At 44.6% G+C, this 56,684-nt stretch overlaps 1 protein-coding gene across 1 annotated transcript; it reads right to left on the bottom strand.

Moving 5' to 3' along the window:
- Positions 1 to 11,199: 11,199 nt before the first annotated feature.
- OAF (out at first homolog) lies at positions 11,200 to 46,071 on the bottom strand. Its single transcript, XM_030220861.1, has 4 exons — positions 45,390 to 46,071; positions 18,625 to 18,759; positions 13,704 to 13,884; positions 11,200 to 12,369 (listed from the first exon to the last, which is right to left on the bottom strand). The coding sequence occupies exons 1-4, from the start codon at positions 45,606 to 45,608 to the stop codon at positions 12,095 to 12,097; spliced, it is 810 nt and encodes a 269-aa protein (XP_030076721.1). The 5' UTR covers positions 45,609 to 46,071; the 3' UTR covers positions 11,200 to 12,094.
- Between the last annotated feature and the right edge of the window lie 10,613 nt (positions 46,072 to 56,684).

Here is a 56,684-nt window from a genome sequence, read left to right as displayed (position 1 = left end):
TGAGGACACGTGTGACAGAAAAAAAATCTATTAAAATAGCATCCTTTGTGCAAGGAAATTTTTTGAATCTGGTCCATGTCTCTCTCTTGTGTGCAAATAGGAAATTTCACCTGGAATTTAAAATGGCTTTTTCTTTTTTTAAATTATTTTGCAATATACAATGGAATAGCAAAGATTCAGGAAACTGCAAGAAAATTATACAGTAACAAAAACAAAAAATATGCATTAAGCCCACATTAATGGGGAACAAACCAGAAAACATAAAGGTAAACCAACTATTACAAATATTAAGGGCCCTTTCACCATGCTGCGATAAGCAAGAATGCGTGCTTACTGCAGCTTAAAATGGCATACCGCAGGGCACGCTATGGGTCCCATGGTACATAAGTACATAAGTAATGCCACACTGGGAAAAGACCAAGGGTCCATCGAGCCCAGCATCCTGTCCACGACAGCGGCCAATGCAGGCCAAGGGCACCTGGCAAGCTTCCCAAACGTACAAACATTCTATACTTGCTATTCATAGAATTGTGGATTTTTCCCAAGTCCATTTAGTAGCGGTTTATGGACTTGTCCTTTAGGAAACCGTCTAACCCCTTTTAAAACTCTGCCAAGCTAACCGCCTTCACCACATTCTCCGGCAACGAATTCCAGAGTTTAATTACTCGTTGGGTGAAAAAACATTTTCTCCGATTTGTTTTAAATTTACTAAACTGTAGTTTCATCGCATGCCCTCTAGTCCTAGTATTTTTGAAAAGCGTGAACAGACACTTCACATCCACCTGTACCACTCCACTCATTATTTTATATACCTCTATCATGTCTCCCCTCAGCCGCATCTTCTCCAAACTGATAATGGTAAGCTGCACATGTGCACACGCTACCCACATGCTAAAACATAATTTTTATTTTTTATCCAAGGGGGCGGTCTGTGCTAATCAGCGCCTCACCATGGCCGTGCACAAACTGATTTGTGCAGGATTTGGGCATGAGCCTTTACTGCCTACATATTAGCTGGCGGTAAGGCCTCACATGCTCATTTTTGTTAATGGCCATTCGCTAATGGCTTGTATAAACAATATCCAAAGCTGAAGAATAAACTTGACTTCTTCATTCACATCGTGAAAATTAAAGTCTTAAATGCAATTAATGGAGGGAAAAGACCTAAAAGGTCTCGGCCCGGTAGCAAGTATAATTTCTTAGTGCCAGCGCATCACAGACTCCAGTATTATCATAGGTCAAAAAACCTCCACATATTTGAATTAAATCAATACTTATGACTTATCAATTATCAATTTCCTCAATTTTTATTCTATTTTCTAAATTTTCAAAAAACTGCATCGTGATGGTCACATTGTAACAAAACCTTATGAAGTCACTTAGCTTTCACTCTCCGTTTCAAATTGATAATTGATGTCATAAATATGGATTTAATTACAATTACTTAGTGTAACCTGGCATTTGTGTGCCTAACAAGTTATGCATCTACAGTTACAAGTTGATATAATTGTGGCCATATAAATGCGGTATGTGGAGGAGTGGCCTAGTGGTTAGGGTGCTGGACTTTGGTCCTGGGGAAGTGAGGAACTGAGTTCAATTCCCGCTTCAGGTACAGGCAGCTCCTTGTGACTCTGGTCAAGTCACTTAACCCTCCATTGCCCCATGTAAGCTGCATTGAGCCTGCCATGAGTGGGGAAGTGCAGGGTACAAATGTAACAAAAAGAAAATAGATACTATTGGAGATTCTACATGGAATGTTGCTACTATTGAGATTCTACATGGAATGTTGCTACTACTATTGGAGATTCTACATGGAATGTTGCTATTCCACTAGCAACATTCCATGTAGAAGGCTGCGCAGGCTTCTGTTTCTGTAAGTCTGATACGTGCAGGACGTCAGACTCACAGAAGCAGAAGCCTGCGCGGCCACATTGGTGATCTGCAAGGACCGATTTCGACATGGAATGTTGCTAGTGGAATAGCAACATTCCATGTAGAATCTCAAATAGTAGCAACAGTGGAGGAGTGGCCTAGTGGTTAGGGTGCTGGACTTTGGTCCTGGGGAAGTGAGGAACTGAGTTCAATTCCCGCTTCAGGTACGGGCAGCTCCTTGTGACTCTGGTCAAGTCACTTAACCCTCCATTGCCCCATGTAAGCTGCATTGAGCCTGCCATGAGTGGGAAAGCATGGGGTACCAATCTAATAAAATATATGTACCACTCATCTTGTTCCCATTATATATCTGCTCTTGGTCCCTCAGCTATTTGGTAAGCCATGTTGTAGAAACATTTTAGCATCATATCTATGTTAGTTGAATGTTCTCATGCATGCTTAGCTTATTAGTATTATGCTAGTATTGTATTATATGTCTGGTATTTGAATTACAGTTCTGTTAAATGTGTACATTTTATTTTACTGTTTCACAGTAGTTCTGTTATTAGGTTTCAATTTACTGTTTTCAAGTTTACCTCATTTATTGTATTTATGGTTATTCTTGGTTATTTTATTGTTATGCTGTTAACAAAATTATAAGTTTTATGTTAAACTGTACTTGCTGTACACTGCCTTGGGTGAATCTCTTCATAAAGGTGGTTATATAACTTATAACTTGTGAGCCCCTCCCATGCTCCACCCAGGGGCAGACTGACAGTGTTCTGGGCCCTCGGGCGAAAAGGGCCATCGGCCTCTAACCATCTAACACAAGTGATAAAATTAGATGGAAGCTAGGAGACAGTGAGCCCCCTACTGCTGTGGGCCCTCGAGCACCGCCCTATTGTTCCATTGGTCAGTCCTCCCCCAGCTCCGCCCATGTGAACACCCCCTTGCAGTTATGCCACTTACAAGCACCCTTGCACAACAGCGCTTAGGCACCCTGCTGGCACTTTTAAGTTCTCAAATTCTATTGGGGGGGGGGGGGGGGGTCGATATTCAGTCCACAGTGGTAAACGATTGGTAATCCGCTTCTGGACATGAGCTGAACTAACCCCTAATATTCAATGCTGGGGACATGCACCGCTCCTGGCACTAAATATGCAGGTATTAACTGGGCACTGGCCACTATTCAGACCGGTGCCCGGTTAACTCCTCGCATAAAGTTAAGGCAGCTGTTTTGCTGACTTAACTTTATGTGGTTACTTAGCCGTTATGTGAACTGAAAATGGCCGCTAATCAGCTAGGCTGACACTCCATCCTAACTCCAGTTAGAGGATGACCAGCTAGCAGACATATTCAGCGGCATTAACTGGTTAAAGTGCCCACTGAATATCAGATACCAGTTCACTCTGCTGGGTTAAACCGGGCAGGATCCTCTCCTGACTAGTTAAACTCTTTAGAATGTCGACCCCTATAAATTTACATATGCAAGAGAATTGTAAATGTCGAGCAGGGACTGTCTCTTCCTGTTCAAGTGTACAGCACTGCGTACATCTAGTAGCGCTATAGAAATGATAAGTAGCAGTAGTAGGAGAAGGAGGATACTGACTAAATCACAGTTCGCCATACAGGATGGCCTGATTTTATACCAGTCTTCAAAATGTATGTCACCATTGTGACTATTTTTTATGTCTGTTCTCACTTTGCCCCCTGGTGGCTGGACCCTGTGGCTGCTATAGAGTGTTTTCTTGCTGTTTCCAAAGCATGTTTCAGAAGTCGTTTCAGTCCAGTTCGGATCTTCCTGCCTGCCAAACTTGCTTGGGTTGTTTGGAACTAAGCAGCACCCTTACCTGTGACCTCACTTGTAATTGCCTTTATTATGCACCTGGCCCTTTCAGCTAGGCCTTTGCAACACCAAAGGTTGAGGTTAATTGGTGTGCTGTTAGAAGCACTTCTGCCTTGCTTTACCCTTTTGGTGCTGATAGGAGCACTTCTGCCTTGCTTGTTTCTGTACCTCGTACCCTGTGTGAGAATCCTAAACCCTGTTTCAGTCAAGCTTGTTTCTGTATCCTATACCCTGTCTGAGTCTCCTGAATCCAGAAGTCCTGAACTCTGTTTCAGTCAAGCTTGTTTAGAATCCTGTTGGTCCAGTCTGTCTGCAAACTCAATCCAGTAAGTCCTGCCGGCCGCCTGCACCTGGGGGCTCAACCCCTGGGGAACGGTGGTCAAGCGCTGGTGAAGACTGGTTGCTCTGTCCTGCTTATCCCCTGCTTGCCTACTGCTTTAGTTCCAGTCCTGTGGTTCCAGTTCGGTTGTTTCAGCTTTGCCTGTGTGCAGCTTCTCCTGCCTTGCTTGTTTACCCAGTCCTGGTTGGGGGTCTTGCCTACTGCTGCCGCTTGGCGGCAGTGGTCCAAGGGCTCATGTGGTTCCAGTGTCCGAGAGCCTGAGACCCTGACAATGTACTTTCAATAACAAACTACCCACCACACAGATATGATATAAATGTGGGGAAAAGCCTCAAACCCCCACCTTCACCTGTTTATTCATAGGTGACAGGATTTCATAGGTGAATTACGTACCTGGCAAAAAAAAAAGCACCCCAATTGAATCATTAATACTCTGTGCGGTAAAAATCCACTGATTACCCTTGCAAACTGTGACTGTGATTTGTCATCAGAAAAATCAAAGAAGCTTACATTTCAAGACAATAGTGTTATAAATCCTCATTGACACCACCGACTGTGGCTTCTAGGACTAGGGGGCATGCAATGAAGCTACAAAATAGTAAAACAAGCCTGAGAAAATATTTCTCCACTCAATGTGTAATTAAACTCTGGAATTTGTTGCCAGAGAATGTGGTAAAATCAGTTAGCTTAGCAGGGTTTTAAAAAGGTTTGGATAGCTTCCTAAAGGAACAGTTCATAGGCCATCATTAGGATGGACTTGGGGAAGATCCACTGCTTGTTTCTAGGATGGGCAGCATGGGAGGTATTGTACTGTTTTGGGATCTTGCCAGGTGCTAGTGACCTGGATTGGCCACTGTTAGAAACAGGATGCTGGGCTTGATGGACCTTCGGTCTGTCCCAGTATGGCAACACTTATGCACTTATGTTTCAAGGTGTCTTGGATCTCACTCCCAGAAGTACAGTGTGACAATCCACTATGGCTGTCTAGCTAATAATCGCTAATGAACTTATTATTGTAGTTCTCCTGTAAAATTACCCACATACTTTGCAACCACCGTTGGTCCCTTAATATATAATAACGAAAATACAGCCAGATCCTTATTAACCCATTTCACTATGCCTTGGTAATTATGATCTACTGTTATTCCAGTTTGACTTTCAAAAATCATCCAAATCTATTTCTTGCCTGCTACTGGCATGCCTTTTGAGTAAACCATTCCTGGGGCCATCCTGTCACCAGTATCTGTACTCAACTCAGATTGGGTCCCAGGCAGGTTTGCATCAAGTAGCTCCTCGCCTAAAACAATCTCTTACACGCTTCTGTGCAAGGGACTCACAATGATACCTGCCTGTACCCAGTTATACTCAAGACCAAATTCACTCCACTCTCAGAGCCACACTTAAAGGGCCACACCTAACATTTATTTCGTTGAAGAAGACGGGGAATTGTGCAAAAAAGATAAGCACATACATTATTCAGAGAGTCTTGCTTTCCTGACACTAAGTTTGACTGTGATTAAAGCTTGGTTGTCAGCAAATAAGCTGAGCAAAAACATAGCTGAAACGCAGATTCTTTTTTTTAATCTAATTTGGAGGTTACCAGTCTTCCAGCTATTTTTCAGTTTGAAGGGTGTGATAGCCCAATAGTAAAAGAAATCATATATTTGGGTGTTGTTATTGATTCATCCTTATCTTTTAAGTCACACCTTAAGGGGCCCTGCGGTAGCTGCGGTGGCCAATTTTGCTGCACACCAGGGCCCCTTTTACCACATCTGGGTGAAAAGGCCAATAAAAGAAATGACCATGTGGTAAGTTCGCATTTGCCACGTGGCCATTGCAGGGGGGAGAACTTACCGCCACCCACTGAGTGAATTTTTAAATCAATCAATCATGCAGTTGGGCAAAACAGCGAAAGTCACTGAACCAAAACAGCAGCTTTATATATACAGTGATGTGAAAAAGTTTGTTTCTTAACCGAAGTAATAATTTAAAAACTGTGTTATGTATTTACTCAGTTTCCCTTTGTCTAACAGTACTGTTTAGAGATCAGGAACAATTCAGTGTCACACATATGCAATAACAGGGGAAATCAGAAAGGGGAGGGGGACTTTTTCACATCACTGTATGTATAAACAGTCTTGGCTCTTTTTGCCTAACAATGAGGTCTGAGGGCTAATTTTGATCTCCATGGGTTATCTTGATCTATAATGTAAAGCCCAAGCCTGCCTGTTCTATCACTCAGCCCTCTGCTATGTGGCGATGATAATCTACAACCTGGAACTGAACAGGCGCTAGGATCCCTCTAATGTGCTCAGGGTGCAAACATATGGGAAACAAAACTTTGACTGGGGTGCTGCTTGGACTTCAAAATCTCTGTGCAAATGTGGACCCCACTCAAGGTGGAAGAACACTCAATCCCTACGAGCGTCAACAAAGAGAAATCCAAGAAGTAGGGCAGAGTGGCTCTTCCAAAAAAAAACAAGGGAGACGCTTGTTCAAAAAGGCAATCTTTATTGAGAATTATCAACCAACTCAAACGACTCGACACAGCTGCTGTGTTTCGGCGCCAAAGCGCCTGCCTCAGGAGTGTTGTGTTGCTTATTGTGTAATGGTAAACAATATTTCCAAGATCACATTCAACCCTAAGCAAGTAAAATTTGTTCAAAATGAAACTTCTGTCAGCTGAAGCCGAAAGAACAAAGAAAAATCTCAACATATGACCTCCTCCCACCCCCCCCCCCCCCCCATCTGCACTCAAGCTGCTCATCCTTTTGGTCTCATACACACTCTCCCCACCACTTTTATTACCAGTTCCTCTCTTCATCATCAGCCTTTTCTGGTCCCTTGCTTTGAGGTACACTTGTTCCTTTAACTGCACCCACAGGGCCCCTCCTCTGACCATGCTTCACTTGATGATTCTGCTTGCCTATTGGCATGGTGGATGGCTACAGGTCCTCAGCTGGTCTGCATCACTGTTTCTTGTGTGTGCACTCTCTGTTGGTGAAATCAGTTTACGTACCTAGCCGCCCCAACAGAAGTAACTGCAGGCTGAAGTGGATGAAAAGTAGGTGCTTTTCAATATATGAGGCCATTGCAAGATGCATATAACCAAAGGAAGCAGGAAGTTAGTGAATCTCAGCAGTAGCCATTTCTTATCCCACCCTGTCCATAGGAGCAGGGGCATGAGGAGCAGTTAGTGCCAGTCCCAGTCACACCAATGAATGGAAACTTGCAGATTTTACAGGCAAAGTGCACTTCTAGAAAAGGAAAATATAGCAGTTGGGGGAAACTGAGGCCCAGATGCATCAACCATACGTAAAAAAATCTAAAATGTTAAAGTCCTTAACGAATTTGAAAAAACGAAGCATGCAGCAAAAAAACAAGTCGCACATGTTCGGTGCGGTATTGATAAGTACAATGTGTCAAAGATTCGTAATCCCCGTCAGTAATCGGCCCCTAAAGCATGCGCAGAGCAGCCAAGCGTTATGCTGGCTGCTCTGCGCATGCCACAAACGTCCAAAACAGCAACAACAAAAAAAAACCCAAACAGTGGCTCCCCGCTTCCCTCTGCATAAAATAAAAAATGAACACAAAATCGAAAAAGGATCGGGAGGGGGCAAAGGCGCTCGTCAGAAGCAGTCCTGTATGGACGGCCTTGCCCCCCCCCACCCCCGAGGTCGCCGCTGCTCCCCGCTGCTCCCCGCTTCCGCTCGTATAAAATAAAAAATTAAAACAAAACTAAAAAGTTTAGCAGCCCCGGTCCCCCTCCCTTCCTGTCTCTCTCTGTACTCCTCCCATAGCTCCGCCTCCCGGCATCCTCCGCCCCCGTGTCCCACCCCCCTGAGCTCGTCGCCGCTGCTCCCCCCTCTACCGGACCCCTCTCCGCCTTGCCAGCCCACGCAGTGCCTCTCACCTCTGTGTGAAGGCGCTGCATGGGATGGAACAGCTGATCGGCGATCACTGCTGCCTCCTCCGACGTCTCTCTCTGTTCTTCCTGGGCCCGCCCTCCTCTGACGTAGATAACTAACATCAGAGGAGGGCGGGCCCAGGAAGAACAGAAAGAGACATCGGAGGAGGCAGCAGTGATCGCCGATCAGCTGTTCCATCCCGTGCAGCACCTTCACACAGAGGTGAGAGGCGCTGTGCGGGTCGGTAAAGCGGAGGGGGGGTCCGGTAGAGGGGGGGAGCGGTGGCGATGAGCTCAGGGGGGCGGGGCAGGGGGGGCGGAGGATGCTGGGAGGCGGAGCTATGGGAGAAGGAGTACAGAGAGAGACAGGAAGGGAGGGGGACCGGGGCTGCTAAACATTTTAGTTTTAATTTTTTATTTTATACGAGCGGAAGCGGGGAGCAGCGGCGACCTCCGGGGTGGGGGGGGGCAAGGCCATCCATACAGGACTGCTTCTGACGAGCGCAATTGCCCCCTCCCGATCCTTTTTCGATTTTGTGTTCATTTTTTATTTTATGCAGAGGGAAGCGGGGAGCCACTGTTTGGGTTTTTTTTTGTTGTTGCTGTTTTGGACGTTTGTGGCATGCAATAGTTTTTTTTAAATGTCTCTAGAGTTCATATGCAAAAGTTTGGTCATTGTCATGCTGATATCCTATGACAGTGATTCCCAGCAGGGCTGCTTCTCTTCTCTCTGGATCTCCAGTGTGGCTTATGTCCAGTAACCATTAATGATTCACAGGCCCTGTCTCTCCTCCCCATGGGCTTCCTGTTAGGCCTCAGTACTCTGCAGGGGTTTCCTGTCTGAGCAACACTGATACACAGGGCCCTGTGCTAATCACTGCTGTTGCTTTCATGCTTGGGATATGTGGGGGAGGAAAATGAGAGGGAAGGAGAATAAGGTCTTCATTTCTTTTCATCATCAACCAGAGTCGCATGACTTAAGTATTAAATTGGGGTCATATATCAGAAAAGTTTGGAAATACTGCCCCAATACTCTTTTAATGTAATTTAGAATTCATAAGGAAAAGAGCACTTGTACCCAGCCTCCTGCTTCTGTATCATACAATTAGTATTTTCCTCTACTCGTTTCATTCTTCTATAATCTCAAAACTTCAGCCAGCTCCAGTGAGCTCAGATCCAATGTCAAATTACAGAGAAAAATAAATGAAAAGCTTCCTCTACATATATAAGTACATAAGTAATGCCACACTGGGAAAAGACCAAAGGTCCATTGAGCCCAGCATCCTGTCCACGACAGCGGCCAATCCAGGCCAAGGGCACCTGGCGAGCTTCCCAAACGTACAAACATTCTATACATGTTATTCCTGGAATTGTGGATTTTTCCCAAGTCCATTTAGTAGTGGTTTATGACACACAATTGTAAACTATATTTCTTTTGCTGAGAAGCTTTCTCCTCTTCCTTCTGTACTTCCAGCACCAATCAGAAGCAGACCTGGGGCCTGGCACCATAAGTCTTCCTTCACAAATACCCAGGCTCTCTCTCTCTCTCTCTCTCCCTCCCTCCCCCCCCCCCCCCCCCCCCCCACTTCACATATACATAACTTAGTCTGATCACTGAACTAGCAACAGTCCTGGGCAGGAGCCATGAACTACAGCTCTTTCTGGAACCCTGCAAGAATGTGCCCTGAATCAACCCACTAGACGCTAACCTTCAAAAATAGCAAATTATCTCCCCTCCAGACTGTAGATACTGCCTTTGTGGCATCTTCAGTTCCAGGTGACCTGGGGAATCAAAGACCCAATTTGGAGATCAAAGCAGAGACATGAGCGTACAAGTTCTGCTTTGAAGCACCAGGCTGGATCTTTGGCATTGTAACCAATGTACTGGAGGTGTGATGCAGGAGGGAAATAAGGGGGACAGAGGTTGTCTTGTATGCTTATCTACCCAAGATGGTGAAATATGAAGGAGAAAGACAAAATAACTGTCCTGGATAAGCGTGGCTGGCGTTAACTCCAGGCTCCGTCCCTTCTGTCTCGCCTCACCCCATGCCTGGAACAAACTCCCTGAGCCCATACGCCGTGCCCCCTCCCTACCCATCTTCAAATCAATGCTCAAAGCCCACCTCTTCAATGTCGCCTTCGGCACCTAATCACTACACCTCTTCTCAGAAAACTTATCTACCCCAACTTGACATTTCGTCCTTTAGATTGTAAGCTCTTCCGTGCAGGGACCGTCCTTATTGTTAATTTGTACAGCGCTGCGTAACCCTAGTAGCGCTCTAGAAATGTTAAGTAGTAGTAGTAGTAAGATAAGCTGGGAGGGGACTGCAAAGACTACCAGCAGGTTGTGTCTCCTTCAGTTTCAGACAGGTGTGGCGCCCCCTGTAGCAGGGAGCCCAGGGCAGTTGCCTTGTCTGCACCTCCCTAACACTGAACCTGGGGACCAGGAAAAATCTTTAGGATAGACAGTCTGTGCATGATAGCTAGGATGTGTCCTTAGCAGTAAAGTGAGAATATGTGGGTGGACTGGATGGATCTTTATACACGAACACCAGATAAAGACATGATCTATGGTCTGAGGAGGTGACTGAAAGCCAGGTTTATGAGAACTATGGATTCTTTCTAGCACCGGTTCTTGTACTTGACTATGACCCTGGGAAAAATTATTTTCTTCAAGATTCAGCTTATCCAACTGTAATTAGGAAGCAGCAGCTTGCAAACACAATTTTTAAGAGTTTGAGCCCTGTGAATACAACTCCCCATCCTCCACATATCCACATAAAATCTATCCCACACAAAGAAAAATATTACATTTGTAGCAGCATGCTAAAACACTGCAGGACAGACCAGTTGGCCCTTCTGGGTCTGCCCAATTATTCTGGCCTGCACTGCTAAGGACGCACCCTAGACAAAGTCAGAGTCATCAGTCATGTATAATATGTACAGTGATTTTATGTAAAGAAACACTTCCCCTATAATCATATTTCTGGTGCAATTATAAGAGAATCCAGCCTTGTTCAGCATGCATGACTGTATCCTTTTGTACAGTGGCATTACCATAGCCAGTGAGGTTTGAGATGTGACAAGTGCTACCTGTATCTTCTGAAATGGCTTTCGACATGCAGTGTCCTGAACATGAAAAGATAATACTTCAATCCACCAGGGGGCGCCATGCCACCACTCCATACCTCAATCCCCAGGAAAGAAGAGACAAATCAAACTAGGAGACCTGGATTTAACTGCAATGTGCTTAAAAATATCTTTTAATTTCCTTACAAATGATAAATAGCTTTATATCTGGAATTCAAGTTTCTTTTACTTCATATTTTAAAATAAAAATAAAATCCTCCTTTCACTAGAGGAACATATAAAAATAGCTGTGAGTATTCTGAAACGTTACTACTGAAATGCCCCTTGAGGGGAAGGCACAAGAAGCCAGGCCCGCCAAACTGTAGAGCCTGCTTACGGAAAGAGGGGTTCACCCCTCCACACACACACACAATCAGTCAGTCAGTCAGAGTTACAAAAATACACATACTTTGAGTCTTGGTTCACAGTTTTGTTTTGAAAGCACTTAGATAAATCTCCCTGCCCTCAATTTTGGCAGGTCAGCAGAGGTCACTTGATTATTACACTGCTATTGTATCCACGGTTGAGAGTACTAAGTCCCCTTTGCAACCAACATTCCAATTAGATTAAAAAATAGAAAGTGAATTATTATTGGGGGTTTTTTTTTTAAACACTGCTATTGTAGATCTTTGTTCATGAACCATACTGACCTCCCAAACAACACCCTGACTAAGGAAGATAATGCAGCCAAAATATCCCCTAAAGTCTTTATCATCCTTTTGTCTGGAGAAGCTGTGCTACCACATGGTGCAAATGTGCAGCCAAGCAAAGGATTTCTGAGTTTACCATACAGGAAACCTAGTTGGTCTTCACAGTGTTGGATTTGCAGGGTTAGATGGAGAGAAGTCCAAGTCTTCATGGTCCGTAAACCTTCCAAGTCTCCTGCAAGCTACAAACAGGACCACCTTAATACAGAGGAACCCAGGGGAGGCATTGTGCATGGCTGGTAGGAACACTGGGGGCTTTCAAAGAAGATGACAGGTTGAAGGATTAAATTGCTCTAGGTCTCCTCATCCCATAAGCACAACTGCTTCTGAGATACATAATAATCAAAGCTGTAGCTTTTCTGGCAGCTGCGGATGCCACACTTGTATGAGGAAACTTTGCCAGCCGAGTCCCGATTTTTACAGTACTTAAGCATGCATGGGTACCACTCTATAGTAAGATTGTAAGTACAGATACAGGGCTTCCAGCGGTCACTCCACAGCTTACAGTGTAGCAAGTCCGGTAGGTCGGCAGACTGCGGCAGAACCTCAAACATGGAACCGTCCACACCTGAAAGAAAATAGATGCAGGGAATCATCACACCTCAAAGTTCTTCTTATGCATGGGAGGGGTTAAATTCGAGCAAAGAGAATCTCCTGTCCAATGCAGTGACGTAACCAGACACATAATTCTGGGTGGGCCGGAGCTCAAGGTGGGTGGGCACACAATTCCCCTCCCCTGGCCCTTGCTGTGCCCTCATCACCACCAAAAAGCGGGAAGAACAGTTATTAAGAATGGATGAGAAAGGTAACAAACCTACAAAAAATGAAATTCCCACCTTAATATTAAAACCTAGTAGCATTTTATCACATTTCTTTTAATGACTTTTCCCCCTATACACATAACAATATGTGTAGGGACGTGCTCATATGTTTTCTTGGGACAATCACCGATTCAAAAGTCTTCAAAAGACTGTCCAGATATATAATCATAGCACGTTTCTCATATAGTGCAATAAATGCCTCCAAGTGCTTTATAACATACTTTGTGCAAAAATCTTCTTCTTAAACTTTTAGAAAAGGCTTTCGCTTAGCTTAAGAGTTGAGAACAAGTCTCGACACGGTCCATGTTTTGCCGAGGCTGTTTCAAGACACCCGCCAGTGAAGCTTGTGAACTGTTAGCAGTGACAAGTGCCCCTAAACTCTTTAGACTGTCGTCTGAAATGTGGGCGCCAGGTCACTCTTTTCACTGTGCAAGCTGCGCCACTGTCCATGCAATGCCACTGCACTGTCTTCCCCACCCCTCTGCACACATGCTCAGTTTTGCGCAACAACTGAGCATGTGGAAAAGGGGAGGCAGGTTGGTGGCGTCACGTAAGTGGTGCCAGCTGCAATGATTTGTTCTGGCTGCCAGAGGACCTCTTCAGCTGGCGGACCTTGGCGATCCCTGCCAGCCATAACAAAGATGCTAGATTTTGAGTGTTCTCAAGCCCAAAGTGGGTGGGCCCAAGCCCACCTGGGCCCACCCATGGCTATGCCACTGGCTCCAATTTAAAACAATGCAGTATCTGTGTACCAGCTGCATCCATTGCAGTGCATGCTCTGTTGGGCTATGCCTGATATCTCCCCCTTTCCCTCCAATGTCAGGGTTTTCCACCTCTCAAGTGTAATGTGATGTGTTGTGCTGCTCAAATTTATCTTTTCATTCCATGTTTAGAACTTTTAAGAGCCAACACTACAGCACGGCTACCAAATTTCAATGCAGCGGATGAGCTACATATGAAATGCAGACCTTTCCTATGGGAATTACAGGCTTATGAGCTAATCTAAACATGCAAAACAAAAACAAAACATTTACAAGTGAAAAGGTCACACCAAAGGAAAGAGGAGATTACAACAATCTACCTTTCTCCAGCCAAAATCTGACATCTGCCTCTCGTGTATAAATGGCTTCTCTGGCTTCTGAGCAGATGTTATACATGTGGGAGCTCAGCTGGCCTCCTTTGCTGAAGTTCACTGCCACGTCCATGCTGAGGCGCTCCAATCCACGAAGCTCTTCAGCTTGACGTACCGTCCTTGGGTTTTTCTGAAGAGGAATACCAAAACAGTTTGATTTTACATTTGAATATTTAGCTTGTGCCTTTCCAGTAGCAGCTCAATGTTAGTTACATTCAGGTACACTAGGTATTTCCCTGTACCCAGAGGGCTTACAATCTAACCCCCCCCCCCCCCTACAAAGCCGCACTAGCGGCTGCCAGTGCAGTAATGCCAACACGACCCATTCAAAGTGAATGAACTGTGTTGGCATCGCCGCGTGACTCTGTAAAAGGCGGGGTAAGTTTGTAGCTGAGGCAAACGAGAGTTAAATGACTTGCCCAAGGCCACAAGGAGTGTCAGTAGGATTTGAACCCTGATTCACAGCCTACTGCTCTAACTGCTATGCTTATGATATTCTTGATATACTGCTTTTCTATGGTACAACCGAAGCGGTTTACGTATTACAGGTACTGGTAGGTAACTACTAGGCTGTTCTCCAATACCTCATGTTAACATTATAGAGATACAGAGGGGCCCTTTTACTAAGGTGTGCCGAAGAATGGGCTGCGGTAGTGACTCTCACTTAACTTAAAAGGTGAAAACGGACCTTTGAGTCTATGATTGTCCTTTGGAAACATATGGGCACGTCCCTGTGATCTTGGGCAAGTCACTTAACCCTCCATTGCCTCAGGTACAAACTTAGATTGTGAGCCCTCCTGGGACAGAGAAATATCCAAAGTACCTGAATGTAACTCACCTTGAGCTACTGCTGAGAAAGGTGTGAGCAAAATCCAAATAAATTATTTGAGATTATGTTGCTACTATTTGAGATTCTACATGGAATGTTGTTACTATTTGAGATTCTGTTGCTACTATTGGAGATTCTACATGGAATGTTAATGTTGCTATTCCACTAGCAACATTCCATGTAGAAGCCTGCCCTTGCAGCCGCGCAGGCTTCTGTTTCTGTGAGTCTGACGTCCTGCAGGACGTCAGACTCACAGAAACAGAAGCCTGCGCGGCTGCAAGGGCAGGCTTCTACATGGAATGTTGCTAGTGGAGGAATCACCTAGTGATTAGTGCAGTGGACTCTGATTCTGGGGAACTGGGTTCAATTCCCACTGCTGCTCCTTGTGATCTTGGGCAAGTCACTTAACCCTCCATTGCCTCAGGTACAAACTTAGATTGTGAGCCCTCCTGGGACAGAGAAATAGCCAGTGTACCTGAATGTAACTCACCTTGAGCTACTACTGAAAAAGATGTGAGCAAAATCTAAATAAATAAAATATATATATATATATATATATATATATATATATATATATATATATACATACATACATATATATATATATATATATATATATATACATACATATATGCGTGTATATATAATGGAAAAAACTGTTTAAAAGACTACCTTACAGCGCTGTGCAGTATTATTATTGTGCTACAGATGGGAATTCAGTACTATGTAGTTCATTCATCTTTCTCATGTAGCTTATACATTTAAAATATTCCTGTTCTGCTTTTGGTGGTTTTTCCTGCAACCATTATAGAGATGACAGAAATACCTATGCCTACACACACAGAATAAACTAGATCATTCAATGGGAAATAAGTTTCTTAGACCACAATAAAGGAGGGGATACCATACAGAAAATCAAATATAGCAATTTTAGAGGAAGTCAGGAGTGTGTGTGGTAAGCAGGCAGTGAGGATAGTGCCGTCCCTGGCTTGCAGGTGTGTGTACCCCTCCCCTTGCCAGGGCCGCCGAGACCCAGAGCCGGGCCCGAGACAAGGCCGCCCCCGGGCCCCCCCACCCACCTACCCCACCCGAGGTCATCGTCGCCGCCGGGCCCCCCCACCCGAGGTCGCCGGGCCCCCCCTCCACCTACTACCGGGCCCTGAACTAACCTTAAACGCCTCCTTCCTTTCCTTTCACCACCTTCGCGGCAAGCAGCATCAGGGCAGACCTCTCCTTCCTTCCGTGCTCCGCCCTCGCGGACGTTACGTCAGGCGAGGGCGGGACACGGAAGGAAGGAGTGGCCTGCCCTGCTGCTGCTTGCCGCGAAGGTGGTGAAAGGAAAGGAGGGAGGCATTTAAGGTTAGTTAGTTCGGGAGCGACGGCGGGCGGGCCTGACTGCGGTAGCGCCGGGGCCCCCTCCGGAGGCCCGGGCCCAGGGACTTTTGTCCCCCCTGTCCCCCACTCTCGGCGGCCCTGCCCCTTGCACATGTGCCTCCTGCTGTCTCTCCAGCTGACCTGCCTTGAGCTCCAGGAGGAGGCAGGACGGGAAAACCTGCAGAGCCTAGTAGCAGGGTGACAAGATTACTCTAACAGCGTTGTTTACAGGACCCCTGAGGAAGGTTTTGTAGCCAAAATATGGACCCTGTTAGGTTACAACTGTACATGCATTTGGCTTTTTTTGTTGTAGAATAATGAGTGTTTTTATAAAGTGTAGATTTCTTCTTTCTTTAGGACTGACATCCATGAACATTGTTGGTTGATTCTTCCACCCCTTTCTTTTTCAGTACTATGTTCCTCCTGTGTGTTGCTGCAACATTTGTTGAGTTTAATCTTCTGTCACTTAAAGCCAACCTCAGATTTCAACAGAATTTTGTGTGTTTGGATTCATCCAACCATAACATTTCATATGATTAAACTATGTTAAACAAACATGATTCTGGTAAGAATGTATGTTCACACACCACAAAACAAAAAAGCCACATTCACATCCATCTCTGCCATCCATCCCATTCTCCGAGGCCTCTCCCCTTCCAGCTTCCCCACGGCTGGCACATAAATATCGTGGTGTGGCAACACTTAATTTATAAAAAAAAAAAAAAAAAAAAAAGATCTTTAGATGCCGTTCCCGGAGTCAAAAAGAGAACACCCAAGCCAGTGTGCAATTAAATAAAAAAAAAAGAAAAAGAAAAAGACAAACAACACACAAACATGAAATAATTTCAACTCAAAAAAAGGAGCAGCAAGACTGAACTAGAAAAGTACAGTAAAAAAATATTTAGTTAACCTCATCTACACAGTGTTTAAAAAAAAAAAAGAAGGAAAAAGCATACATGTCTGAGTTAATAGACTTACCACCCAGAAACGCCAAAAGATCATCCCAAACTTTCCTCAACCTCCACTTCCCCAATTGCAAGGGCTTGAAATACAAGGCGCTACACGCGTCTACCTTTTCTCACATAAGCACGCAATTTTGGAATACACTGCCGCGCAACTTAAGTACGATCCACGAGCAAGCTTCCTTCTGCAGATTATTGAAGACCCATCTTTTTGAAAAAATTTACGGAAAGAGCCAAAACACATAAAGTCCACACTTACTGTTCATTAATGCATCATACATCCACTTCTGAACTCTCATCCCCCGTAATCTCACATCACTCATACCTTTACTCACAGGAATATGTATACCATATGTTTTTATGCCTTAATATTGCCTTCTAAGCTCCCATTGTCTCCTTCCAATGTTTCAATGTTTGTGTTCCATTGTTACATTCCTTAGCGACAGTTCGATTGTCTCGCATAACTCTGCACAATGTAATCCATAACCAATTTGTAACAAATTGTATTTCCATCATTCATTTCATATTGTAAGCCACACTGAGCCCGCAAAAAGGTGGGAAAATGTGGGATACAAATGCAATAAATAATAATAATAATATACGAAGCTTGTTTTCTGCATAACCCTGCCAAAATTCAACCAATTCAATAAAAATGGTGGGGTGGGAAGGATATATCAACCTGAACAAATTTGCAATACGCCTATTACGTTGGCCACCTCACCTAAAAGATGCCGCTTCATTACCTGGTTCTTCAAGTGTCTCGATGTTTTTGTTCAGAGCAAACTGGTCAGACCCTGTTGCTTCCTGACTGGTGATCAGTTGAGCCCACTTCTCGCAGTTTCTTCAAAACATATTCTGCGCTTACCCTCTTCCACCTCTCTTCTGGAAACTCTTCACCCGTCTGTGAGAACCATAATTTTTCTCCAGATACAAATCCTCCCTACTGAAAACCATAACTGTTTATGTTTAAAGCAAAATGGCATCTGGACGTATCATGACGATAATGGAGATGGTGGCATCATTTAGGTGAGGTGGCCAGCGTGAGTGTAGGCTTATTGAATAATTGGATAGAAGAGCGTGGAGAAGCAGTGCTGAGCTTTCTTTCAAATGTGAAATTGAAGCCCTGAAGCAGCCGTGCGAAACACTGGCCATCGTCGGCTTAACACATTAATAACAGAAAGAAAAGAGGGAAACAGCACGTCACGCTGACCTGAGAGTACTCACTATAAAGATAAGTGGGTTATTGAGTATTACATAATCTACTGAACTGTTTATGAAGGTGGAGGACACATATATATATTGTATCCACGAGCAATTTTGTTAATTAAATAACGCAATAGCAGGGTTTTTTTGGCCAAGGATGAAAGTAGGGTCTTGATACCCGGCATAGCTTCTGCAGATCAATTGAAGACCTGGAAGCTCTTTGAGGCCTTTTTTCCTGCTAGTTTGAAGACAGCCTCCGTTGGAGGAATTTCCTGTCATTTATCAGTAGCAGATCCTTTTTCTGTATTGTATTTGTGATTGTCTGATCTGCATTCAAACCTAATTCAGTATTTATTTTATTGAAAATTTATTCAGGATGATATATCCCAAAAAGCTTATTGACATTGATCCAGTTTTGACATAGTTATGCAGAAAACAAGCTTTGTACAGTATACATATACTGGGCACAGTAACATTTATGGGACAGAGTATTTATTCTCACCTGCCTTAACTTTGCCATGGACTCGCTGGGGATGATCTCATTATGGTTAAGACGTGTGACAAAGCAGAGGGCCTGGAACTGGTTCTGACCCTTCTCCAACTCCCCGAGAATCAATGCACGGAAAATCTTGACACCCTGTGAAAAAAAATCATCATCCATTAACAGAACTCCCAGAATCACCCCATAACATAACAGTGATATTCATATACTGCTAGAACCATAAAGTTCTAAGCAATTCACACTTTCATCAAGAGACCGGGAGAACCTCCCAGGCCTTACAAAAGTAAAATTAAACAACAATCCAATTATGATAATTATTTAACCAGGACAAACTTCTGAAAAAGATAAGTTTTGAGAATCCTCCTAAATAAAAGCATAGGAATCCGCCTGAGAAAAACATTATTGATAATTCTTGCTAGAGTTTAGGGGTTTGAAATGCCAACGACGATTCATGAATTTTCAATCTCTTTCAACCTTTAACAGAAGGAAAACTAAAAGGAGAATTATTAATAGTTCTCCTATTCCTGGACAGGGCTGTGAACAGAAAATTATCCAACATACAGTGGTGGAAATAAGTATTTGATCCCTTGCTGATTTTGTAAGTTTGCCCACTGACAAAGACATGAGCAGCCCATAATTGAAGGGTAGGTTATTAGTAACAGTGAGAGATAGCACATCACAAATTAAATCCGGAAAATCACATTGTGGAAAGTATATGAATTTATTTGCATTCTGCAGAGGGAAATAAGTATTTAATCCCTCTGGCAAACAAGACCTAATACTTGGTGGCAAAACCCTTGTTGGCAAGCACAGCGGTCAGACGTCTTCTGTAGTTGATGATGAGGTTTGCACACATGTCAGGAGGAATTTTGGTCCACTCCTCTTTGCAGATCATCTCTAAATCATTAAGAGTTCTGGGCTGTCGCTTGGCAACTCGCAGCTTCAGCTCCCTCCATAAGTTTTCAATGGGATTAAGGTCTGGTGACTGGCTAGGCCACTCCATGACCCTAATGTGCTTCTTCCTGAGCCACTCCTTTGTTGCCTTGGCTGTATGTTTTGGGTCATTGTCGTGCTGGAAGACCCAGCCACGACCCATTTTTAAGGCCCTGGCGAAGGGAAGGAGGTTGTCACTCAGAATTGTACGGTACATGGCCCCATCCATTCTCCCATTGATGCGGTGAAGTAGTCCTGTGCCCTTAGCAGAGAAACACCCCCAAAACATAACATTTCCACCTCCATGCTTGACAGTGGGGACAGTGTTCTTTGGGTCATAGGCAGCATTTCTCTTCCTCCAAACACGGCGAGTTGAGTTCATGCCAAAGAGCTCAATTTTTGTCTCATCTGACCACAGCACCTTCTCCCAATCACTCTCGGCATCATCCAGGTGTTCACTGGCAAACTTCAGACGGGCCGTCACATGTGCCTTCCGGAGCAGGGGGACCTTGCGGGCACTGCAGGATTGCAATCAGTTATGTCATAATGTGTTACCAATGGTTTTCGTGGTGACAGTGGTCCCAGCTGCCTTGAGATCATTGACAAGTTCCCCCCTTGTAGTTGTAGGCTGATTTCTAACCTTCCTCATGATCAAGGATACCCCACGAGGTGAGATTTTGCGTGGAGCCCCAGATCTTTGTCGATTGACAGTCATTTTGTACTTCTTCCATTTTCTTACTATGGCACCAACAGTTGTCTCCTTCTCGCCCAGCGTCTTACTGATGGTTTTGTAGCCCATTCCAGCCTTGTGCAGGTGTATGATCTTGTCCCTGACATCCTTAGACAGCTCCTTGCTCTTGGCCATTTTGTAGAGGTTAGAGTCTGACTGATTCACTGAGTCTGTGGACAGGTGTCTTTCATACAGGTGACCATTGCCGACAGCTGTCTGTCATGCAGGTAACGAGTTGATTTGGAGCATCTACCTGGTCTGTAGGGGCCAGATCTCTTACTGGTTGGTGGGGGATCAAATACTTATTTCCCTCTGCAGAATGCAAATAAATTCATATACTTTCCACAATGTGATTTTCCGGATTTAATTTGTGATGTGCTATCTCTCACTGTTACCAATAACCTACCCTTCAATTATGGGCTGCTCATGTCTTTGTCAGTGGGCAAACTTACAAAATCAGCAAGGGATCAAATACTTATTTCCACCACTGTATATTCCAGAACATCCACACTTAAAATTTTAAATAAAAAAACCCTGCAAACTTAAACAAAACCCTGGCCTCTATCAGAAGGCAGAGCAATCTTACAAACCTGAGAGTGTATCTGATTTTCTCAAAGAGAAGATCAAATGCACCGCTGTATTTTGTATGTCTGAATCCTTGTTAACTTATGCTTTGAACTTCCCAGCAATATTAGATCACAATGGTCTTAACTTCAACAATATCAGTGATTAGACCAAGAGTTTAAATTTATCTATTTAAAAAAAAAGACATCTCATTTGTCTCAGTTTTCTAAGCAAGAAAAATTGACTGAAGCATTGATATTTGAGTCAAGAGAAAGGTTATGGTCAACATAAACCCCTAGAATCTTAATTACAAAAGAGAAAGTATATTTTGTTTAACCTGAATATAATCCAATAAAAGATCAGAGATATTAGACAACAGCAAAAACTTAGTTTTCTCTGCATTCAATTTAAGTTTATGATTCAACATCCAGGATTTATTAAGATCTAAACATTTATCAACTAACAAAGTAACCTGACTTATAGTCAAAAGCCAGGGCCACCAAGAGACACAACTGGGCCAGGGGCAGAACTGGGCCGCCGTTCACCACTCCCTCCTGCCCGCCCCCCTCCCTAACTTTTCTGTCTCTGCCTCCAAGGGGGGGCCCAGGTCGGGCGCCGGCAAGCCTCTTCCTGCCTGCCTGCTCCCACGGTCTGTCCTCTCCTGCTCCTGTCCATGCCTGGAGTCGGGACCTGGATGATTGCATTAATGCAATATTACTACTACTACTACTACTATTTAGCATTTCTATAACGCTACAAGGCGTAAGCAGCGCTGCACAAACATAGAAGAAAGACAGTCCCTGCTCAAAGAGCTTACAATTGTGCTAATGCAATCATGTGGGTCCTGGGCGGCACACAGGAGCACAAGAGGCCAGACCTGGAAGCCGGCAGGCAGGAAAAAGCTTGCCAGCACCGGGCCCCCTCCGTTAGAGGCTGGGCCTGAGGAATTCCCCCCCCCCTCAGCGGCCTTGTCCAAAAGCTTATAATGGACTATTCACTGCAAAGGTCCCTTCCTCCCTCATCCACCCAGAATCCATATAAGGAGGCCACCAAATCAGAAAAGTGCACCCTTTAACTGCAAGGTGTTATCTCCCTGCTTTATTATGAAATAGCCTGAAGATGAAAGCACCACAGGGTCCTGCTACATGAGGAAGGAGGAGTTTTGAAAGCTGTATTTCCTCCCTCAGACACTGCATGTATTGATCAAAGATTCTCAGTCACTAAGGTTCAGCTGCATTTCCCCTTTCATATACATTTAGTGACCCATTATGAATCTTTAGTGTGGAATGCTGATCCCTGTTGATACTGACATTCAGGGGGCACCGCATGTTTCCCTCCCCCTGCTCATATAACATTGTGCCTGTGATAGTTCTGCAAAGGGTTAATACGATCTTAAAGCTGGATCAGGAAGTCAGGTGCTCGAGCGAACAGTGCTGATCCTATAGCGCGGGAACAGCGCTGAAATACTGCTCGTCAATGCTCAAAGCAAATTTTATTCAAACTATATGTGCTCTGTGTAAGGGAGCTGAATGTATCTGGTGTATATGCCCATGAGTTTTGGGGTAAGTGCAACTAATGTGCGCATGCAAGATCTGGAGCAGAGATCCAGGGGACTGGGGATGAGGAGTGGAGAGGAGAGATAGGGGGCCCTGACTCCGTTTCTGAATATAGACTGAGAAAGGATTGTCCAGCAAAAGTCCTGAGACTAAGCAGAGGAGTGGTATCTGGAGAGGCATTTTCGAAAGATACGTCTAAGTCGAAATTTGGACGTTTTACAGACACGTCCAAATTCGGAGGTGGGGAGAAGGTCACTTTCGAAAAAAGATGGGATGTCCATCTTTTGTTTTGAAGATACCATGGACGTCCCTGGATTTGGACATCTTTGATTTTCGGCGATTTTCGAAACCAAAGACGTCCAAGTCTAAAACATTCAAATGCAAGCCATTTGGACGTGGAAGGAGCCAGAATTTGTAGTACACTGGTCCCCCTGACATGCTAGGACAGCAATCGGGCACCCTAGGGGGCACTGCAGTGGACTTCATAAAATGCTCCCAGGTACACAGCTCCCTTACCTTGTGTGCTGAACTCCCCAAACTTCACTACCCCCAACTGTACACCACTACCATAGCCCTTATGGATGAAGGGGGCACCTATATGTGGGTACAGAGGGTTTCTGGTGGGTTTTGGAGGGCTTGTGTTTCCTCCACAAATTTAACAGGTAGGGGGGGTATGGGCCTGGGTCCACCTGTCTGAAGTGCACTGCACCTACTACGAAATTACTCCAGGGACTTGCATGCGCTGTCATGGACCTGAGTATGACATCTGAGGCTGGCAATCAATATTTTTAAATATGTTTTTTGAGGGTGGGAGGGGGTTAGTGACCACTGGGGGAGTAAGGGTAGGTCATCCCCGATTCCCTCCGGTGGTCATCTGGTCATTTTGAGCAACATTTTGTGCCTCATTCGTAATAAAAACAGGTCCGGGTGAAAACGTCCAAGTTTTAGTCATAGACGTCTTTGCTTTTTTTCCATTATGGCTCAAAGATGTCCAAGTCTTAGGAACGCCCAAGTCCCGCCTCCACCACGCCTCCGATACACCCCCTTGAGATTTGGACGTCCTTGCAACGGACTTCCGTTAGAGACGTCCAAAATCGGGTTTTGATTATACCAATTTGGACGTCTCTGAGAGATGGACGTCCATCTCTTTCGAAAATGAGCCTGTTGCTCACTTTATTTATGCAGCCACTGGTAGAGGAATAAATTAGCATTTTCCCAACACACATCACAGTGTTTTTGCCTTTATTATTATGGAGTGGAGTGGAGGAGTGGCCTAGTGGTTAGGGTGGTGGACTTTGGTCCTGGGGAACTGAGGAACTGAGTTCGATTCCCACTTCAGGCACAGGCAGCTCCTTGTGACTCTGGGCAAGTCACTTAACCCTCCATTGCCCCACGTAAGCCGCATTGAGCCTGCCATGAGTGGGAAAGCACAGGGTACAAATGTAACAAAAATAAAATAGATACTATTGGAGATTCTACATGGAATGTTGCTATTCCACTAGCAACATTCCATGTAGAAGGCTGCGCAGGCTTCTGTTTCTGTGAGTCTGACGTCCTGCACGTACGTGCAGGACGTCAGACTCACAGAAGCAGAAGCCTGCGCGGCCACATTGGTGATCTACAAGGGCCGACTTCTACATGGAATGTTGCTAGTGGAATAGCAACATTCCATGTAGAATCTCAAATAGTAGCCACAGTGAAGGAGTGGCCTAGTGGTTACGGTGGTGGACTTTGGTCCTGGGGAACTGAGGAACTGAGTTTGATTCCCACTTCAGGCACAGGCAGCTCCTTGTGACTCTGGGCAAGTCACTTAACCCTCCATTGCCCCATGTAAGCCGCATTGAGCCTGCCATGAGTGGCAAAGCGCGGGGTACAAATGTAACAAAAAAAAAATAATAATTTAGCAAGAAAGTTTGATTTCCAAAATCTGAAAAAAATCAAATAAATCCTCTCAACACCACCTCTGAGCTGGCGGAGATTTTCCAGCGTTGAGGGCAGCTTTGGTTTGTGCGCTGTTCTTGGAGCATTGGGAGAGAATAGGAAATGACCTCATTAGCATCCATTTGCCTACATTTAAATATAATCTGCGCTAATCTTTGGCGGGCGAGTTGGTTCTGGATCTAGAGCCCTCTGAACATTCTGTGCAGCTTAATTCCGGTGCAAGTCGCCTCTAGCGCTGGCGTTAGGTTCTGAGCATTGGCATGTTAGGGCAGCTGTTAGCAACTGCAGCGTGTAAAAAAAACGCCACTTAAGGGAACACGAGCTTTCCAATAAACAGGTTTGTAAGTTAAGACTCTGCCCTCTCTACTCTTTTTGGTTATCAAGATAAGGTTATTAATCGTGGGAACTGCAGAGTAATATTTCCTGTTGTTGCAGTTCGGGTTCAAGTGGCAGCAGTTACTGGAATTTAGAGAAGAAAGGGTAGGGGGGGGGGGGGAGGATGTGTTACAGAACCCTAGAAAACTGCTAAGAAGTGCAAATAAATTTCTACTCCACTTACAAAATGGAAATTGGCCTGCAGTTTGACTCCAGGCATTTATTTATTTTTTTTATTACTATATCTCTACGTTGCCTCACTGCCCAATGATTCTGGCTTAAAGATGAATACAAAAATTACAAAAAAAAAAACCCCACCATATAATGAACCATCAGACAAACACCACAATAAAAGCAATCAAAAGAAACAAACTTTTAAAAATTCCTCTAAAGCAGGGGGTTCTCAGCCCAATCAGGTTTTCAGGGAATATACAGGAGATAGTACAGATTTATCATATGCATTTTCATTGTGAATATCCTGAGAACCTGACTGGCTGGGTGCGTCCCAAGGACTGAGTTAAGAAACCCCGTTCTCAGGACTGGCCTTAGCAAGTTTGGTGAGCCTCCTCGACTTAAGATTTCAAATGAACCACTACAGTCTGGAGTCTGCCCCTCTCTCACAGTAAATCATGGCAGTCAAAGACCTGCAGGATCCATCCAGTGTACCCAACAGATTTGATATATGGCCTTTCTGTGTTTTTTTTTGTTGTTGTTACATTTGTACCCCGTGCTTTCCCACTCATGGCAGGCTCAATGCGGCTTACATGGTTACAAACAAAGGGATTTATATATTATATACAGGTAATTATTTTGTATCTGGGGCAATGGCCCAGAGTCACAAGAAGCTGCAGTGGGAATTGAATCCAGTTCCCCAGGTTCTCAGGCTACTGCACTAACCTCTACTCTCAACCCTTTCTTCTCTGCCCCCCCCCCCCCCAATGTTCCAGCTTCTCTCCCTCTCTCTGACACCCCCTTCCCCCCCACATTGTACCTTAAACGGTGTCTTTCCCTGAGTTTACAGCTCACTGGAAGCAGGAATTCACCTGCACTGCCAGGTTACAGTCTGGAACCTTCCTTCTGTAGCATCTTGCGTCTGCGGAAATAGGAAGTTATGTCAGAAGGGGCAGAATGCCGCAGAGGGAAGACTCCAGGAGCGGCCCCTGGCAGCACAGGTGAATCACTGCTGTTGTTGGTGAACTGTAGACTCAGGGGGAGATGGATATACAGAAGAACAAAGGCTCTCGCAGACTCAAACACACAGAAGAAACAGTGAAGGTGACTCAAACACAAGTAGAGGATGCTTCAATAGTCTAAGAGGTTTACTGTCCAACAAAGACTGGACACAGTCGTGTTTCGGCCAACCAGCCTGTCTCGGGAGTCTCCTAATGTCTGTGTAGAACTGTCTATATCAAACACTGCAGGACACTGTGTCAAATGCTATTATCTATGACCAGCATGGAGCTTGGCTGGAAGCACTGTGGGGAGCACTGAGCGCGCCAGAAAAATGTAAACCTCAAAACACTTCACTAGACTGTAGGCACAGCGTCCGTAGTCTGGAAAATGATGTCCTCTATCAGACAGAGCAGTACCAGTACTTGGTGGCTGCTTTGCTACTTGTGCTTTATAGGCACTATATAGCCTGCTGATACTGCTATTTGTTCTAGAATTATTGGAGTCATATAACTAGTCTCTCTAGCTGATAGAGGACATTATTTTGACCCCTGAGGCAGGCAGCTCCTTCCACTGAAGCATGGCCTGTGTTGGGTCTTTCTCATGGTGCTTTGAGTATTCAAGCAGCATCTCCATGTTGGCTTGTAATTTGGTCAACCTCTACTCTCTCCTGGTTTGTTATAAGTACATAAGTACATAAGTAATGCCATACTGGGAAAAGACCAAGGGTCCATCGAGCCCAGCATCCTGTCCACGACAGCGGCCAATCCAGGCCAAGGGCACCTGGCAAGCTTCCCAAACGTACAAACATTCTATACATGTTATTCCTGGAATTTTGGATTTTTCCAAGTCCGTTTAGTAGCGGTTTATGGACTTGTCCTTTAGGAAACCGTCCAACCCCTTTTTAAACTCTGCTAAGCTAACCGCCTTCACCACTTTCTCCGGCAACGAATTCCAGAGTTTAATTACACGTTGGGTGAAGAAAAATTTTCTCCGATTTGTTTTAAATTTACTACACTGTAGTTTCATCGCATGCCCCCTAGTCCTAGTATTTTTGGAAAGCGTGAACAGAAGCTTCACATCCACCTGTTCCACTCCACTCATTATTTTATATACCTCTATCATGTCTCCCCTCAGCCGTCTCTTCTCCAAGCTGTATAGCCCTAGCCTCCTTAGTCTTTCTTCATAGGGAAGTCGTCCCATCCCCGCTATCATTTTAGTCGCCCTTCGCTGCACCTTTTCCAATTCTACTATATCTTTCTTGAGATGCGGCGACCAGAATTGAACACAATACTCAAGGTGCGGTCGCACCATGGAGCGATACAACGGCATTATAACATCCTCACACCTGTTTTCCATACCTTTCCTAATAATACCCAACATTCTATTCGCTTTCTTAGCCGCAGCAGCACACTGAGCAGAAGGTTTCAGTGTGTTATCGACGACGACACCCAGATCCCTTTCTTGGTCCGTAACTCCTAACGTGGAACCTTGCATGACGTAGCTATAATTCGGGTTCTTTTTTCCCACATGCATCACCTTGCACTTGCTCACATTAAACATCATCTGCCATTTAGCCGCCCAGTCTCCCAGTCTCGTAATGTCCTCTTGTAATTTTTCACAATCCTGTCGTGATTTAACGACTTTGAATAACTTTGTGTCATCAGCAAATTTAATTACCTCGCTAGTTACTCCCATCTCTAAATCATTTATAAATATATTAAAAAGCAGCGGTCCTAGCACGGACCCCTGAGGAACCCCACTAACTACCCTTCTCCATTGTAAATACTGCCCATTTATGGACTTTTTCTTTCAGGAAATTATCCAAACCTTTTTAAAACCCTGTTAAGCTAACTGTTTTTACAGAGCGGTTTACAATGTAAACCCAACAGAGAGAAAAGAACGCCATTTCAATACAGGACAGTCAAAGACAGCAGGCGGTGTTAGGTCATCTCGGAACTATCTGCATTAACTGCCACAGGCCTGCTGGAATAAATATGTTTTCAGGGCTGCTTTAAATTTGGGAAAGGAGAGCACCGTATGGAGGGACAGTGGCATGGAATTCCAAAGCATAGGTGCAGCACTAAAAAAAAAAAAAAAAAGCATATTGTCAAGTAGAATCTAAATATGCAAATCGAACTGTTGGTATATGTAGATGACCATCAGAGAACACCAGTGTAAAAGACCTTGTGGCTTATTATGAGAATCTTATATTGTATTCGGAAGTGTATTGGCAACCAGCGGTGTTGCATCAGGAAAGGTGTTCACGTGATCGTGTTTCCTCGCACAACACAAGGCCTTCATCTTTGTGGACAATACCACAATCGATGTAGACACCCTGGAAGGTATGGATAACGTGAGGGGGGATCTATCAAAGCCCAAAGAATGGTCTAGAACAGTGGTGTCTAACCTCGGCCCTTGCCAGGTCGGGTTTTCAGGATTTCCCCCAATGAACATGCATGAGATCTTTTTGCATACAGTGGAGGCAGTGCATGCAAATAGATCTCATGTATATTCCTTGGGAAAATCTTAAAAACCTGACTGGATTGCGGCCCTCGAGGACTGAGGTTGGACAACCTTGATTTAGAATTTGGCAGCTAAGATTTAATGCTAAAAAGAAAGCATGGTCATGTATATTTGGGCTGCTTAAACCCAAGGGAGCAATACAGCATTAGGGGTGAAGTACTTCTGTGCATGAAAGAAGAGTGGAACTTGGGGAACGATTGTATCTGATGATCTCAAGGTGGCAAAACAAGTAGAAAAGGCAGCGGCAAAAGTCAGAAGAATGCTTAGATGCGTGAGAAGAGGAATGGCCAGCAGGAGAAAGGAGGTGATAGTGCCTTTGTAGAAGTCTGGTGAGACCTCATTTAGAATACTGTGTACAGTTCTGGAGACAAAACCTTCAAAAGATATAAACAGGATGAAGTCGGTCCAGAGGGCGGCTACTAAAATGGTCAGTTGGTCTTCATCATAAAATGCATGTGAACAGAAGATCTCATGTGTATATTTTGAAAGAGAGGCAGGAGAGAGGAGGGATATGATAGTGACATTTAAATACCCCTGTGGCACGAATGGAGGAGTGGCCTAGTGGTTAGGGTGGTGGACTTTGGTTCTGGGGAACTGAGTTCAATTCCCATGAGTTCAATTCCCACTTCAGGCACAGGCAGCTCCTTGTGACTCTGGGCAAGTCACTTAACCCTCCATTGCCCCATGTAAGCCGCATTGAGCCTGCCATGAGTGGGAAAGCGCAGGGTACAAATGTAACAAAAATAAAATAGATACTATTGGAGATTCTACATGGAATGTTGCTAGTGTCCAACATTCCATGTAGAAGCCTCCATGTAGAAGCCTGCGCAGCCACATTGGTGATCTGCAAGGGCTGACTTTTACGTGTTGCTAGTGGAATAGCAACATTCCATGTAGAATCTCGAATAGTAGCAACAGTGGAAGAGTGGCCTAGTGGTTAGGGTGGTGGACTTTGGTCCTGGGGAACTGAGGAACTGAGTTCGATTCCCACTTCAGGCACAGGCAGCTCCTTGTGACTCTGGGCAAGTCACTTAACCCTCCATTGCCCCATGTAAGCCGCATTGAGCCTGCCATGAGTGGGAAAGCGCAGGGTACAAATGTAACAAAAAAAAAAATGAATGGGAAGTTCTGGAACAAGAGGACCTAGGAAGAAAAGGGGACAGACTCAAGAAATACTTCTTCATGGAAAGGGTGGTGGATGTGTAGAACAGCCTCCCTGTGGAGGCAGTTGAGATGAAAACTGTATTTGAGTTCAGGAAAGTATGGGACAAGCAAATACAGCAGGATCCAGTGGTGTTCCTAGCCTGGATGACACCCGGGGCGGATCGCCGATGCGTCCCCCCCCCCCCCTGGGTGCAGCGCGCCCTCCCCTGCAAAATGACACCTCCCCCCCCCGGCGAAATGACACCCCCTCCGGGTGCACACCACTAGGGGGGGTGCTGCGGGGCGTGCCTGTCGGCTCCGAGTTCGCTAACTTCGCTCATTCGCTGCAGCTCCCTCTGCCCCGAACAGGAAGTAACCTGTTCCAGGGCAGAAGGAGCTGCAGCAAACGAGCGAAGTTAGCGAACTCGGAGCCGACAGGTGCGCGCCACGGCACCTCCCAGTGGCGTGCACCCGGGGCAGACCGCCCCTCCCCCTTGGTACACCACTGGCAGGATCTCCAAGGGACAGGAAAGGACAGCAGAGATCAATAGTTGGTATGGTTGGGCAAACTAGATAGACCATCTAGTTGATATTCAAATTGATTTAACCAGTCAGAAAAGGCCACTAAATCGCTTGTTTGGGGCTATCCTCTAATTTTCAGCGGCGATAAGTACCACTGAAAATTAGCGGTTAGCACCTAAGTGAAAGCTGGCTATTTTGGGGGTGTTCCAGGGGCGAAGTAAGTTGGACAAGCATGAGCAAGCCAGTATTTTGAAAAAAAACACTTGAAAAAAACGTCTGAAAAGATAAGTTCACGTTTTTTCATTTTGAGCACTATATTATTTGTGAGCACTTGATTTTAGGCAATAGCACTTACATTTGTAATTGAGAGTTTGCCCTATGAAAGATGTGCTATACCACCGGGCGAAATCAATCATGTTGCCTAAAAATTGGTGTTTTTTTCTGAGGGTACTCTCTTAACAAAAATATTGTGAGCATTGGAGTATAAGCATTTGTTAAGTGCTTCACTTTGGCGTGCTGTTCGCCTATTACATATTGCGTGGATCCTTGGTTGTTGTATCCAGGGGTGAAGTTGGCATTTGGCCAGCTAAGTGCTGAAATTCAGCCCTTAAATGGCCAGGGTAAATACATAAAACACAGTCCTATCTTTATGTGAACAACCCATGGCTGGTTAAGTTCTGAATACCGACTAAACTGGCTAAGTATTAGCTGGTGCCACGTAAACTGGATATTCAATGCCAAAGCCTGGGTATGGCCCGGCATTGAATATCTGGGAATAACATCGGTGGCGGTCAGCAAAACCCTCAGCACCGTCGGCTGAATATTTAACCCTATGTATTCTTTTAACAGGTGATGTGAGACACCTCCCATTCCTAGCAAAATTAAAACAGCAACTCGCACCACTCAACTTCTTAATAGTTAACAAACATTTACTGGTATAATAAATCACAGGCTGCAGCATCATTTTATAGATCGTTATAATATATTACCCGAGCAGTGAATAGTTCAACATAAGAATTAGACAACCCGTCACAGTCAGCAAGGTGTCAAAATTAAGTTAACCCAAACTAACAAAGATACCTTGCCCCGCCACAGCAGCAAGAGCAAATATGGAGACATGGACCTCTAGGCCCGAGGTTGGGAGCCTAGGCCTAACACTGACCACCCAGTGCATGTTAAGGCCTAACTTCAAAGGGCATCTTTTGAAGGTGCTCCTAGCTCGGGTACCTCCCCCCCCAAGCTGTGGCAACATTACCATACCCCAGGGTAGGCGGGAGGGCAAGCAGGATGCCTCCGCGGAGCAGGAAGGATCGAGCTCTGTGGAGGTCACCCCCTTTTTAAGGCTCCCAAGCAGAATCCACCCAGGGTACCTCAGAAAGAGTTCCCATTGGGAACTGCTTACTGCCATGGCGAATTTCAAAAATTGTCTTAAATCAAGTCACTTCTTGGCAGCAACTCTGACCCTGACCCGCTTCTCCTGTTTGTGGCCTGAGTGAGCAAAGCTTCTCCTGAGATCTGCCATCATCGTCCAGGCCAACATCAGGGGGAGATGCTCACCCCACCCCTGTTAAATTTGGGCTCCATTCAAGGCCAGTTGCCTTTGTCAGCATCTCTGATCATTTTCCATGTTTCTGCATTTACTCAGTTCTGTCCTAAGTAGAGGAGTGTGGTAGCCCTGTTAGTCCACTCCCCTCACCTATCCACACCTATCCTGTTAGAATATCAATGATATGCTTTGATGTCCCCATGCATACCTCCGACCCACCCCCATCCTCCCACCCTGTCAGACTGTCATAGTAATGCTTGAATGTTTTCACTTATATACACTGTCAGCTAGCACATTTGCTTATTTCCGATCTGAGGAAGAAGGGCAACCTTCGAAAGCTAATCAAGAAATGTATTAAGTTATGTCCAATAAAAAAGGTATCATCTTATTTTCTTTTCCATGTTTTATTTTGTTTGATTTCTATTGATAACCTCAGTTCTGTCCCAAACTGAGTAATCTTCATTAGAGGACTGATCAAATGGCCTTACTAAGCATGCGATCGGGCAGCAAGGGAGAAATATCTTTTATGCATCTTTGTTATTTATGGACTTAGCTCAATTACAGAGAAAAATATAAAATCATCAAGCTTGCAAAACATATACTGCTAGGTCAGGGTTCAGACTTGATATTTGAATATCGTTACAGATTCACGCAGTCCAAGCCAGAAACCCCAGGTCAATCAAGAAACAAAAAAAAAGAAAGGCCGTGGATTAAAAAAAAACAAAAGTTAGCCTTTCTGCAGATGACACAAGGAGCTGCAACAGAGAGGTTACTCCCGAGGGGGTAGATAGAATGAGGAATGATCTAAGAGTTGGAGGGATGGTCAGTGCAAGAAAGCACAGAATCGTGTTCAAGGAGCAATAAATACATGACTGGAGATAAAACTACTACTACTACTACTATTTAGCATTTCTATAGCGCTACAAGGCGTACGCAGCACTGCACAAACATAGAAGAAAGACAGTCCCTGCTCAAAGAGCTTACAATAAAACACTGATGTGTGCCAACCAAGAGAGAAAACCTTGGGCTGGTAATGTCTGATCTCAAAAGATAGCAAAAACAACCGAGTAAGACAGTGCCCTGAGGAATGCCGGTAGGGCCGGCTTAACCACAAAGCAAACTAGGCAGTTGCCTAGGGCAGAAGTGAGCAGCTGCAGTCAAAGCAAAATAGGTCCTCACAGCAGTACAAAACTGATCATAATATAATCTAGTTTTATATGGCCCATTTATGCGTACTTTTACCCACACAAAGGGTATAAACTATTTTCAAGAACAGTATTTGGGTTCAAAGATACATGTGCTGACCATTAAAAAGCAAGTTATTCAGCAACAGTTCTACTCTCCTTTATCTCTCTCTCTTTCTCTCTCTCACAAAGCTAACAGATCACATCTGGACAAACTGTGATTAACAGCTGCGGACTATGACTCATAATTTTTCACAAGCTGAATAGCAAAGTTTTCCAGGGAAGGTTTATTAACTAAACAAATGACGAGGAATTATGACATAAGGCATTACTGGTAAAAATGACTTTTATGTACAGGACTTCCCAAAAAAACAAACTCCATCTCACCTCATCCTTCATGTTTTCCCTTCCTTACATTTTAATCTTATTTAACTGATATCAGTCCTGGTAAAGGCATCATTGACTCCTCAGAGTACCTGCTAAAGAAAATGTGTCCCATTATAACATCCACTCCAAACTCTTTCTCGGAAGAATAAACCCCTCCCCCCCCCCCCCCCCCCCCCCAAATCTATCTACTTTTTATTACTCATTTACAAAACAGGATGCAGGAATGAAAACACCCTCTAATCCTACCCTGTACAAGGCAATATAGACTGATGGGAAGAAAAAGTACAAGAGACCAAGCCATGAAGCATTAAATGCAATGATCCACGTTTCCATATTCACCATCAAAGCCTGATCTTTATCTAAATAGACCAGGCTGGACTGTTTTGCCAGCTTCATTCTAGATAAGCCATGAACTTTGTCCTTTTCATCTTCCTCAACTAGCAATACTGAAATTTGTAAAACAGCCATTATAAAAATGTGGTGCAGCATCTCTAGAAGAAAGAGACATTATTTCTGAGAACCCAATGCAGTACAAATTTAGGGCTTCTTTTACAAAGCCAAGCTAGTGATTCTCGCATTGCAAATGAGAGGAAGCCCACAGGAACTGAATGGGCTTCCTCTCATTTACTGTGCAGGAATGGCTAGCAGGGCTTTGTAAAAGAAGTATTTAATTAGTTAGTCCCTCCCATGCCCTATAAAACTCTACTGAATCTTGAGAGAGATGTGTGGTAGCCGTGTTAGTCCACTTTTAAAGATAATCAATAGAAATAAAATAAAACATGGAAAAGAAAATAAGATGATACCTTTTTTATTGGACATAACTTAATACATTTCTTGATTAGCTTTCAAAGGTTGCCCTTCTTCGTCAGATCGGAAATAAGCAATTGTGGTAGATGACAGTATAAGTGAAACATCAAAGCATTTCAATGACAGTCTAACAGGGTGGGGGTGGATAGGTGAGAGGAGGGTGACAAACAGAGCAATACAACTTTATGGTTTATAATGGGCTAGAAAACCCAGATCTTTGTTAAGTCCTGTCTGTTGGGTTTCAAAATATTCAATCATTCTGACTTCAAAGGTCTTACATTCCTGTATTGTTTTAAAGTTACCTTTCAGGATTCTTACTATGAATTACTGGTACAGTGTTCTGGTTTTGTAAAGTGCTGCCCTGGGACTGTCACTGAAATGCTTTGATGTTTCAGTTATATATACTGTCATCTACCACATTTGCTTATTTCCGATCTGACAAAGAAGAGCAACCTTCCCCATTCATGATACACTGACTACATAGTTTGTTACCTTTAGATTGTAAGCTCTCTTGAGCAGGGACTGTCCTTCCCCATGTTTTAACTTGTACAGCGCTGCGTAACCCTAGTAGCGCTATAGAAATGCTAAGTAGTAGTAGTAGTAGTTATGATCTTGCGCAATAGTTTATACGGTAAATAGAGTACTCCAAATAAATCCTTTCAATACAAAATTTTTTGCAGGAATTTAAATCTTTAAATTTGGTATGATAAACTCTTTAGGAATTATCCTCTCTGTGAGGAGTTATGATGTCAACTGTGGAACAAAGTCAGCCACTGTAAAAGCACAGTGGCTTTTAGTTTCAGTTTTCATTAGCTGCAGTCCATGTGTGCGGAGGCTATTTTGCTTGGAGGTAAAATACGGTCTTTCATTATTTAAAAATTATATTCTGGCTTGGATACTGAGGGTTTAGCAGAGAGATTCAGGCTGTAAGCTCTGACAATCACCAGCAGCCCTCACTGGTTCACATTTACACAACCAAAGATGGGTTTTTAGTTTCTCCTTCAGCCAAAATCAGGAGATGAGCTTCGATGCAGTTTCATTTCAGCTGGCCTCTACCTGATTGATTTAACAGTCACTGAGGGCCGCTTACCTGCCAATCTGTCAAGACTGACTGACTGACTGAGGGGCCAGTTGGTCAGGTTTGACTGACTGTGAATCTGTCAGCCTTGACTGGAAGTCAGTCATTCTATAAAACATTCTCTTCCATTTTATATATATATATATGGAAATAATTATTTAAATGAGACCCTGGGAATTCTGCAGAAAGATAACAGAGCCTGCAAAAGTTCAGATGCCGAGTGCTGACATGCCAGGTTCCGCAAAGATCTGTTCCCAAGTTCTGTCCATGAACCATCATCCATCCTTCCACTGACACCAAGAATTCTAAGTCTCCGTACCCATTCTCTTCCATTTCCACTCTTTTATGAAAATACTATAAACTGTTCCTTCTATGTACTGGGCAGCATTTACAGGCTACGTTTAACAAGCTTCACTGGTTCCCTATCCGCTTCCGCATACGGTTCAAACTTCTCCTTTTGACCTACAAGTGCATCCACTCCACAGCTCCTCAGTACCTTTCCGCTCTCATCTCTCCCTACACTCTTCCCCGTGAACTCCGTTCGCTGGGTAAATGTCTCCTTTCGTCCCCCTTCTCCCCCACTGCTAACTCCCGGCTCGGTTCCTTCTATCTCGCTGCTCCCTATGCCTGGAATAGACTCCCTGAGCCAGTATGTCAGGCTCAATCTCTGGCTGTCTTCAAGTCTAGGCTTTACTGGAAAAAGTTTGGTTTGTTTATTCACGGTAACAAACCAATGTCATACTTAGTGAAATGGGCATCATTCATGTACTGAGGAAACTCTGTTCCAGTAAGGCTGGTTTTGAAACGTCTTTTTTGAGCACATGGGAAGTTGAAACCGTTAAGTTGATATATCTTTTTCTTTACGCTAGTAGAAGCAGTCCTGCCACCAAGACCCTGATGCAGTGAGACGAAACGCTGGCCATCGTCGGCTGGGGGCAAGGGGAGAGAAGGAACGAGTTGGAATGAATGAATGAATTTCTTAGCGCTAGCAGTTTCAAAAGCTAAGTGGTCTTTTGAACCATATATATATTCACCACACCATCTAATTGAGTAGCTTGTTTGAGCACCATCATAAGATATAAATCTTTAATTTTTTCACCCACTTGGAGTATTGTGTGAAGAAGATTAAAATACCGCACATTTCTTGAAGGTTTTGGCCAGTGAAGAGCAGAGGGTCAATATAGCTCCGATAGATATTTATATTCTAGGAGCTCTGTGAGGCCTTTTTTCCTTCTTAAAATATAGAGTGGTGTTAAGGTTGAATAACTTTAATTCTTTAGTAGTGGGGATTTATATAAGTGATTACATCTGGGAAATAAAACCCTGCCATTTTGTGAGTAATTTTCATGTATAATAAAGAGTCTCTGCTGTACTGACAGCCCAGTCTCTTGACACTTAATCTCAGCTCTCATCACCCTCACTGCAAGTGTGAAGGCTTATCTCAGCTACATGGGAATATAAAACCACCAGGCTTACCAGCATACAGTTAGGCCAGGGCTGAAACCCGATATCTTGAGTACAGTACAAATTCACACAGTCCAAACTAATCTGTGAAACCCAGGCCAGCCAAGAAACAAGTGGAAGATAAAGCTGTGGAGCTCTCCAGTGGATACAGTTTGCCTTTTTTGCAGCTGGTCAATCCTGAGGGAGAAGACAGACTTAGGCATGAGGTAAGAGTCAGGGATGTCAGTGCAAGACAGTACAGAATCATGCATTCAAGGTACAGAAATCCAAGGGAGGATTACATGATTGGAGATGAAAGATCAATTTGTGCCAACCAAGAGAGAAACTTCAGGCTGGTAATGTCTGAGGATCACAAGGCAGCCAAGCAACTGAGCAAGACAGAGCCCAGAGGAATGCTGGCATGGTTAGGATTAACAAGAAGGCAGGTTAGGGTTGCTTAGGGTGGAAAGAGCAAAACAATATTTCTTCTCAGCAATAGAAACTCAAAAGACCATCAGTGCACACCTTTATCTGCAAGAAGGGTAATCAGTTTTCAAATAACCCATGTACACAGTATTGTGCTTATGATTGAGATAATTATCAGATTCTTGGGGGTGGGTTGCAACAGATCAGAATGTTAAGTGAGGGGGCTGCAAACCTGAAGGTTCACCTAGGGAGCCTCATACTCTTGCACAGGCCCTGAATAGTGGGGTACATAAGGACAGGTGCAACCACTAGGATTAAGGTGATTATAACACCTCTGTACAAGTTGTTGGTGAGACCACACCTAGAATACTGGGTCCAAACTCTGAAGACCGTACATCTGAAAGGAAATAGAAAGGGCCATGGCCAAGGATTCTGGCCCTTGAGCCAAATCTTTAATGTGTTGCTCCATTCTCATCCTCCACAGGTAATCATCGGAGGTGGGTGGGATGCAGAAAGGGACCTAAGGAACTTATTACTGTACCCGGGATCTTTTCAGTTCTACTCACTTTGAGATTAGTTGGGGTGGGGGTAACGTGGATTTGCTCTGTCCCCTACCACACATTCTCTCTTCCTCTCTGTGTCAGCACACAGTGAGGGGCGGTCATGTAATTTTACATGATTTTGCTGCTTTATAAGATTTTGCGATTTGTAAATATGAAATCATTGTTTAAATTATATGTTCCTGCTACGGTAGACTGTTTTCTTTTGCCTAGTGTGGGCCACCTCATTCAATCCAAAGTCTCTCCCTTTCTGTACCCTGTAGACTAATACAAGATTAGACAGACAGGACCTAGCAATCAGTCACTGCTGATCTAATACTAATCTTAATACTAATACATGATTCTTATATTTATTAGGATTTATTTACCACCGTTTTGAAGAAATTCACTCAAGGCGGTGTACGGTAAGAATAGATCAAACATGAGTAATAGGCAATTACAGCAGTAAAAATATTCAAATAACAATACAAAGTATGGCATAGTATATTACTTACCATGTCAACACAATACGTAATAGAACATTTTAATTGACAGTTAAGTGTATAAGCAAAGATGGAACATAGATAAGAGTGTAAGGAGAGTTAGAAAGTAAGCTGACTACTTTAAAGAAAGTTGCACATGAGGTCAGAGAGATGGTTGAATATTATCTCAGCTAGGGAAGAGTGAATATATATATATATATACTACTACTACTTAACATTTCTAGAGCGCTACTAGGGTTACGCAGCGCTGTACAATTTAACAAAGAGAGACAGTCCCTGCTCAAAGAGCTTACAATCTAACAGACAAGTGAACGGTCGGTCCGATAGGGGCAGTCAAATTGGGGCAGTCTGGATTCACTGAACGGTAAGGGTTAGGTGCCGAATGCAGCATTGAAGAGGTGGGCTTTAAGCAAAGACTTGAAGACGGGCAGGGAGGGGGCTTGGCGTAAGGGTTCAGGAAGGTTGTTCCAAGCATAGGGTGAGGCGAGGCAGAATGAGCGGAGGCTGGAGTTGGCAGTGGTGGAGAAGGGTACTGAGAGGAGGGATTTATCCTGTGAACGGAGGTTACGGGCGGGAACGTAAGGGGAGATGAGGGAAGAAAGATAGTGAGGGGCAGCAGACTGAGTGCATTTGTAGGTAAGAAGGAGAAGCTTGAATTGAATGCGGTATCTGATCGGAAGCCAGTGAAGTGACCTGAGGAGAGGGGTGATATGAGTATATCAGTTCTGGCGGAATATGAGACGTGCAGCAGAGTTCTGAACAGATTGAAGGGGGGGATAGATGGCTAAGTGGGAGGCCGGTGAGGAGTAAGTTGCAGTAGTCCAGGCGAGAGGTAATGAGAGCGTGGACTAGAGTTCGGGTGGTGTGTTCAGAGAGGAAAGGGCGAATTTTGCTGATGTTAAAGAGGAAGAAGCGACAGGTCTTGGCTATCTGCTGGATATGCGCAGAGAAGGAGAGAGAGGAGTCAAAGATGACTCCGAGGTTGCGGGCAGATGAAACGGGGAGGATGAGGGTGTTATCAACTGAGATAGAAAGTGGAGGAAGAGGAGAAGTGGGTTTTGGTGGAAAGACGATAAGCTCGGTCTTGGACATGTTCAGTTTCAGGTGGCGGTTGGACATCCAGGCAGCAATGTCGGATAAGCAGGCCGATACCTTTGCCTGGGTCTCCGCGGTGATGTCTGGTGTGGAGAGATAGAGCTGGGTGTCGTCAGCATAAAGATGATATTGGAAACCATGAGATGAGATCAGGGAGCCCAGGGAAGAGGTGTAGATTGAGAAGAGAAGGGGTCCAAGGACTGATCCCTGGGGAACACCAACAGATAAGGGGATGGGGGTGGAGGAAGATCCATGAGAGTGAACTTTGAAGGTGCGGTGGGAGAGATAGGAGGAGAACACACACACACACCATCATCACCAAAAAGCTCTTGATGATTCACAATCTTAAAAACTAGTAATAGAAAAAAATTTAAAATATCAAAAGTACATTATATAGAGGATATATATATTTTAACTAACCAGGTTCTCAATTGCTTATGAAAAAAATATAATGAGATTCTAAATCTGACTTCTAATGGAAGAGAATTCCAGAATTGGGGAGCAACTGTATAACACAAAACAAAACTGTTCTACAGGTTGATAATAAACAAATGAACAGAAAGATAGATCAAGTTTGTTTGCATGAAGTAATCTTCCTGGGCCACCAGTAGATCGTAAACCAATATACTTAGACAAACAAATTGGACTTAAACCAGAAGACAGGCTCTGATCGGTAACCATGCAGAATCTGCAGCAAAGGAGTAATTCTCTTATACTTCGATCTCTTCAATATTGGTATTTTGAATTAATTGTAATTTAGATAGAAGCATGAGACATTCCTAAAAACAAGACATTACAATAATCCAAGGTGGAAGAAAACAAAGCCTATACCAGATTTCAGAAAACAGGGCCGGTCTTAGCAATTGCGGGGCCCTATGCAGACCAGTTAGGTGGGACCCCACACCTAGCCTCACCCCTTGTTGACAAGATGCATTTTAAACATTTTTTTTTTATTTCAAATAAAGACAAATCAAGCAAAACTTGTACAGAAAAACTAATTCAAATATGCACAATGCTATCATAGGAAACCTTTGGGTTTAAAAAGCAAAAGCATGTGCATGCAAGGACTAGATAAATGAATTAAAACAAATCCCATTAATATGTAATACTTGGTAGCAGTAATGCAACAGTAATTGAATATTCACATGGCTGCCTGAGCCAACAGTCTCGGCAGCCATTTTTTAAGAGCAATGCGGCAACAAGGCATCAGCGCCGGCAGCGGGCAGGAAAGACTGGGGATCTTTCCTGCCCTGAAGACTCCACTACACCACCAGGGTAGCCTCGGGTATGTGCTGGGAGGGCACCCTGCGGCTCAGGGCAGGGGAGGCAAGGAGTCAGATCGCAGCAGTGGTGGGGAGCAGGAGGGAGCGCCATGGGGTCCCTGGAGGTGCGGGGCCCTGTGTGACCGCTTCTCTCGCCCCTGCCTAAGACCGGCCCTGTCAGAAAAGCAAGATCAAATTTGGTGTAAAAAAAAAAAAACGCAGCTTAGCATAAGGTAAAGTAGTTATTCCATGAACTTGGGATTCATCTGTCAAGTTGAAATCCCGTAAAAGTCCTAAACTTTAAAAAGTAGGTCTATAAAGAAATGAAAGTACCATTCAACTGCTATTTGTATTACACTAGTCTTTCCGACCACCCATAGCGCTGTAGTTTTTTTTCCCATATTTAATTTAAGTGAGATTTTCAAAAAACAGTCATTAACCATTCAAACATGCGTGGGATAAGCATAAAGGAATCCTGTGCAGAAGGAATGGATCCTCAGGAGCTTAGTCGAGATCGGGAGGCGGGGCTGGTGGTTGGGAGGCGGGGATAGTGCTGGGCAGACTTATACGGTCTGTGCCAGAGCTGGTGGTTGGGAGGCGGGGCTGGTGGTTGGGAGGTGGGGATAGTGCTGGGCAGAGTTATACGGTCTGTGCCCTGTAGAGCACAGGTACAAATCAAAGTAGGGTATACACAAAAAGTAGTCTTGTTGGGCAGACTGGATGGACCGTGCAGGTCTTTTTCTGCCGTCATCTACTATGTTACTATATGTTACTATGTAACCAAAAGAGGCAAATCAGTTCAAGACGGAAGCACAGGGAAAACAACATGCACATCGTCCACATATATATAATAAGAAAGACTTAAGGAACGAAGAACTAAAAAAACATATTAAACAATATGGGTGATAGTGGAGAACCCTGAGGTACTCCACAATCGGCCTGCTATACTGGAGACAGCTTTCCATGTTGTTCTTGATACGAACGATTCTTCAAAAGTTCTGAAAACACTGAAATACAATCTCCATTATTCCAATAGGCCCCAACTTCTTTATTAATAGGTTATTATCTACCTCATCAAATGTGGAAGACTGATCCAGTTGCATCACCAATGCATCATTACCCTGATCTAATATCATGTGATGTAGAGAATAACATAGGGACAAAGTATGTCCCCATCTCCATGCCCACAACTCAAACTCCATCTCCACTCTGTCCCCGCAACAGTCTCATCCATTCAAAAAGCTAGGGGTGGTTTTAGCGGTAAAGGCTCATGCGCTACATGCGCGGTGACTGGTTGGTGTATGCCAAGTGCCAATTACCAAGGTCACATAGGTGGGATTTGATCCTTGGCTTCCCTGGTTCTCAGCTCACTGCTCTAACCACAAGACAACTCCTCCATTCCACCCTCATTGTTTCTACAGCTGAGAAGTTGTGGGGCAGCCAGAAGATGGTACTTAGGTAAGGTTACCATGCGTCCGGTTTTACCCGGACATGTTATCTTTTTGAGGACACAGCCGGGCAACCTGTGGACTCTATTAGACCAAGTTGGTCTGTGCTAGTCCTTAAGAAAATCTAGGAGCACACAAAACAAATCAATTGAAGTTTTTCCTTCATTCACTGAAGTGGTTGTTGTGAAATTTGTTGAAGATGGGATCAGTATAATACAGTATGGTCACTATCCCATGACCTCGAATTTCTCTTCCCTTGTTTTGTGATGTATGTTTTTAATATGACAGGACAGACATGAGCATGATTTCCATCCTTTTGCTCAGAATACCTAAACATTTTGTTTTCTAGATTCACAGACTTTGCTCCCTCTCATACCAGATTCAAATCCGGGCTTTAAAAATAATCACCCCCTGAGCCCTCTTTCATTACTTAAGACCACGCACAGCATCATTTAGGTTCAACTTCCATTAGCTGTCTTCTTATCTTAAGAGATCTCCTTCCTTATTCACAGGGCAGGATTTTTTTTTGTTGTTGTTACATTTGTACCCCGTACTTTCCCACTCATGGCAGGCTCAATGCGGCTTACATGGGGCAATGGAGGGTTAAGTGACTTGCCCAGAGTCACAAGGAGTTGCCTGTGCCTGAAGTGGGAATTGAACTCAGTTCCTCAGGACCAAAGTCCACCACCCTAACCACTAGGTAACTCCTCCACTGTTGGTGCTATTTGAGATTCTACATGGAATGTTGATGTTGCTATTCCACTAGCAACATTCCATGTAGAAGTCGGCCCTTGCAGATCACCAATGTGGCCGCGCAGGCTTCTGCTTCTGTGAGTCTGACGTCCTGCGACGTCAGACTCACAGAAACAGAAGCCTGCACAGCCTTCTACATGGAATGTTGCTAGTGGAATAGCAACATTCCATGTAGAATCTCCAATAGTATCTATTTTATTTTTGTTACATTTGTACCCCGCGCTTTCCCACTCATGGCAGACTCAATGCGGCTTACATGGGGCAATGGAGGGTTAAGTGACTTGCCCAGAGTCACAAGGAGCTGCCTGTGCCTGAAGTGGGAATCGAACTCAGTTCCTCAGGACCAAAGTCCACCACCCTAACCACTAGGCCACTCCTCCTCGGCATAGGCAAACAAGGCATGTGCCTACGGCCCAAATACCCTCTGAGGGTTGCTGATTCAATGACTCCTAATGCAGAGTTGTGCTCTTGAATGCTAGCTACAGGCAGAAAGATTGGGGGGGGGGGGGGGGGGGGGGACCAGAGCCATCAATTGTGCCCAGAGATCTGTCTAGTCTTCCCACCTACTTGTGCACTGTCCTCCAGTCATTGTGAGAGGTCAGTAAGTAGATCTTCATACCTGCTTCTCCTCCCCTGCATTCAGAATTCCAAAGGGCCTCAAGTGCTGGAGTTTTAAAAGGTATTTATATCACAGGTCTTTTTGCTTAGGACCCATCAAAGGGTTAGTCCTGCCCTCCCCCCCCCCCCCCCCCCCTTATTCAGTTAAAAGTTGCCCCACCTCTGTACTTTGGGTAAGTCCTTTCCTATCATGGCCTCACTTTATTTTTGATTTTTGTATTTATTATTTTAGATTATTCTACTATGATTTTTACAAATATTTGGGAGTTGGAGGAATAGAAACTGTTCAGATAAATTGATTTTTATATTATTTTGTAGACTCCTGCCGAGTTAGTTTCAGAAGAGCTGTTCACAGATGTGGAATAATGAACGCAAAGGCCTTATTTTTGTCTATGTGTCTTCTCTATCTAGATTAGATCGTAACCTCCTATGAATAGACCCCGTATTTTGTGTTGCCTTTGCCTGCATCAGCTGTGGAACAGTAACAGGGACCTAAACCTTCCGTGGACTTTCAGAAAACACTAAGGACTCCTCCTAAAATCATCTCTCAGGGGCCCTTTTACTAAGCTGCATAGGAGCATCGGTTTTGAATTACTGCCCGGCTACCAGGTGGCCTGGGCAGTTTCATTTTCTACACTACGCGCCCCGGAAAATTTCTGGCGTGTGGCACTAACCAGGCGGTAATCAGCATTGTACGCTTGTTGACAGTTACCGCCCGGTTAACGCGCGAGACTTTACCACTAGGTCAATGGGTGGCGGTAAGGTCTCAGACCCAAAATGGACACGCGCCGTCCATTTTCGGCTTTAAAAAAAAAGGGCCTTTTTTGCAGGCATGCCGAAAAATGGACTGCGTGCGCCCAATACACTCGTCTACACCAGTGCAGGCCATTTTTCGGCGCACCTTCATAAAAGGACCCCTCAGTGACCTCCAGCAAAACCATTCTTCATAGAACCAGAGACTATGAGGGCAGATAAAATCCCTCAAGGCTCATCTCTGTTATATGTCGAGACCCTACCACCATCTTCTACAATTCTTTCTTCCCACGGTTGTTATTTCCCGGAGGTCAACACATAAAAGAAAACTAATTTGTCCTAAGAGTGTACATGCTCAAAAAAGAAATTAATAATAATAAATTTGTCATGCTCATTTACAATTAATGTTTCCTGAAGTTTGGGCAAATTTTTCATGTTCATTCAACCTATTTGTTGTTTTAGGCGCACACTGTATGGACACAAGGACTTAAAAAAATCCATGCTATCAATTAATTATACATGCAGTAATTTGTAGTTGTACAAGCAATTCGCACACACTAATCATTTCAATTTTTAGATGTGCGGATGAACAGAGTATGTGCTCAGGAATTCACAGTTTCACACCCCTACAAATCTTGAAACCAACCTCTACAATATTTACAAATGTTTTGATTTGTAATTTATGTAACTGGGGTGTTCTGTTGGCTTTTTCCTATCCTAACAGTTGGGAGTCTGCCACCAGGTTTCTGTCCCCTCATATTTCAGGAGTAGTGACAGCAATGCCCCCCCCCCCCCATCTTATCCCTCTCCTAGGCTGTTGGGAAGATGCCACCAGGGGGAAAAGGCTCTCCCTGTTGATTGCCTTTCCTCCCCCTCCCAATCTGTTGGGAATCTGTTAGCAGCCTGTTGATGGCACCCTGTCGTGTTGTCCCTTGCTCATCTGACACGAGTCTGCCAATAGGGTGGTACTGCCTTACCCCTGCCCCCCCCCCCCTGCATTTCACAGATCTCTCAGGATAATAAAAGTGCCTGCTCTGCTCGCCTCACCTGAAATTGCAAGCAGCGTGATGATGCTGCCACCACCACTTTTTCCTGTGTCCCCCCCCCCCCCCCCCCACACACACACACACACACACCACCTATTAGATATCTGTAAGCAAGATGACTGTGGTCCCCTCTCTTTCCTCACTTGCCGGCCGGGTAGGGTGATGACTGTCTCTTCTGCCCCACCCCCTTTCCCTCTTCACCTGTTGGTAATCTGCAGGCTGGCAGTATCACCCCTCTTGCCCTTCTCGTCAGCAGGATGATTAACAGTCCGTGCCCCTCTCTCCTGTCGGTAATCGGTCAGCAGGGTGATGACAGTACAGCTAGATCGGTCACCTGTTGGTAACTTGCCTGCAGGGGGATTACAGTTGCCCCTCTTACCTGCCCAGGAATCTCCAGTGCCCACCCCACCCCCTCACCTGTCGGTAATCGGCCAGCAGGGTGATGACGGTGCCATCCTCCTTACGGTACTCCACGCTGCTGCAGTCCTGTTCGCTATCCGCCTGCAGCCACTCCTCCGTCACGCGTCCATCCTGCAGCCGGACCCTGACCTGTAGCTCTGCCCGGCCCAGGAGAGAGGCGGCCAGGAGGGACAGCAAGAGACAGAGGCTCCCCCAGGGGCACAAACCGGAGTACATCCCCGGTACCGGTCACCCCTTTCTCCCAATTTTTTTTTTTCCAGCAGGGGAATTCCTCTTCTCCTCCTGCCCGGGACGGGAACTTCTTCCCTTTTCTGCCCCTGGGATGCGTCTCTCTCCCCTCTTCGCCCCCCGCTCCAGCTCTTGGGTCTCTCTCTTGTCACTCCCTTGTGGTTGGGGACTTTATCTGCTCTCTGCCCTTTCTGCCTCTGGGGTTAGGGAACTCACTCTCTCTCCCTTCCTCCGGAGGAAACTCTTTCCTCTTTCTCTCCCCTTTCTGTCCCTGAGATCAGGACTCTGGCTCGGTTCTGTTTCTCTTTTCATTCAGTCCCGTCACTTCCTTCGGACAGACACACACCCCACGGGCTGCCTTAAAGAGACAGGCACCGGCAACTTTAAAAGGACAGTAGCAACTCTCTACCCCACCCCCAGCCACGAGCACTCTCTGCTGTCATCCCAGCCAAAAGAAAAACCAAAACAGCTGTCTCTCCAGCCACCACACCACCCAACCACCTGATCACTCCCACCACACTGCCCCCCTACCCCCAACCAAGCCCCACCATCCGCGCCCCTCCCCCACACTCAACCTCTGCCCTAAGGAAATCCCAACCTCTGTGCCGTAAACTCCTCCCTGTCCTAAGGATATCGCAACATCTCCCCTCCTCCAGCCTGGGCTCCGTGTAGGTCCCAGGGTCACACTAATTCTGGGACAAGTCCCGCAGCCGAACCCCTTAGGACACCCTGGCTCCCACAGCTGGGCCATCCTTGCCCTGACTAGGGAGGCAAAGACCAGCCGCATCAGTCTGTTGCTTTTGCTCTCTCAGCCCTCCCTCCCCACCTCTTTGGGTGATAGGGGCCAGGGGAAAATAGAAGGCAGGAAGCAAGTCTTGAGGAAATAAAAATGGACACGATGACTGGGATGAGAATAAAAGGAGAAAATGGGGGGTGAGGGACAAACTGGACTGGGTAAAGAAGGAAACAATTGGAAACGCAGGTGGTGCTGGGCTATTTATTTATTTTAAACACTTCTCTATCGTTTAAACGGACAGAAGGATACATCTGGGAGGGGATTGGATTGGGCTGAGGGAGTGGGAGATGTGGATACCACAGGCACACAAGAGGGCTGGGCAAATTAAAGAGAGAAGCTGAGGAAATGACAGGAAGGTGAAAATAAGTGAGAAAAGAGACAGCCGGAAAGGAAAACGGTTGGAAAAGAGTTTATTTTAATGTTGCTGCGGTTCACTGATGTCCCAATCCCCATTTTCGGTTTTTCTTCTATAGACTGAAAAACTCTTATCACCGTGTAACAGTTGGTCTCATGGTATCTGTTTTTACAGCTGAATCAACTTTATCTAGATTTAAACTTGTGAAACCCAGACCTTAACCTCCTCCTATTTAGGTTTAAGGGTAATTAAGAGAGAGGGAATAGAAAGATAGGAAGGGAGTGGAAGGGTATGTGTCAGTGAGAGTTGGTGTGTATGTTGGGAATGGGGGGGGGGGGGGGGAGAAGGAGGTAGCAAAACCCTATGTGTTAAAGAGCATTCCCTGTATTAATTTATGTGAAGTACTTGCCTTGGTTCCTGCCTTTCTTTCTCTGCATACCCTCCCCCCCCCCCCTCCCCCGCATCCTCCTCTGCAGCAGGGCATATGGGAATGTACTTACTGCTGACAGCCCTGAGCCTTCACAGCTGTGCTGGAGAGAGGCACATAAACAGCTGCATCCTAATGGCACAAAGGTTCCAAACACCCCGGAAAAAAGGTTCAGGCAAAGTCACTTTGCAGGTCTACCATCTGGCACCTGTGTAAATAAACTGAAAGTCATGATGGCCCCCTTCCTCCCTGCCCCTCAGATTTCTCCCATCCCATAAGGCCTCCGTCTCCTTTTCAAGATCAAAGGATACCATTCCTGGCAAAAATGTGTTCACCGCTGCTGGTTAACAAAAATAACCATGTCCCATGTTTGAAGAATGTCACTGAGAAGGGCCACACGTCTCACAACTCCAGTTGCAGATCAGCCTCTGTTCTTTGCTGTGTACTACATTAACCACTTAAGTACAACAGTTTTTCCATTTATTTAATTCAAACTCGATGTCCTGCTTTTCATTAACAATTCAATAAAATTCTATATCACAAAATAGGTGAACAATAATAAGTAGATGCTTTACAACACAACATTCATACTTGAATATTACAATAATCAATACTGTCTTGTTCTCAATTACAAAAGGCCACGGACTACCCTGCAAAAGCTTGTGCAAACATTTATCCTTTCAGGGGTTACCTAAAGGACAAATATTTATTTTTTATGTATTAAAAAATTGTTTTATCCTGCACTATCCCCAAATCTAGGCAGCCTACAAAACACATGCATAATCAAAATGATAGATTAAATAGGTACAAACACAAACATAAAATTTCAAATCAATCTCTGAAGACCTATCTCTTCAACAAGGCATACCACAACGACCAATAACTGTAAATGTAACACATCACCACTTTACCTTACATTCTGAACTAATTTCTGCCTATATCTGTTCGCTTAATTCTATTATGTGATCCATGTTCTCTAAGCAACACCAATTGTTATCTTCTACTCTGGAATGGCGAATGCCATAACGGAACATTGTAAGCCACATTGAGCCTGCAAATAGGTGGGAAAATGTGGGATACAAATGCAACAAACAAACAAACAAATAAATAAATAAATATCAAAGTACATTGCAGCAGTACCCAAAATATCTCAATGCTCACATAGAGGCCCTTTTACTAAGGCGCACTGAAAAATGGTCTGCGGTAGTGTAGATGCGTGTTTTGGGCGTGCGTAAAATCATTTTTCAGCGCACCTGTAAAAAATGCCTTTTAAAAATTTTTGCCGAAAATGAACGTGCGGTAAAATGAAAATTGCCACACGTCCATTTTGGGCCTGAGACCTTACCACCAGCCATTGACCTAGCATTAAAGTCTCATGTGGTAACTGGGCGGTAATGATCTATGCGCGTCAAATGCCACTTGGCGCACTTCTGATACATGCATCCAAAAATAAAAATTATTTTTCTGGATGTGCGTATCGAATGTGCGCCAAAAATGAAATTACCGCAAGAGCCACACGGTAGCTGGGCAGTAACTCCAGTTTGGCACGTGTTGGGTGTGCATAGACTCTTACAGGGCTTAGTAAAAGGTTTGTTGAAAGAAAAATGATTTTACGTGCCTCCTAAAAGTAAACAATGATTGATTCTGGCATAAGCTCAGTGGTCATGTGTGCCGTGCCTTTGGGCCTGCAACAGAATCTGCTGGACCGGGCAAGCAATTTTGGGCACAGATCACAAACCTATGCATAAACCAACTGGCTAAATAGGTAACAACAATTATTGGTTAAGAAGTGCTAATTAGCAGTCATTGGTAGTTACACTTGGATCTGTCCTACAGCGTTATTCTATAAGCTGTGCGTCTAACTTATCTTGCATACAACTTCAAAAGGGTGTGGTCAAGGGAGGAGCATGGGTGTTCCAAGGATTTAGGCGTATGGTTATACAGTACAATACTTGCATTTGCATGCCTATCTCATGCTCAAAGATAGGCATGAAATGGTCTGCTAAACTAATATTCTATAAAGACATCCCCAAGCGGAACTGCCTTTATAGAATTTGCTCTTACCCTTGAATTCTAAACAACTTGCATATGCAAATTTGGTCACATGCTGAATTTGCATACACAATTTAATTATATAACAAGCCAAGTAGCGCCAAGAATTGGCTTAACAGTTATTGGCGCTAATTAGATTTAATTAGAACTTACAAGCATAAATGTCGATGTGGGAGACCAAAAACAGGGGTGTGGAAATGGGAGGGTCATGGACATTTTGGGACAGATCAGGGATGTGGTTTTGTCATGTCCCCTACCTCAATGCAAGCAGCGTCCTCGGGCTGCGCAGGGTCCCGTCGACACGCACACCTGACTGGCACTGCCTGAGCCATGTGTGTGTAGTCCTCTCTGAGTTTGTTCAGAGAGCGGTGGTTGTAGGGTCCTTAATTGCCTTGCTTCCATGCACCTGTTTCTGCTCTCTCTTTGCCTGGCTTCCAGGCTACTTGATTGCTTTGCTTCCACCCATCTGGGTCTGCTCTTCCTCTGCCTGGCTTCCCTTGCTTCTCTCCTATTGGTCTTCCAGTTCCTCCTTCCCCTGCTCTTGTCCTATGGCTGTGCTCCTTCTCCCTGCTGATGTCAGATGGCAGCACTTTATCAGTAGAGCTCTTCCTGGACTCCATGCTTCGGCTTCTACTTTGGTAGGTGTTTCTAACTCTGTGGTCTGCTTCTTATCTACTGGTCCCTCATTGCTGACTTTGCCTGTACCTGGATTACCCTTCTTGCCTGCCTACTGACTGTCGCCTGCATCTGGATTACTCTCTAGCCTGCCTACTGACTTTCGCCTGTACCTGGATTACTCTCTTGCCTGCCACCTGCCTACTGACTTTCGCCTGTATCTGGATTACTTTCTTGCCTGCCGCCTCTGGGGAATGGCGGTCAGTGCAGGTGAAACCTGGGGTTGTCCAGCCGCCAAGCAGAACCTGGTCTGAGTACCGGGCTCAGCAGTGCTCTACTTGGTACAAGAACTCACAAGTCTGACAGGTTTTGAGTTATGCACGTAATTATAGAATACGGGGACTCCACGTGTAAATGCAGGTGTGGGCATTTGAACCAGATTTTCATTGGTGCAAATGACAGTGCCTAAATTTATGTGTGACCCCTGGGCATAAGCGCTATTTTATAAATTGTACCTAACTTTCCGCGCAGTTTATAGAATAGTACTTTTTTGTGCCATACATAGAATCTAGCTCTTAGTATGCATCATCCCAGTGCCTAACTTTGGGTGACCTTCACTGAGGGGTCCTTTTACAAAGGCGAGCTAATTTTTTTAGTGCGCACTAAAAATAAGTGTGTGCTAAATGCTAGAGATGCCCATATATTCTTATGGGCACCTCTAGCATTTAGCGCATACTAATCATTAGCACGCACTAAAAACGCTAAAGCGCCCTTGAAAAAGACCCCCTGAATTTCCTCCAATCTAACGTGCCTAAGTGAGGGAAAATCAAGTAGGCATTAATCCATGGTCCTTAAGGCTTATGTTGGTGAATGCATCTTCAGTATGGCAGCGATACACAAAGGGGTCTTGTCATGTAAGGCTTTAAAAATCAAAGTCATAATTTTAAAACATATCCACCATAAAATGGGAAGCCAGTGTAATCGTATTAATATCAGAGAAATATGATCTCAACCAGAAGCACCAGAAATTAAGCAAGCAGTGGTATTCTGAGCTACTTGTAAAGCCTGTACTGACCACATGAGAAGTGCTGAGAACAAAGCATTACAACAGTCAAAGAGAGTGGATGGACAGAAGAATGTGCTTTAGCAACTCAAGGGAAAATAGATGGTGAGAGCAGAATGATCTCTGAGGAAGGTACAGTAAGTGCTGAAGTAATGTGAAGCATTGCTTAACACAAAAGGTATATAAACAATTGAACCAGAGCATTTTGTTGGAGAAGCAGTGGCAGACCACATGTTTGTGTCTCCTGATCTCCACATGAGAAACTAGCATTTGTAATTGTAACTTTCTCTTGATAAGTAATTAAAGAATTGCTTTTCTTATACCCATGGCCTTCCTAGTCTTTTATCTCTCTAAATTGTGGGTGGTTGGTGAGTACTAATTTGGGGAGGTGGAAAAAAGACTAGTAATATAAAAGAAGAGAAAATACAAAAGCTTGGACCAAAGCCCGGAAATTGCCTGTGCTCAAAAAATCACATAAGGTTTGTACGGTTTTTAATTTTAAAAATATACCATGTACAACTCCTTTAAAATACTGGAACTCCAGAATTACCAAGTTACCTGTTTCAGGAGGGAGATTAGAGGTCAGTCCTGGATTTCTGACTACCCCATTCTGATGCACTATGGGACCTGCAGCACCTATTTAAATGGCTCAAATCAGGGACTAATAAAAGAAAACAGCACAGCTGAGCCTTCAGGATTGTGTTTAAGGCCATGGCTGAGTGAAGGGTTTCAGAAGGCAGCCTGGTGCTTGACTCCTGGTTGTAAAGACTGAGCTTCGCAAATTGGGGAGGTAAATAAAATACAGGAAAACTTCTCAGGAAATTGTGAAAGGCAACAAATCACAGTGATTGCCAAGTGCAGCTGAATAGCAATAGCTAAGGGAAATATCTAGACAACAGCAGCAGCTATGTGGATATTTCCCTTTGAATATCCACTGACTCTCCTAGTCCTGTTGATGAAAGGATGCCAGCTTGTGGTTGCCTATAGTGCAGGCAGCTGCTTTCAGTAGTTTCCAGCATGCCATTAGGGATTTTAATTAGGTAAAAACTGCACTGATCTGATAAAGGAAGTGTAGCCCTGGTTTGGCATCTTGCCAGATACTTGTGACCTGGATTGACCACTGTTGGAAACAGGATGCTGGGCTTGAAGGACCTTTGGTCTGTCTCAGTATGGCCATACTTATGTACTTACGTACTGTATTTAGCCTAATAAAAATGTATCACAGCTTGTCTGCTGATCTTTGTACCAAGCCAGAAGTTGTAAAGCTGCTGCAGAACTTTCCATGCTTGAGAAAGTGTATGAAGTCACAAGAACAGATGCTGGCTCCCTCCCCTCTTTCTCCCCTTATTCCTCCTTTTTCTGCATGGTGTAAGGTGGTCTCTGTGTTAGTTGCATGTCTTTCCATTAAGCGTCTCTCTGTTCCCCCTACTGGTTCACATTCCCCTTTTACATCTGGAATTAACTATGAAACATGCCATTGTGTAACACAGATGTAGTCAGATGGAGCCTGGTACACATTTCCACAAATGTAAGGGCGCTAATAGAAACATTTCTGAGTGCCTGAGAGTTTTTGGGGAGCACATGAGTATGTTTCTGAAAGCATCCAGTGTAGGATGATAAAATACTCCAGTATCCTGCATTATCTTAGGTTCTTTGCTTAATAACAACATCCCTAGAGCAGATGAACCACACACAGCAGTTTCTCACTCTGTTTCCTACAGAAAGTCTTCTGGGAGGTCTGTTCATCGCTCAGGAATGAAAGGACGCCTCTATGAGAGCTGATTCCAGCAGCATGAAAGACAGGAAGATATACAGGAACAACCAGGACAGACTGATCTAAACCCTGATATATATCTCTAAAGAGAAAGCCTTGTTTAAATACTTAAGAGTCCTTGACGTTTGTCAGTCTTTTGTTGTTTTTACTTTATACAGATTTTCAAAGAGATTCTCCCTATGTTCCTTTTCTTTGAAAAAAATGGCAAGTGAAAGTATGTTTACTAACAGTGTCTGTGTTTTTTTGCACCTGCTATTAATGAAAGTGGTGGCAGAAAGGATGGAGGGAGGAAGAAGAACAAAATAACCCACAGACATTTGAAAATCAAGTGCACATGTGCTAATTCCAGGTCTGGCCCTAGAGTATATGATACCCTAGGTGAACCTTCAGCTGCCCGCTCCCCCTATGGATGGCTCAAGTCCCTACCCACCCCTTCCCCCTATAGTCTACTATCTCCTCTTCCTTTCCATAACTGTGCCCCAAAGGTCTCCAGCATCTCATCTTCCCTTATCTAGGCCTCGCTCAAGTGTCCAGCATCTTCCCTTTCTCTAATCCTCCCTCAAAGGTGTCCAGCCTCTCCTTGTCTCTTCACTATCATCTCCTTCAGGTGTCTAACACCTCCCCTTTCCTCCCCTCCCCTAGATCTCTTTAAGAAGGTGTCTTGTATCTCCTCAATCCTTCCCTAGCCCCTCCAGGTGTCCAGCATCTCCCCTTCACTTCCCTAACTCATATACGAGTTTTGACCCAACGGCGTTCTGCAGCCCAGAGCTTTTTCATCTTATGGAAGCCACACAGCTACACCTCTTGGTACAGCAGGCCAAATTTAGCTCCTAGATCTTTAAGGTCTTGTCTTATATTCAGGAACGTTTTTCTTCTAAGTGCAGTTGTTTTTGCTAGATCTGGAATGAAAAGTATTTTCTTACCCTGAAAAAGGATACTTTGTATTGTTATTTGAATATTTTTACTGCTGTAATTGTCTATTGCTCATGTTTGATTTATTCTTACTATACACTGCCTTGAGTGAATTCCTTCAAAAAGGTGATAAATAAATCCTAATAAATAAATAAATATGTTGTTTAGACTTCACAGTAGTGAGAATTTTCAGAGCATGTTGGTAACAAAGGATTTTTCCTATGATAGGCGTTGGATATTTAACAGTAGAGAAAGGCCTCAAAGGAACTCTTTGAGCTCGCTCGATTTCAAATTGAGGCTCAAAGGAGGAATCTAGTATTTTCAGGAGCCAAGAGGAAAGAAATAGACAATGACACAGGGACGGGGAATGCAGTAACCGTGGGGATGGGGATGGGGACAGAGCTCATAGGGACGGGGACAGATCCCATGAGGACGGGGCGGGGATGGGGACAGAGCCCACAGGGATGGGGACAAACTTTGTCCCCATATCATTTTCTACTTTGAAGCCTGTTAATGAACTGGACTGTTATTTATGTTTGAGTGATGCCTACAAAGATATTTTGATTTTTTGAAAAAATAAGCAAACATACTGGCCACAACTAGCAAAATTTGCATGGGGGATCCTGTGCATCCTGCTATCAGCATATCTTCTAAGAAGACAACTTCTATTCCAAGAAGGACTGTGGAAGACAGGAGAGCTAGACTGAATCCTGAGATTGTTGATGACTTCTTATTTACCCATAGATTAAAAAAACATAACAGTGTTTCATAGGGCATATTTTTCACCTCTAGGGTATATAGAACGGGTTCTATTTTATACCCCTGGACATCTTAACAGTGTGAATTAGGATTCCTTGGTGTAGTAGAAATCACCTATTGTTGGGGTTGGAAGGGTAGAGGGTGGTGGTGGGAAGGAGGGTTATTATAGCTGCTCATTGTTATTATTGTTCTCTATTTGTAATTTATACATAACAGTTGCACAACATATTGTTCCTTTTTATACTTTAATAAAAAGATTGAAATATAAAATCATAAGTGTTCAAGGCTTCTGCAGATGAGGACAGAGCTCACGGAGATGGGACGGGGACAGAACCTGCAGGGTGGGGATGGAGACAGAACCTGCAGGGACGGGGTGGGGACGGAGACAGAACCCATGTGGACGGGGTGGGGATGAGGACAAACTTTGTCCCCGTGTCATTCTCTAGAAAGAAAGGCAATCATATCAGAGCCCTCTGAAGTTTCTGGAATCCCCAAGTTCTGATGTAGCTTTTATGATTACAGTTAAATAAGTCCACCAGGTTGAGCTGAAGCTTCTGGATATAGGTTTCATTTTGCTCAGTTTTCTGCACAGTTAGTTCCAAAGTCAATGTTCTTGGTTCTAAATTATTTAGTTGCTATTGAGATAAAGATAAAATTTAGCATTTAAGTTCTCCAGTTCTTTTTGAAGAATTTTGGTCCATTCCAGTTGCATTTTGAACATGTCTTTCCAGTGTGTGAAATGAATCTCTGCAAGAATAGGGTCCGGCAGTTTTGATTTGTCTCTTTCCGCCATCATGTTGGGAGTTGGAGGATTAGTCTTTTGTTCTCCGCCATATCCAGAAAGTGGTGAGTGAGAGTAGCAAGGCGTATATTTTGGCTACAGTAATCAGACTCAATGATCAGGCTGAGGAACTCACTCCATGCGTCTATTCACATCAGGCTCCAAGCTCCGCCCCCAGGTGAATGTCTGAAAATGACACCCTCCCATTTAAAAATGTATGTCTCAGATGTTTGTTTACCTGCTTACTTTGGGGTGGGGGAGGGGTCAAAGGGTAAGGAAGTTGTATTGGCAGCAGGAAGAGGAGGACCAATTCATCATTAGCACCTGCAACATTTGGGGATACCACCCAGGGCCGCCGAGAGGGGGGGCAGGGGGGACAAAATTCCCCGGGCCTCCACGAGGGGCCAGACGCCACAGTCACACCCGCCCTCTGTCGTTGTCTGCCACCGGGCTGGGCCCCCTGCATTGAAATCACAGCACCTCTCACCTCCGTGTGAAAGCGCTGCAGGCAGCAGGGCAGCAGATCGCCTCCCTTCGGGCCTCCTTCCCTCCCTGTGTCCTACCCTCGTCTGACGTAACTTTCGCGAGGGCGGGACACAGGGAGGGAAGGAGGCCCAAAGGGAAGCGATCTGCTGCCCTGCTGCCTGCAGCACTTTCACACGGAGGTGAGAGGCACTGTGATTTCAATATAGGGGGCCCGGCCCCACGATGGACGGAGGGGGCGGGTGGAGGGGGAAGCGGTGACCTCGGGGGGGGGGGGGGAGGCAGCGGCAGGTCCCGGGCCCAGTCTCTCAGCGGCCCTGATACCCCCCCCCCCAAGCCTACTCCAAACTCTATGCCTATTTGCAACCACAGTTATGTGTACTAGTGTAAGCAATGACACACACAGCTATGTTGAACCATATATTTACTAGGGGTGAATAGCAGCAGATGTTCAGATTTGAAATAGGGATTGTAGTGAAGGGTCTATTTAGGTCATTATTCAGGGCTGGAGAAAGAGCACAGTTCAAATTCAAGAGGCAACATTACCACAGACACACACCAGCGATGCCAAGCTACTGAGGTCCAGGCTAGAGATTTTGGGGACAGTCCTGCATTTCTGACGACCCCATCCTGGTGCATTATGGGACTTGCACTACTGAACTGAATGGGCAGGATCAGGTATTAAAATCCCACACTGCTATGGGATGTAAGTTCAAAACCAGGACTGATCAAAAGTCTCCAGCCTGGAACGGAGTAACTTAGCATCTCTGGGAAGTTTTTTTTTTTTTTTAACTATATTCTGCTTCACCCCTGAAGACTCTCACAATTGACTATTTTCTCACCTACTTATGTATGTTTTAGATGCTTTTTACAATTATTCACCTTGAATATGTTTATTCTGCCTAAGACAAGTCCGATCAAGTCTCTCTTATATACTGTGCAGCTCACGTTATGTTCTTTGGGAGTGAATAGTGGCAAATGATTTCTTTTTCCTCCAGTGGAAAATAACTGGCACAGGGCCACCTTCTCTCCTTTCAATTCATACTC

This window comes from Microcaecilia unicolor, chromosome 12 (assembly GCF_901765095.1).
Source record: "Microcaecilia unicolor chromosome 12, aMicUni1.1, whole genome shotgun sequence".
NCBI lineage: Eukaryota > Metazoa > Chordata > Amphibia > Gymnophiona > Siphonopidae > Microcaecilia > Microcaecilia unicolor.
This window is presented reverse-complemented; position numbering and strand designations above follow the sequence as displayed.

Excerpts from the sequence above, each read along its gene's own strand:
- OAF (XM_030220861.1), bottom strand. The coding sequence starts at position 45,608 with ATGTACTCCGGTTTGTGCCCCTGGGGGAGCCTCTGTCTCTTGCTGTCC. Across the intron at positions 18,760-45,389 it reads TGCTGGCCGATTACCGACAG|GGTGTCAAGATTTTCCGTGC; the intron begins GTGAGGGGGTGG and ends TTTTTTTCACAG. Across the intron at positions 13,885-18,624 it reads CCATGGCAAAGTTAAGGCAG|AAAAACCCAAGGACGGTACG; the intron begins GTGAGAATAAAT and ends ATTCCTCTTCAG.